This window comes from Malus sylvestris, chromosome 12 (genome assembly GCF_916048215.2).
Source record: "Malus sylvestris chromosome 12, drMalSylv7.2, whole genome shotgun sequence".
NCBI classification, from domain to species: Eukaryota; Viridiplantae; Streptophyta; class Magnoliopsida; order Rosales; family Rosaceae; genus Malus; species Malus sylvestris.
In genome coordinates this window covers 20016153-20086504 of record NC_062271.1, presented here as the reverse complement: position 1 = coordinate 20086504, position 70352 = coordinate 20016153, and the positions used below count along the sequence as shown (strand labels likewise).

The following is a 70352-nucleotide window of genomic DNA, read 5'->3' as shown; positions in this document are numbered from 1 at the left end:
GAGATCCATTCCATCCATACATCCATAAATCCCACATTTCACAAACACAAATACATTTTCCTTCCCTTGGCTGAGACATTCACCAATCCTAAATTCATTCCTAACCTTTTCATATATCCATACACATCCTAGACACTTGTGCCGCAACAAAGAGAAGAAGGAGGAGCCTTGGACGTGCTTGCCATTCAAGTTGGATTGTTGGAGCGTTTTTAGGTGTTTTCATTCTTTTATTTTCAATGTCTAAATTTGTTTATCTTTGCTTTATGAGTTTGAGGAACTAAACCCCCTTAGCTAGGGGGGGAATTCGAAACCATATTCATGCTTGCAATATGAATTGATTACCTTCAGTTGTGATTTCATAAGTTGTGAATTCAATTTGTTTAACTGCTTGATTGATAACTTGTTCGTGTATGTTTATTAAGAGTGCACACTTAGTTTTCATGCATGAATATGATGCTAGAGTATATGGGAGTTTCACCTAATAGTTACAAACTTATATTCACAAGTAGTGGAGGTCGCTTATAAATGATCACGTTAAATGAATTCTTGGCAGGAGTTTCATGCTCATCATAGTAATGAATGCCTCATCAATACTTATAGTTTTCATAATGCTTAATGATCTTTGATTGTATCTTTATTGTGCTGTTCATGTAAAGGACTATTGAAGAATGCTTGAATTGTTGTATGCGTTTTCCCATCCAATTCAATAGCCAAAGGAGAACTTGAAGGTTAATTTAAGCGGACTTAATTAACCTGGGGTGTTGAGTTTCATGATTTATCGAAAGAACAACTGAAAATTGGTTTATGTGCAAGTGTGTCATGTGTGGAGAAGAACCCTCTAGCTAGCCCATCATCCATAGTTTACCCAAATTCGTCCAAAATCTGTTTTAGTTTACAATCTGTTTGTTTTATTTTCAAATTCGTCAAAATCAAATCCCCTTTTACTTTAAAGTGTTTTATTAGTCAAAATCTGTTTTGATTTGTGTTTTTAAGTGTCTTGAGTCAAGTTAGAACCTAATTTCGTCCAAAACCATCCCTAGAGTTAGTTTAGAGTCTAATTCATTATTTTAAGTTGTTTTGAGTCTTTGAAACTAGTTTTGAGTCTTTTTAGTTTGTATTGCATCTTTTGAGTCTAGTTTGGTGTTTTAAACTTAATTTTACATTTTTAAGTCAGTTTCAAGTGTTTTAGAAATCTCTCCTAATCCCCGGCCTAGAACGATCCCTACTTACATTCTTTACTACAATTGACAACAAGAGGGTTTAATTTGTGTGTTAAGTTAATTCCGCATCAGGGACTTGTTTAATTGCATCTAGAAGTGGAATGTTGACTTGCACCTTTCTGAATGTGTCAAGGATGTCTTTGTCACTCTCATCCTTCTTTGATTGCATAAACCTGCGAGGAAAGGGTGCATTGGTTGGAATGGAATTAGAAGTTATGGAATTTGAACCCAACTTACCTTTGGTGGTCGAATTAGGGTGTGTAGGTGGCTGCGACAAAGATTGCTTAATCCTTGTCGAGGGCAGGCCTTGTTCCTTCTCTTCATATTGCATTTTTTTTGTCCTCATTTTGATTGGATTTAGATGGGCTGGGATCAGATCCAACTTCTTTTCCACTTTGCAAGGTGATGGCTTTGGCAGATTCGAAGCCTCCCTTTGGATTCACACCCGTCGAACTAGGTAACTTACCTGGTTCTCTACTAAATTGCCCCATGAAATCAGCCATTTGTCCCATTTGTCTCTTCAATTTAGTCACCTTTCGAGCTTGATTTTGCACTTCCTTGGCGTAATTGTGCATATCTTTGGCTTGATTTTCCTGACCCTTCGCCAACGTAGTTAGTAACTGAATAACTTGATCATTATCAAAAGACGAACCTGAGTTATTTTGGGCAGGTTTTGTTTGGGGTTGTGTGGGTGCATACGGCCTTTGATAGAATCCTTGAGATTGCTGTCTGAATGCACTTTATTGTTGGGTTTGTTGGGGCTCCCTCCATTTGAAATTTGGATGATCTCTCCAACCTGGATTGTATGTATTCGAGAACGGATCATTCCTTGGTTGGTTTTAACTCCCAAAACCCACGGTGTTGGCAGATTCCCACCCTCCGTTCTCGATCAATTGATGGCACTTATCCGTGAGATGTCCATTCATTGAGGACACGCCACAAGCGGCTACACTTTGTTGTTTTGGTTTTTCAACCACCTATGAAAGAAGAGTAGTAAGATTAGCCATTTGATTTTGAAGTTCAGAAATAGCACTTACTTCATTAACTTGTTGCTGCCGTGGGTTGTCTCTTTGACCAACACCTTCATATTGTTGGGCATTCAATGCTCGGTTAGCAATTAAGGTATTGGCAGCCATGGGTGTTTTGTCCACCAAAGCTCCTCCCGCTGACGCGTCTAACATTTGGCGTTCAATTGGTAGAAGCCCTTTGTAGAAATATTGAAGAAGAAGCTCCTCCTTCATCTGGTGCTGTGGACATGAAGCAACTAGTGTTTTAAAACGCTCATAGTAAGTGGGAAAGGATTCACCTTGGTTTTGCTGAATGCCACTAATCCTTTTGCGTAGTAGAATGACTCAAGAAGTTGGGAAAAACTTCTCCAAAAATGCCTATTTCATACTCTCCCAAGATGTGATAGTTCCGGGGGCTAGCTCATACAACCAATCTTTAGCCTTTTCCAAGAGAGAAAAGGGAAAAGCCTTCATTTTCAGAATGCTCCCATCAACATTCACAGGGGTCATGCTCGAACAAACAACCTCGAACTCCTTCAAATATTTATTAGGATCTTCCATGGACAACCCATGGAACTTAGGAATATGGTGCAATAAACTGGACTTTAATTCGAATTCGTAGGTTTTGTTTTGGGCCACCCTTGGATATTGAATGCATAAAGGCAGAGCATTGTCCAATCCCGAAGCGAAAGCTCCTTAATTGTTCGATTGTCTACTGCCATATCTTGGACTTCTTCAAAAGTCCTTGTCGTGGCCTCCTCTTGCTCTTCTACTTTGTCTTCTTCAAGATCTGGTGCAGGTTGAGATGGTTGGGGATCTTGTTGATTCCTTGCTCGTCTCAAAGTTCGTTCAAAATCGTCGTCAAAGTCAAAGATGTGCTTATGAACATGTTGAGAACTTCGAGTCATAAACCGCCTAAAACAAGAAAACAAGTAAAATCAGCAACTAGGAACAAAAACACATGAAAATAAACAAAAAGAAATAACAAGGGATTAGCAAAGTTGCTAATCCCCGACAACGGCGCCAGAAACTTGATGCGAAAATTATCTTAACACACAAATTTAACCCTCTTTTGACAATTGTAGTACAAGTATAAGTAGGGATCGTTCTGGACCGGGGATTAGGAGGGCTTGCTAATAACCTCTAAACTGACTCAAAAACAAAAAACTAAACTTAAAAACACTTAACAAGACTCACAAGACTCAAAGCAAACTTAAAATACTCAAAACAGCTTAAAACAACAAAATAAACTTAAACTAGACACTAAGAATGACTTTAGACGAAAATTGACTTTTACTTGAATCAAAACACTTAAAAACACAAACTAAAACAGATTTGAAACACTTTGAAACAAGAAACTAAAAGGGGTGTTTTGATTTGGATGAAGTTGAAACAAACAAACAAGTATGAAAAACTAGACAGATTGTAAAATGAATGTGAGAAATAAGATGATGGATGGGATGGCTATAGGTTTTTTATCCACACATGATATGTATGCAAACAACTATTGGATTGGATGACATCATTCGACAACCCAAAACATTCTTCAAAAGTGCCCTACATGACATTATAATAGAGATACAATCAAAGATCATTACGTTTAATGAAAATCATAAGCATTGACAAAGCAATTGCAACTATGACATCATGTCACTCATGCTAGGAATTGAACTTAACCCGATCATTTATAAGCGACCTTCACTACATGTGAATATAAGTTTGTAACGATTATGTGAACTTTCTTATATTCTAGCAACGGATTTATGCATGCCAATTAAGTGTCGACCCTTAATTAACAAATACAAATAAGTTATCAATCAAATAGTTAAGCCAATTGCATTCACGATTCAAGAGTTCATAACTGGAATTTATCAAATTATATTGCACACATAATCATGGCTTTGAAATCACCCCTAGCCAAGAGGGGTTGAGCCACTCATATTTACAACAAAACGAAAGGAAATGAATTTAAACATTAGAAACAAAAGAAAGAAAACACCTAAACGCTCCAACGATCCAAGTTGGACAGCAAGCACGTCCAAGCACTTTCCTTCCCTTCCTTTGCTACGGCACAAGGTGTTGGTGAGTGTTTGAAGGTTTGTTTGTATGGAGGAATGGATGTGAAGATGAATGGATGTGTTTAGATAAAGGTTGTGTTGAAATGGGAGTGAATGATCTAACCAAGTATGAACTCAATTTATGTTACACATATTTCCTTTTATAGAGGAAGTGCATGGCAATGGAGGGGAACATGAAGTGGTGTAGCAATTGAGTGCAATGATGCATGAAAGCTGAAATAATGGAGGGAACAAGGAATGGTGTAGCAATTGAGTGCAATGATGCAATGTAATGATGCATGAATCTGAAATGATGGAGGGAACAAGGAATGGTGTAGCAATTGAGTGCAATGATTCAATGTAATGATGCATGAAATCTGAAATAATGAAGGGGACAAGGGTGATTATGCATGGCATGGGTGGAAAGGTGAGTAAGTGGTGAATCAATGAGTGCAAGGAGGTGAAAGGATATTGTGCACATGGTAGACAAAGGAAAGGAAGTGGAATGATGCAACAAATGAGTCAATGGAGGCAACATAGATGATGATGCACGACATAGGAATCCAAAGGGAGTGCAATGGTGGTGCACGATAATGATGAAAAGGTGAATGGTGGAGTGACAACCCTTTATAGCTGAGCTCTTTGTCCTTTTTACATTAATTCTTCTTTCTCTTTAACACATTCCTAGCCTCTTTAGTCTTCAATTTTTTCCATCCACCTTGCTCCATGTATATGCTATTCATTCCAAGCCCAAAACTGCTCCAAAATGCATCTTATTGCTTTATAAGGCCTATGGACCTACAAACACACGAAAATAGCTTAAAATACATAATTAACTAAGAAATAACAACATAAATGCATGAGAACAAGCTAACTTAGTCTCATAAATATGCTCATATCAGGCCGCAAGGCCCAATGGGATTTGAATGTCGAGCCCATTAACTCAAGTTGTATGACAACTTGAAAACACTAAGGGCTTGAAAGCCCAATGAACCATTAATGGCCGATCATATAGAGAGGGGTAGTGAACTTAGCTTAATTTCTTGCCACTCCATTGTGAGGTGGTATAAGGGCAACTTTATAGCCATTTCATCCTTAGGGTTTCTTTTGGAGAAAAGATGAGAATACAAGCTCCCTTTTCTCTCTATGAGGCTGGCCACCCTAGGAAGGTTTTACTAGCATCTAAATCTTCTGAGGTCACTCATCTCCTCATCACTACTCTCCTTAGTGTGGAGACTTAGAGGTTCCCTTTTTTGGGAACTTGGAGAATCCATTCTACCATCCTCATCTAAGAAATCCATGGAGCTAAAAAGTAAGAAATGAAGGCCCTATCTCTAGGGTGATTAGCCTTTGCTTATGCAAAGAGGAATCAACAAAAGTATAATATTTCTCAACTCACTTTATTCTTGAGTTGAGTCTTGGTTCACCACACTCACTAAGCCTTGAATTTCATGGCTAAAGTTTTGTTTTTGAGTGCATACAAGCATGATTCCACCTTTAATTGTTAATTGCATGCTATAGATGTTGCTCAAATGAACTTGTTTTCAGAAATATTTCCTTCACCATACCCAACTTATATCTATTGCTCAAAAGGCATTAAGGCTGCCTTTGAGAAAGAAGCTTTATGATGTACAATTCAATGAGTTGCAAGAGCTGGTAATTGCTGCCACAAAGTATGAGAGGTTGCTGATTGAAGAACAAGTAAAACACTCATCCAATGTGCCTCATTTCTACAAGAATAAAGCTGCAATTCACCAAGTAGAGTTTGAAGGAGTAGAGCCAGAAGAAAGTGATGGTTATGGAGGAGAGGGAATTGAAATGTGTACAACAGAGATGACTACTCCTTTTAAACCATTAATGGTAAAGGGGTTTGTCCAACCAATCAAGGATCAGAAAGTGGTGATGAATGATGGTGGATTTGTCCCTATGAAACCCCCATACCAGAGTTATTCTTTTGATTTAACTAAGGCCTCGGAAATATATGAAGAGTTGGTGTGGTCAAGAGTGATTGTGCTCGACAACACCAAAAATATGTTTAAGTCCGAAAAATTAAGAGGAAAGAAGTATTGCAAGCTGCACTATACCTTCAACCATTCCATAAACAATTGTGTCCAGTTCAGGGACTAGATACAATACCTCATAGTAAAGGGAAAATTGCTCTTAGAGAAACCTCAGGCTAATATGATGACTGACACAAATCCTTTCCTAGAGGCACCCAATAAACATAATTAACCTGACTTGGGCTGAGAAAGGAAAGGGAAAACCACTTGAGAAGTGAAAGCATAATGAAGGCAAGTTGACAGACCCACAAAATGAGTTATTAAGTTGCCCGAGAAACCCAAAGCAGCCATAGTTAAAGGGCTGGTGTTGTGTAGCAAGTGCCAATGTGAATGTGAGCTAGAAGTGCCAACATCATAAGCTATTATTGATCAAGAATTGATCAGAAAAAGAGAGAAAGAAGGGCAGGAAGCCTTAAGGAGCATCATGTGGGTAGATAAGAAAGAAACCTCCAGAAATGTTTTCCAAAGTTTAGGATGAGACTTTGAGCCAAAAGGCTTGTTCGAGGTTTTAGGAACTATGAAGCCTCCCTAACCAAGTTATAATAATGTCAGAGTGAAAGGAAGAACAAAGAATCTAGTATCCCCAGTCATTAAGAAAGGTTCTGCCCGACTCGGGCAGAAATGGTGTGTAGTGGGGAAGGCTGGAAAAACAGTCAAGGAAATGAGAGCTTCTATGATCATAAGAGTCCAAAGGCAACACAAAGCCCATATGAAATCACTAAAAGTCTTTGATACATCAGAAACCTCTGAAAATGTGAAGTTTGAAAAAATGCCTCATGGGGGAAGAAATCAACTTCAATGAAAAAGCAAAAAATAGGTAGAAAGAGCCAATAGCAAGACTGAGGGAAAGGGGGATCATGTGCCACAAAATCCTCATCTTGGAAAGTACAGAATCTTGAGGAGAGCTCAAGAAGATATGATGATGATGCCAACCCTAAGATGGAGTCCAGAAACAATATGTTTTGGGACTATTTCACTTGAGAGAGGAATACCCTCACCGTTGTTGTTTGAAACCTTTTGTGAAATTCCAGGGCAAGTGCCAAACTTTGGTATAATTAGGGAGGAAGAATTGCCTGAACTAATGTTGCCAAAAGAAGCATAGGCCTAGTTAGATGAGTTTACGGACCATATCAGAGGACAGAATGAGGATTTATCCAGACTTAACAACTTCCACATAAACATGACATATGTATTATCTGCCATGTTTTGCGCCGAACCTGATCAACTTGCCACAATGGAGGGTGATTACTTGACATTAGAACCTATGATGGCACATGTTAGTGTTGAAGAAATAGGAAAATGAGAATCCAGCCAAACATTTTTGCCCGAACTTTCAAGGAATGAGCCCGATAGGGTGTATTCTGATAGAATGGTTTTCAGTCGCCCGAGTATGTCCCTAGCTAATCATCTCAAGCTCATATACGTAACTGCTCATCTGGAAGGAGTACCCTTCAAGAGGGTTTTGATTGATAAATGAGCTGCGATCAACGTAATACCATTGAAACAAATGAAGAAGTTAGGAAGAAGTGAAGAAGATATTATTCCTACTGACGTAACAGTTTCCAGCTTCTCAAGAGCCATTACCAGAACTCATAGGATACTGCCCTTGGAAGTTGACTTGGGATCCAAGCAAATCATGCTAGCTTTCTTTATGGTGGATATTAGTTCCACTAGCTTTCTTTATGGTGGATAGTAGTTCCACTTATGGAGCTTTACTTGGCAGGGATTGGATTCACCAAAGTCTGTTTGTGTCATCTACACTACATCAACAAATTGCAATTTACCATGAAGCCAAGACCAGAGAACCAAGGTTTTGAGAGATGGTAAAGGCTAAATCACGGTTATTTCTCCTTACAGCCAATGTTGCAGAAGCCAGCTTTTATAATCCTAGTGTTGGGATTTTCCAGTGCCTAGGAGCTGATTAGAAAGGCCGCCCGACTAAGGTGACAGCCCAAAAGCTCTTGGAACAAGGATTGTTTCTCAATAGGGAAGACTGGGATAAACCCCATATCTTCCCAGCTCCCCAACACTAGTAATGTCAGAACAAAGAAGAAATGACCAAGTAGTTACAGTCAGGTCATTAATCAAGAGACTGTTGGTATATGGGATAGAGGGGAATCAAGAAAGAGAGGGCTCAGCTTCAAGTAGCCAGAACATAGGAGAAGAAGAGTTTTTTTAGAAAGAGATAGAGGCAGCCATACACATGGCTGAGTGTATATATGACTTGGATTGGCCCGATGACATGTCCGAACGCCTAGAGTCAGTTGAATTTTTGTGTACAGAACCTGGCAGGCGAGCACCAGAAGTACAAGACTTCTTAGAAACCATTGATTTGGGGACTAAAGAGGATCCAAGACCTATACAGATCAGTGGCTTGTTGGAAGCTGAAGATCAGGCAAAGATAGTTAATATTCTGTACGAGTTTAAAGATTGTTTTGCTTGACATTACACTGAAATGCCAAGTTTAGATTCAACCTTAGTAGAACATAGAATGCATATTAAAGAGGGATATAAACCTGTAAGGTAAGCACCACGAAGGATGACAAAAGAGATCGAAAAAAAAGTCAAAGAAGAGATTGAAAGGTTGGTCAATGTTGGATTTATTAGGCCTGCCAAGTATGTTGAGTGGTTAGCCAACATTGTACCTATATTAAAAGCTATAACTAATGTTGTTCGGTGTTGTGTTGACTTTAGAAACATTAATGGAGCCATGCCAAAAGATGAATACCCTATGCCTATGGTTGACCTATCCATAGATGCAGTTGCAAAACGCAAGTTCTATATTTCATGAATGGAAATGCTAGTTATAATCAGATAAAAATGGCTAAAGAGGATTTACATAAAACGACTTTTAGATACCCAGGACATGTTAGAGCATATGAGTACTTGGTGATGCCATTCGGACTAAAAAATGTTGGTGCAACCTATCAAAGAGCAATGAATGCCATTTTTCATGACTTAATTGGCCATAGCATGGAAGTATACATTGATGACATCGTGGTGAAGTCTAAAACCGAAGAATAGCACCTAGTAGACATCAGACAAGCCTTAGCAAGGATGAGGATCCATAAATTGAAAATGAATCCTAAGAAATGTGCTTTTGGGGTAAGGTCGGGCAACTTCTTAGGATTCCTTGTTCATTAAAGAGGAGTAAAGGTAGAAAAAAACAAGGCTCGGGTAATAATGGAATCACCTCCTCCCACCAATAAAGTACAACTGCAAAGGCTGCTAGGAAAAATAAACTTCTTGAGGAGATTTATTGCTAACTTGGCTGGCAAGATTAAGTCGTTGACTTCTTTGTTAAGATTGAAAGATAAAGAAGAGTTCGAGTAGGGCCCACCATACCAAGAGGCATTTGACAGAATAAAAACTTACTTAGCATCTCTACCAGTGCTTATGCCACCTTAGCGAGGGAAGCCTTTAAAGCTTTATATTTCTGCCTCTGAGAAGTCAATAGGAAGCTTATTGGCTTAAAACAATGAATGAGGGAAATAACAAGCAATATATTACCTCAGTAGAATCCCTACTAAGGTAGAGACAAGATATACCTAGTGGAGAAGTTGTGTTTGGCTCTGTACTTCACTGCCTACAAGTTAAGGTATTATATGTTGCCTTACCACATCCACATCATTACTAAGACAAATGTAATCAAGCACATGCTATCAAAACCAATGCTAATTGGAAGGATTGGGAAGTGGATTCTAGCAGTATCATAATTTAGTTTTCAATATGTACCGCATAGAGCAATAAAGGGGCAAGCGATTACAGACTTCTTAGTCGAGCACCAAGAATCACAAGATGAACTTATCAATATCCGAAGGCCTTTAAAGGTGGCCAATCTCTGGATCCCACCAAGCAGAGCTTTCTTGAGCAAAGAGGAATGGATTCAATAAGAGATAAAGAGGGTAACCAGCCTCTGGATCACTCATCGGAGGTTGTATTTTGATGGATCTTGCACTCACATGATGCTGGGGTTGGGATTGTCATCTTTGATCCCCAGGATGTTCACCACTGCTATTCATTTCTCCTAGATTATCAAGTTACTACCAATAATTGAGCAAAGTATGAAGCACTGATAATTGGCTTGGAAATCCTGATAGAGTTAGGGGCAACTGAAGTTGAGGTTTTTAGTGACTCAGAATTAATGATCAATCAGTTGAATGGAGAATACAAGTACATGCATATCACTATGGCTAGTTATTATTTGGCAGCTACTTAATTGTTGATTTATTGGGGAACTGAAATATCAGTCAATCACATCCCCAGAAAATCAAATACAATTGCCAATGAAATGGCGCAGTTGGCATCTGGAGCACATATCCAAGAAAGATGGTTTGAAGTAGATATGGAAACACAAATGAGGAATCTCCCTTGAAAGAGGATTTAGCCTAGATGTGATGACTAAAGTAACATAAATAGAAGATTGGAGAACACCTATTACTCAGTATTTGAAAGATCTTTCTTTCCCCACAAGTAAGAAGAATAGACAACAAACAACTAAGTATATCTTATGGGAGGAGAATCTACTAAGAAAGTCTCTAGATGGATTGTTGTTGAAGTGCCTAGGCCAAGAAGAATCAATTAGAGTAATGGCGGAAATACATGAAGGAATTTGTGGAGCACTTCAAACTGAAACAAAGATGAGGTGGTTGCTCAAAAGGTATGCTTACTTTTGGCCCGAGATGGAGAATGACTGCAAAGCCTATGCCTGAGGGTGTGAAGAATGTCAAAGATAAGGATCTCTCCAACATGTGCCCTCAGTACATTTGAACCATGTGGTCAAGCCTTGGCCCTTCAGAGGATGAGCTATGGACTTCATTGGGAAAATTTACCCAGCCTCTAGCAAAGGACACATATTTATAATTGTCGCGACAGATTATTTTACCAAGTGGGTAGAGGTTTCAGCTGTAAAGACTATCACTTCAACTGCTGTAAAAAAGTTCATTAAAACTAAGATCTTACATAGGTATGGGGTGCCTGAGACAATTGTTACAGACCGCGGGCCATCTTTTATTTCAAAGGAAATAGAGGAGTTTGCAAGTAAGTTCAAGATAAAGATGATCCAATCTAGTCCTTACTACCCCCAATCAAATGGTAAAGTAGAGGCTAGCAATAATATCTTGGTGACTATCATTAAAAGAATGGTGGTAAGTAGTCCAGATAAATGGCATGAGAAATTGGGAGACACTTTGTGGGCTTATAGAACCTCCAAGAGGACAGGAATTGGAACTACTCCTTATGCCCTCACCTTCGGGCAAGATGTTGTGCTTTTGATGAAGATTAATGTGAGTTCAGTTAGAATTCAAAACCAATATGGTCTGCATAGTGAAGAATATATTCAAGCTATGTGTCAAGGAGTTAAAGATCTAGATGTAGCCTGAATTGAAGCTTTAAACAAGATTCAAGAAGGGACGAAAGTCGTTGCCTGAGCTTATAACAAGAAGGTAAAGTTAAGGACTTTCAAGGAAGGAGAGTTAGCTTGGAAGGCAATTCTGCCTCTAGGCTTTGGGAAGTAGAGCCCTAATTGGGAGGGTCCTTTCATTATCAACTAAGTACTGGATAAGGGAGGATATTACTTGGTAGATTTAGAAGGAAACTTGCAGAGACATCCAGTTAATGCTAAGTTTTTAAAAAAATATCATCCAACTCTATGGGATGTCAGGGATTGTTATATTGAGGAGGGTTAGTTGTTTCAAGAAGAATTAATTTTAGATAGTACAGTTAGGACTTCAAAGACTAAGATAACAAGATTATATGAAGAAAAGTCTTTTGTTTCAGTAAGAGAATGATGATACAAAAAGCTTTAATTTAACAGTTTCACATCTTTGGCTAATGCAGCTATCCTAGAATGATAGATTTGGATGATTATAAAAATTCGACCAGGTTCTTCTAGGTGCATATTGTTGTTGGCCAGCTAGGCTTCAGAAGCTTCAACTTCCTAGTTCACCTTCTCCACTTCCTCTATCTTCTTGCAAAAATGATTAGCTAGGTTTATCTTTTCAACCCTCAAAGAAGAGAGTTGCTATTCCAATCTTTGAATTTCAACATTTACCACTGCAATCCTTTCTTCCATGGTTGATCCCTCATTTACCAGCTGCTGAAGTGTGGCAGAAGTCTGAATGTATTTTACATGGAAACACTTTATCCTATTAGATGCCCACTCTTCCCGCTGGTGTTGGTCCCTTAGTGCCCGAAGATTCTCAAAAAAACTGAAAAATGACTCGTACTGAGCCTTTGACAGTAACCGAGCCTTGTAAATCTCGGTCAAGGCCTTCTTAGCATCATAGAAGACCTTGAGGCTGAAAGAAGCAGTAAAGTTACTCTTCATCCAATCCTTAAAGATTTGGCGAGCATTTTGGAGAAGAAGAGACTCAGGGGAAGATGGAGGAGACTGCAACTTGGTCTTAATCTACCTGAATTTCCTAATCAGCTTGGGCAAATATGCCGTTAAAAGAATGGATGTTAAAGGTAGAGGCCTTTCTCCAACACTTTCAGTAGTAGCAGAAAGGGCAGCCTCGGTTGGCAAAAAGGAAGAGACTTAAGAGCAGGAGTAGGAATGGGAGTGGTAGCAGCAGTCTTGGCTTTCTTCTTTGGTCGAGGGATATGAATCCCCATGATCCCAGAAGCTAAGGGTTTAAATTGAATATGGAGGATGACAGTAACTCGGAAAATCTCCCTTGCGCACTAAATGTGGAGGAGTTCGGCCTGAGCCCTTTCTAGGACCCTGTTGCAAACCAAGGAAAACAAAGTAAAAAGAAATACTACAATTTAGAATAAAAGAAGACGAGATAAGGGAAGTTAATATACCTGAGTTGAGCCTGGAGCCTTGAAATGAGGTGGAGGATGAGTTGTTTCTCTTGATGGCTGAGAATGATCATTCTTATTTACTTGAGAAGAAGGAATGATGCCCGAGCCCTCACCAGAGGCTTATAAATATCAAGAAAAAGACAAATTGTTAGTAGGTTAATCTATACAAAATAGAAAACAAAAGTCTAAGTGCTGGTATACCTGATATAGGACTTGAGAAGACTGGTAAGGTGCTTCCATTGCCATAACAGCCTGAGAAACCCATGGGCTAGTCACCTCGGAGACCACAAGGATCTTAAGGACTATGGGCTCCCCAAATGTAGCAGATGCTGGTTGGTGAAACTTATGTATTGGAGAAGACTAAAAAAAAAAATCAAAGAAGAGGATAAATATAAGTAAAGAAGAAAGCTTAAAGACAGGAAGGTTCAAACTGAGAATACTCACCGAGTTACTGTCGTCCTCTATAAAGTGTAGCATCTCCCCAGTCCTTGGATCGAACTGGGAGGTTGGAGTCGCCACCAATGCAGGTAGGGGAGTAGAAAAAATGAGGGTTAAGCTTTGCCCTATTGAAGGCACAGGTTCCCCAACCTTGGTCTATAGAAGAATGGAACTCAATCATTAAATAATAAAAGAAATGGTGAAGTTACAAGCTTAAAGCCAAAAATAAGAAAGAAATATACGTTTGAAAATTTAGCCTGAGGAAAGGAAGTGTTTATTGTTCAGGCTGGAAGAGAAGAAACCTCGGGCTGAAAGATCATTTCTTCCCTGGTGTCCTGTTTCAAGCGATCGGGCAAAAGATTAATGCAAAAGAAAAAGAATGGGTAAACTTAAAAGGGGTGACTTAGGATGCAGGCCATACTTGTAGCTCCTCAAAGATAGAATCAAGAAGCTTCTTGGTTGCTTGAGGCCCTAGTTATGAGGAAAAAGAAGTTATTAGCTCATTAAGTAAAGATTGCTATTAAGAAAAGAGTAGAATAGAGTTAACTTACTAGATGACTTATGTTTCTTCCTGCCCGCGTCAACTGGAGGAGCAGTGGATGACTTGGAAGATTTGGGTGCTCTAGAAGTTTGGGCTTTGGTTCTCTTCTTCGTAAGGGTTGTCCGCAAACCTGGTATAGACAGCTGAGGCTGAGATCGATCCTCGGGCTCGGACTTTGAAGATTCCACCACTGTGGCCCTTGTCCGACATGTTGCCCGAGTCTCGACTATAGGTTCAGCTTCACCTTCATAATCTCCAAACAACTTTGAGAGGTCTTTAGCATCGCCAGCAACATGGCTAGACCCATCTCCCTGTCTCGTGGCTTCGGCTACAGCTTCCTCAAGCACAAGTGCGTCTGCAGCTTTTTCATCTAACCCAACATCCACATTTCCGATGTTACCTTGGGCTGCAAGTTTAAAGTAACCAAGGAAAGGATTATAAGAAAGCAGATTCATAAAAAATCATAAAATACAAGTCAAGAAAATAAAAGATACCTATTAAAAGAAGCTGGTTCTTTTGGTAGACCACTTCCTTCCAGCTTTCAAGCTCGTTCAGCTTGGGATATGACTTAATGCTGAGTTGCCAGAAGAGAAGGTCGTGAGACTCTCTAAGATCCTTTCCATACTTTTTGGTCCACTTGGTAGGAGAGTACATTTAAAGTTTAATGCCTCAGGCTTTCAGGCAATCTTGCTCATGATTTCAAGACTACGTCGAGCTGCACAAAATGTAATTTCTGAGGGTGAGCAAAGGCGGTAGGAGGTGTCACAATGAATAAAATCGAAGAAGGGCATTGGGATGTCATGTCTAAACCCCAATTGTCTAGCGTAGAAGTTGGGGTGGTAAACCTACAACCCGCATTCATAACGATCGTTACAGACTCCCTATGCCAGATCCCTTGGGTGGATGCAGCTGATGAATTTCTCCTTGCAAAATTAGCTAGCGTCATCCCCGAATGCATCTTGGAAGGCTTGGTCGGAGAACTAGGGATACCTCCTAAGTACTGAGGCTCCCCACTCCAAATCTGCCTGAGTTCGGCAAACTCTGAATAAATACCAACAAGAGAATGTGGAATGATTGGTGGGAGAAGCTTTAGCTAAGATGCGAGCAAGAGCCACACCTTCGGGGAATTCTAGGTTAGGTGAAGCTTAGGGAAGTACCACTGGAGCCACAGTTGTATCATCCAGGTCGGCCCGTTGAGATTGGTCTTAAAGGGCTCGCCTCTGGTCATCTCGTACAGAAGGTGGTAGAGATGGGCAAGAAAGAAGGGGCTCGTGGCCACGTCATTAAAAGAATGGAAGGCCTCCACCAAGGGAACCCACTCCAGTTTTACTCTATTGGACTTGTTAGGGAATATATGGTTGTTGAGCCAGTACAGGAGAAAATACATGTGCTCAAAATCTCTATTGGCAGAAGAGGAAGTCGGGCCAAAGCTCTTCTTAGCAAATCGGATAAAGACGTAAAGGAGGTCACATATCTCTTAAAGGTTGAAGAATTATACTTCAATTGAACGATGGAGTTAGAATTGCCATAGCCTTCAGCAATCGCATGAGGGGAAAGACCAGTCGTGGGTAACGTCCACGACCCTGCCCGAAGACTTAAGCCATGTCGAGGATGGTTGGGGACATGGAACCCATCCTAAAATCAAAAGTGTTGGTCCCTGAATTCTAAAAAAGAAGGGTTGTGGTCAGGAGCTCGGACTTGGCAACTATCGTGACCTTTGAGAGTATTATCAGCTCATAGATGCCATTGTTCATCCATTTCTTCTTGAAAATTGGCTCGATTTCACTCACCCATTGTGTCAATTGGAGTGAACTAGTTAGCCTTGGGCATATTGTTTTCTACAGAAATTGGAACCTGAGAGGTCCACGCAGGCCCCAGGGAGTGCATTCCCCTTCCTCAAAGAAAAGAGAAGTATTCAGGCCAGCCCAAGGGTGATGTAGGCTGTTGAGCAAGCGACGCATTGTGGCAATCCCTTCACCAGTCTCGTACGAAGATTGATTTTGAGCAGCTTTGGTGCCATCAAGTTAGGAAAGAAATGAGAAGAAAATTGGGAATAAAGGGCAAGAACTAGAGACTAAGAATTCTGAGAAATTTGGGGATTCTGGAAATTCAAAGGATTAGGATTACTAAGGTAATTTGGCTGAGAATTTAAGTGGAGGTTTTATAGTAGGCAGTTAGTTAACGTTGGAAATCATGGGTTAGTGCAAAGGTTTAGTTAACAAATGGCTATTTTAAATGGTGCAAGTCTCGAGTGAAAGCATGCAACGGTTGTTTAATCATCATTAACGCCTCAATTTGCAGACTCAATAATGATTAAAGGGGGCACTGTTTGGGTTAATATATGAATATTGTGCTTAGATGAAGGGAAGCCCAAGGATGCCAAGTTAAAGGATGACTTGCCCGAAGCCCAACATCGAGTCCAAAAGCAAACTAAAACCTTCTCAGCCAAGACACAAGCCACATGTCTATGACTAAAGTGACAAGTGATGGAGACTAGCCTACTATCAACCAAAAAACACTTTCCAGTGGCATTACAAGTAAAAAGTTGATGACTCACTACCCTCCAAGAGCTTTCGGGCAAAAGCAATGTCCTGACTCTCGAGCCAAATCGCTTATAAAAGGAAGAAGAAAAAACAGAGACAAAAACACTCAACCAATCAAACTTACAAACTCTGCTCTCAAGCCAGTTCGTACTATTCAAGCTGAAATCAACTAAGATTTAGTCATTTTAGCTATAGTTTCCTTAGAAATACTTTTTTTTTTTTCTCTAGTATAAAAGCTCTGCTACCATTCACAATGCTGTAGTATTGATTCTCTCATGTAAACCTGTTTACCAACTATCCTTTTTTAGCATACAACCTCTGTAAAACCAAAGAGAAGTGGCTGTAAAAGGTTCGACCTTGTCAGACAAGGTGAAATCTTGCCCGAGTCTCTTTGTTTGTCCTCTAAATTAGTAGATCTATCATTTAATACACTTTTTAGCATGTATTCAAGTCATTTCTACCTGTTTTTCTATTTTAAGAGTCTCATTTGCATCTGGATTTGGTTAACTTAATGGATATGTTTTCATTAAAGAGCAATTTGGTACCAAACAAATGACTTAAAATGGCTATGGACTCCCTCCATTCGAAGATACGAGACCATGAACTAAAAGTCCTTATTTATAAGGCAAGAAAAGAATTTAATACATATTTAACTCATCTGTGACAATCCTTTAATAATAAGAAGTTTGAGTAACTTGGGACGCAAGTAATCGACTCATAACACATTTGTTCTACATCTGCTATACTGAGATAGCAGTGGCACGCTTAAGCATTTAGTTAGTTTTGATTGCGAACCTCAAGGCCTATACCTAAGGCCCCATAAAGGCACATTTCAAAACTAATTTCAAGCTCTTATTGTAGCACACAAGACAAGCAAGGGCTCGACTACCAAACATACACATCCAAAATATCATTCCCTTGAGGAGTTGTGCTGAGGTCTAGAGATCTTATCCAGAGAAATCTTTGCTTGAACAAGTTGAACCTTGAAGTGCTAAGGTAACTTGGAGAGGAGGAGGTACAGTGTATGGGTTAAGGTTGTAGGTCGAAACCGGTGCGTGGATTGCCTGCTGAATGGCGTGGGGAGCGCAAGGTGCGATGGTATAAGGTTTAGTTATGTAACAAACTAACATGTGTGCAGGCAGGGGGACCCCACTTGTCACGTGGACAGTAGGTCATTGGCCACGTAGAAGAGACAAGCAAAGGGCTGCGTGTGGAATCTCCTCTAATCCCCTCTCCACCAATCATCGTCGTCCTCCCACGTGGGCATTGGAGCCCCCACACCCAATTCCCATATGACATCACCGAAGAACTCACCTGCGCTTTTTATTTGTTTATTTATACGATCCACCCTCATGATTTTTCTTTAACTCTAACCGATCAGTTGTTCACTTTTTATGATCATCCAGCAGCTGCCTCTTGCCCCTCGAAATCTCCCACTCTCCCCCTTCTTCTTTTCAGTTCTCCTTTCAAATTCTTCGTTGTTCTGCAAGACTTCTGCAGCTGGGGTAGCAAGAACTTTAGCTATTTATATATAAACATGGGAGACTCTTCTGCTTCATACATTCACTTGGTAAGCCTTGTTGTAATTTTTATGAATTTTTTTTCTACTTTGTCTTGATCACCAAGATGATATATACCTTTGATTCGATATATAGAATATGTAATGATATTATCTGAGAGCTGTTATTATCACTCTAAAATGTCACGAGCAATTCTCAAAATTTAGTTTTCTTCCAAATACACGAAGAGTACATAATGATTTTTTTTGCGGTGTTTTATTTTTCGATATCTTGTGGGGAAGAAAATTAATGGTGGCATGGTGACATGCATGATTATATAATTAGGTGCACCATTTAATCGAGGAGTGCATCATATTTTATATGAGCAAAGAGGAGTGCATGGAGGCCCTCTCTAAGCGTGCAAACATAAAACCCATCATTACCTCCACAGGTCTCTCTCTCTCTCTCTCTCTCTCTCTCTCTCTCTCTCTCTCTCTCTCTATATATATATATATATATATATATATTATGTTACAATTGTCCTTGCATGGGATTGAATGGTTAGCTAATTAATGGATTAACTGATCAACTGCAGTGTGGAAGGAGTTAGAGAAGGAGAACAAGGAGTTCTTTGAGGCCTACAACAAGAGCAGGGAAGCTAGATCCTCTGAGATGGTCACAGAGCAAAGAAGCCAGAAGATGCTTTTTGATCTTTCTCAGAGCGGCGACAACTCCACCACCACCGATGACGGCGGCGATGAATCTGATCAGTAGTAGATCCCTTGGTTTCTTATGCAGAAAACGATCGATAAGAGATGGCCTTTTTGGCTTCAATTGCTATTAATTAATCTGTAACATCAGGGAAAAAAGTTGCTTAAAACGACAGGCAAAATAACAAGTTGTCCAGCACAACACAAGGGCAAATACGGACGGCGCATACGACGTATCGTGTAGCAGTCATCAATAGTAGTTGGGAATTGTAATTTGTAAACCCTTGAGAGTGCGTGGGTGGCTGGGGTTAGCTTACGTGCACACATGTCAGAGCGCGATGCGTCCCATTTGTGAAAAATTTCCAGACGGGACTGATGTGTACATATTAAATTCCAAAGCAATGAGTTTTTTTTTTTTTTTTTTGACAACTGGAAACATATAATTCCAGGACGAAAGCCAAACGTACAAGGGAAGTCCACGATAGGGGCAACAAAGTAACATACACATGAGAGGGCAGTGCCGGGGTTAGGAACAATAAGACGCTGCCAAAGAAGCAAGCATCACCCCACAGCACCCTCCTATCAAAAACCTAAAGCAATGAGTTCTGCAAATTCTTTTTTCCTCCTTTCTAAGCTTAATTCTCATTCAAATTATTTCATCTAAAATATAAAACATTGTACATAAATAACTTCTCATTTTTTTTCGCATTTTTATTTCACGAGATATTCTACGCTAAAGAGACAGAAAAAAAGTTTACACTCACAAAGCAATGAATTCACGAGCAATGCCCTAACTACCTGATCAATCACGAATCTCCAAATTTATTGTTCAGTCAGCTTTGGTTATTGGGCTATTTCGTTTTCTTTCTTGTGTGAATATGTATTAATAGCATGGATGTGTTTGTTTGTTTTCTCCAATAATTTTGGGTGTGGGTCATTTGAATTCGTCGTCACCCTACTTTTTCGTTTGAGTTCGGCGGAGGACCGAGTGACATCAACGTTTTAATTCTACTAGAATCTTTCCATAGCTGCACGGCTATGAATTTATGTTTGATTTTTGTCCACAATATTATAATTAATTAGTATTGGGTTAGGGATCCGGTCAAATGTATAAAAAGTATCGATCTAGATGATTTGAAAACGAATAATATTAAGGAGATCAAATTTTGTAAATCAAATAATGTGGTTGTTGATGATTGAATTACTACTTTAAGTGTTGATTAACGAGTTTCTTTCCTATTTATGACACATAATTTGATTTGCAAATTTAATTTAAAAGTTTATTTACCTGACATTACCTTTGAAGATAGTCTTTTTTTTATCTAATGAAATCTTGGGGTGGGTTCAGTTTGGTAAACGAGTTGATATCCCCCACCGATAATTGACTAAAGTGTATTGATATGGCTTTAAAACAAAACAGATACTGAATTGAATTGGTTGATATGGCTTTAAAACAAAACAGATACTGAATTGAATTGGTTGGTTTACCTATATTCGGTTCAAACCAAAAAAGTTGGTCGGTTTCGAGTCGGTCTGGTATGGTGGTAGTCCTTATGGTTGATTTGTGGTGGTGGGTGTCTTGAAGGCGCCTGGGTCGTGGTGGTGGCTTGGAGGTTGTGATGACTGAAAACACATCCGCTCTAGCAAATTAGGCTACTGCTTTTTTGGTTTTACAATGGGACTCGAACTTTAGTTTCGTTGCCAAAAAAAAAAAAAAAAGAGTTTACTTTCACATCCACAGTTTGGGCTTGTTTAGAAAAACTTTAAAATGGCAGAAAGCTCATTTAGTGAGTTTGTTTTTGATGTAGGACAGAAATCCGATTATTTCACGTGCAACAAAACTAAAAGAAGGAAGCGGCGAGCAATAAAGAAAAGTGATTGGAGAATTGGTAATTCACGTGTTAATAGATTATTTGCTATGGTCATATCTCAAAAGTTGATGTTTTGAACATTTTTTGTTGAATGAACGCTACTTTCATTTCTGGTGCGGTCGTAGAAGAGGTGTTTAATTCTCCCACAAAAGTGGCTTGAGCCATCTTTTGCAGAAAGTCATGAAGATAGCAGCCTACTACTAATAAATGGAGTCTTTTTGGGTTTCAAGGGCTTTATTATATGTTAGTTATTTTCATTTTAATTCCCTACGTCTTTTGAGTTTTCCAAAAGGTTGTAAAAGGCTTATTTAAGCCATGGCTTTGTAATCATTTAGACATCTTTCAATCAATTAATCAAATTATCCTTTGGGATTTCTATCAACTGGTGGACTCCAGTAACTTTGTTCTACAAGGGATTACGTTGGTAACCCTTTTATTGCTTCGTGCTGCATCAGTTTTTAGAACCAATCCTTAATAAAATGCAAGTGAATCCTGAAAATACACTTGACGTGTTTTCTATAAAAAGTACATAACTGATACTTCTTGCAGGAAACATTTTAAATGTTTTTGGTACCTAAAAATATTTTCTCTAAATGCGCTTTCAGTCATTTTAGAAATATTTCCATACAAGCCATTTTGATGCATTAGGAAAACCTAATAATAAGCCCACATTCGCCACTTAATACTATGATCTAGTGATTTCCTCTTTATTTGTAAGTAAGAAGTCTTAAGTTTGATTCACGGCAAAGGTAAATATGAAGCACATTATTACTAACTCATTATAAAACTAAGTAAACTTTCTTATTTTGATATATAAAGTTTATTCAAAATAATAAGCACATCAAAATAGAGAAAGCTCATGCTAGTTTCTAATGAACCCACTTCAAAACCCAAAAACAATAGAAAAACAAAAGCTTAACCCAATACCAAGTTTTTGAAATTCCAGCCCAATAAAAGGCCCATCTGAAAGCTCAATCCCACGACCCCTACGACACCGTTTCTCACCTCCCTGCCGACTAATTTTGTTCTGTTGGACCAACATGCCCAAACGGCATTTTCTCGCAGCTTTTTGAACTTTCCCCTTACCTATTTCTCTTCCTCCTCCTCCATCTTCTTCGACTTCTCTCACCTCCATTGCAGGGTTTTACAAAACCCTAATTCTCTCTCAATCCATGGAGTCTCTCGCCAAACTTCACCTCCGCCACCAACCCCTCACCCTCTCGCTCAATCCCCACTGTTCCTCGTTCCCAAAACCCCTTTCTTCCTTCAGACCTCCGCGCCAATCGCCGACCTTCAACTTCACCACCCTCACTATCAGAGCCTCATCCTCATCGCTTCCGCCACCGTCCTCCGCCCACCCACCTCACCAAAACCCCCCAAACCCTAAACCCAATTCCTCTTTCAAAACCCTGGCCCCTCTCGCCGCCCCTATCATCAAGGCGACCTGCGCCGCCATTGCTGCCGCCGCATTCTTCTTCATGAGGTTCAATCACCGAACCGCTATGGCCGCCACCGCAGTCGCACCTTCCACGGTGGAGCCAGTGGAACAAGAATCTCCCGCTGACAGCGTTTCGTATGAAGAGAAAGAAAGGGTACTTGAAGAGCAATTGTCACAGAACCCAGACGATGTCGAAGCTCTGAGGAATTTAATGGAGGTCAGGATCAAATCCAACAAGCTGGCCGAAGCGATTCAGGTGCTGGAGCGCTTGATCGAGCTGGAACCCGAAGACTTTGAGTGGCAATTGCTGAAGGCCAATGTTCATAGCTACATGGGTGAGGTAGATCTCGCTAACTCCGAGTTTGAGGACATTTTGTCGAAAAACCCTTTCAAAGTTGAGGCCTTTCATGGCCTTGTAATGTCCGCTTCGCAATCACCGGAGAAATTGAAGAGTGTGATGAAGAGGGTGGAGGAGGCAATGGTGAAGTGTAAGAAGGATGGGAATATGTCGGATGTGAGGGATTTTAAGCTGTTAGTTGCGCAAATTCGCGTGATGGAGTCGAAGTATTCGGATGCTTTGAAGCTTTATCAAGAGCTTGTGAGGGAAGAACCAAGAGACTTCAGGCCTTATCTGTGTCAAGGAATAATTTATACAATGTTGAGGAAGACTAATGAGGCTGAGAAACAGTTTGAAAAGTTCAGGAAGCTTGTTCCAAAGAACCACCCTTATAAAGAATACTTCGATGACAATATGTTTGCGACAAAGCTTTTTGGGCAGAAGATGGAGAGGGAAACAGCAGCGTCGAACGTCTGAGGGAACTGGAGTTGCTGAGTTTTAGCTCATTGTGGTGGCTGGCTTGTGTAATGTGGTGGTTGCCTCTTGGTTTCTCTCTGCCTCTGTTTTTGGTTAATGCTTTGGTTAGTAGTGTTCACTCAAACTATAGGTAATTTTTGTAGTAGTCGCCATAGCAAAAGTAGTTTTCAGAATGTAGAGCTATCTGTGCATGGATCAGTGAAGTTTAAATCTTGTTGAACCATTTTTGTTGATGTGCTGATGCTGAAATAAATAACATCCCGTATTGGTTTAACGTGTTCGTAGCTCAAGAGCATGCTGTGCTATGTCCCATAAGGCTAATTGTTTGGTGCATATAGTTAATTGTAAGAGTGTTTCTTTGCCAATGGGACTGCTGCAGGAATGGTTGTAGTAATCTTTACTGATGGAAAACACTTTGACAACTGTATCCTGCAATTTAGATTAATCATACACAACAAATTCTGGGTTTTACTTTTTCGACTCTAGTTCTGGTGCATATGATAAATTATATAGTATGCACTGGATCCCAAGTTCTGGTTTTCACTTCTTCAAGTCTATTTCAGTTCATTGGTTTCCTTGGCATGTACTACAATTATATCCTTCGTGTAACTTTCACATCGTCTGCCCTGGTTCCCAAGTATCGGGTAGGGATGTCAGTTACAGTCAATTTCTTTTCAGAAAAAGCCCTTAATGCTGTTTTATTTTTCAGTATCATGTGCGGCCATTCATGCTGTGCTTCATTCAAGGTTGTTCCACATCTCATTAGGGGTTGAACTTGATGTGAATGTTCTTAACATGAAAGGGTATGTGCGTGACTTAGAAATTCAAGTTTCAATATAACTTGTAGTAGTTAATGAATTTGTTTTGGTTTATGTAATGCACAAAATGTGCATACTGTAATGCGGTGGAGATGTTGAATCGTTGATAATTATGATGATTTATATTTGTGCTTGTATAATTTATTGTATATTCTGACATGGATTACAGACTGGATTTCTTCCGGAGCAAATGGAGATTTACATCACAACGTTTTTGTGGTCTCTACTGCAATATTGTTCTTTCTGATGTCATTGCAAGTCTATGTGTCCTCTATACTTTCTTACTTAATGGAGCTTCCATTCCCTTGCTTGAGACAATCTTTACTGTTCCTTCACAACTGTCGGGCGTGATAGTTAATGGTTAATTAGCTGAGGATTGGTGTAAGAGACAATCTCTTTCGTTATTGTGCTCTTCTTTGTTTGTTTGTTTTGCAGTGAGCAGATAGGCAGCAAGAATGCATATGATTATTTCTGATTTGAACTGTTTTTAATGAACTACCAAGTGAATCAAAGTAGATGTTGGACTGACCTGACTGTTTTTTAACTTCTGGTTAACGGTGCGCGATGTCGACCCAGCTGGTGCAGAAATGAAGACGGTTTTGCAGATAGAAAAGTTTGTATAGATTCTTACTGCATTCTGGTAATTTCCAACCAACATAATGCCTCTCTCTTTCCCCCCCCTCTCATTCTTGCTTTTACTGCGGTTATTTGATCAAGGACGGATCGAGCAGCAGCAGGCTCTCTCCCTGTTGCTGATATCAATGGAGTATAACTTAATAGCAAACCTCAACCTGCAGCTGCAAGTCTTGCAGCTGCAATCAACTTGGAAAAGATGAAAACATGTCACAAGGTTACATAGTGCTCGCATGGGCACTTAGGTTGTGCGCATGGCCTCCACTATAATGACGATACAGTATGTTTTATTTTATCAATATGGTGGGCATACGTTGTCAATGCACTATCTACTTGAGTCATGCGTAAATCCCAGGTGCGTGGTTGAGTAAACTTCCACAAGAATAATGAAAGCGACGAGACTAAATCTGTATTGGCCCTATTTCTTTTAGTTTCGGCCCCAGAGCCCATCAGCAAGAGTGCACTGCATTATAATGTATTTCAACCGTATAAATGTAATAACAAAGCTTTTATTTTCTTTATCATTATTTAAATATTATCTTTGCAAAAAAATTAATAAAATTGGCGATGGTTTAGTCATCTTTAATGTACATATGACCTTGATAATAACTACATTCTTATTATGAACCGCTCGGTTGATAGATGTGGATGATTAAACGAAACCAATTGCCAATTTGATTGTTTTTACTGTAGAGATGAAAATGGATGGTTATTAGGATATTTGTACAATTAAAATACGTCAATCACAAATAGACAGACAAATGGACACAAATAGATATGCAAATGGACAAAGAGGTGCAAACACGTGGTAGGTTGCTCTTTCGGTGGTCGTCCTAGTCCTTGCTACCTCGTTTCTCAAAACCTACGGCTACTAATGTCCTAAACGCGTCATTGCAAATTTCCTCCATTTCCATGTTCACTCATGTTCATCTAGTGGAATGCCGTAGTGTTATGATGCCTAAAGGGCCCCGCAGATTCTCACTATTTTCAGTCCTCACAGTTAAGCGATCATACCAACTCACATGCACTGAATTCTATCATAATTCTGAAGTTAAAGCTAGTTGGGTGAGAGTAGTATTCGGATGGGTGACCTCTTAAGAAGTCCTCGTGTCGCACCCGACCCTCGCAAGACGGGAGTCTTGTTGGCTTGGGGTCGCCCTTTTTACAGTTCTGACCGCGCAATCATTCATAAGATATCTTCTTTCTACTGCATTCGTGCAAATCACACATTGTTTTCGAATTTCGACTTTCTGCGTTTAGAACAATGGAGAGTTCACATTGTCATGGTAGGCCCATTTTGAGTAAATTCCTTCATATGTTCGTTCTGATTTCGTGCTTGAGTGCAGGTCTGGCGATCACTGATTTTGGAAATGAAACTGACCGCCTGGCCCTGCTCGACTTGAAGAGAAGGATAACAAAAGATCCTCTCCGAATCATGAGCTCGTGGAATGATTCCGTCGATTTTTGCAGTTGGATTGGTGTCACGTGCCATCATTCCACCAAAAGAGTCATGATTTTGGACCTCGAAGCTCAAGAATTGGTAGGTTCCTTACCACACTCTATAGGCAATCTTACTTATCTTACCGGAATCAACTTGAGACACAACCACTTTCGTGGTGAAATTCTTCAAGAAATGGGGCGTCTCCGAAGCCTGCAGTATCTCAACATGTCTTACAATTCCTTTGTCGGGAAAATTCCAACTAATATATCTTATTGCACACAACTAAAGATGCTTGATGTTAGTTCCAATATGATTATTGGGTCGATTCCTGACCAACTAAGTTCGTTGTTGAATTTAACTCATCTATGGGTTTATGGTAACAATCTTACTGGAACCATCCCAAGTTGGATAGGAAATTTTTCTTCTTTGAATACTCTTTATCTTGACACCAACAACTTTCAAGGAAGCATACCCAACGAGTTCGGACGTCTAACTAGCTTGGGAAAATTCGTGCTTGGGTTGAATAATCTATCTGGCATTGTCCCTTCTTCCATATATAATATTTCCTCTATATATATTTTCGATGTTACTCAGAACCAGCTGCATGGAGAGCTACCACCAAATGTCGGGATTACTCTTCCTAATCTCGAACAATTTTACATTTCTCTTAATAAATTTACTGGAGCATTTCCTTTGTCATTGGCCAATGCTTCTAGACTTCAGAGTCTTGATTTTTCTTTAAATGGTCTCACCGGGACACTACCTGCTGAAAGTCTTGGAAGCTTGCAAAGCTTAGTTTGGCTAAACGTTGACAGAATAAATTGGGAAGTGGGAAAACTGGTGACTTGAACTTTCTCAGCTTCTTGGCTAACTGCACTAGTTTGGAGATGTTGGGTCTTCATGGTAATCGTTTTGGTGGAGAGTTACCAGGATCAATAGCCAACCTTACTACCCATCTAAAATATCTTACTCTGGGGAAAAACTTGTTACATGGAAGCATCCCCAATGGTATCGGAAATCTTGTAAACTTGATCCTTCTAGTACTAGAATATAATGAATTGGATGGTAGTTTCCCTGAAGGAATTGGGAAGCTCCGGAAGTAAGAGGCAGTGTATTTGGGTTCTAACAGATTTTCTGGGCCAATCCCGTCCTTAGTTGGTAACTTTACTTCATTGACAAAGCTTTTCATGGATGGGAATCAGTTTGAAGGAAGCATACCACCAAGCCTCGGAAACTGCAAAAAGCTGTTGATACTTAACCTTTCTAGTAATTGTTTATGATAGGATTTTTACCATCTGCGCAAAAGGGTTAAAAACACCTAAAATACTTGCAAGAGAAACAAGATTGTCGTAGTATAGTTGGCTCAAGCAAGGTCGTTCTCCACAAGGATTAATTTAAATAGATTAACGGCAAATCAATTCTCAACTAATTATTTAGAACAAATTTTTGAAAAAGGGTGATTTATGACCTAAATTAAGAAAAACGAATTTAATTAAAAAGATTACTTAAAAACTGCAATTTTAAAGAAGGAGAAAGAAACAATTTTTAGAAATTAAAGTGAGAAGATACTAGGGTTCCGTCGTCACCCCAACAATCCTATGTAGCTCGTCTAATTACTTATGAACCATACATGCATATTTTGAATGTTAGGTTTTCCTAAAGTATATCCTACTTGGAACCTTCAACATAGAAGGTATATCTAACATGCAACCCATCCGTGATATCTAGATCGAATGTGAGCATGCAAGACTCATTAAGTTTTATGAAAACCTTTTGAAAAACCATATAACCCTTAAAACTTGTCGTCCATCCTAAGAGATTACACATATTAATCACAAGAAGCCTTAGTCAATTTTGGGGATAGCCCTCCGCCAAAATTGCATCAAATTACTTTTCTAAATATCCTAATGGTTGCGAATCACTAAGACAAATAGATAGTTTAAATTGGTGATTAACAATTCAAAACTTGCATGCATGAATTCATAAGCAATTTAAGAAGAAATTACATATTTTTGCTAAGGATAATGGCCTCACCCTAGCAAAAGAAAATTAGTTACGCATATTCATAATAAAAATCATAAAGTCTTTATTGAAATAGAAACAGAGTGAAAACACCTTGAAAGTAAAAGTCTTGAAATCTCTAAGCTTTGCCCAAAATCTTCTTTCCAAAAATTGCATGTGTTCTCTCCTTAAGCCCCCCAAACCCTAGGTCTGCCAAAAGACTTATTTATACTACTCTAAATAAAATCCTCCTAATAAAAGGTCTTAGAATAAGACTAGGAAACGAAATAAATTAAAATAAAATAGGAAACATAATCCTAAATTAGCTTGGCAAATTCGCCCAAACTCTTGCACAGCCACGTTTTGGACCCAAATTAGCTCCAAAACTGGCCCAAAATAGCTGGATTTAAAGCTTTGACTATTCAGAACACTTCTCCAGAAGGCCACGAACCCATTCGAAGTCATCTTGGGCTCCAACAAACGCAGTTTAAGCTCAAAAACGTCACTTTCCAGCAACGCGCACTGCTCCTTCATTTAATCTCCAGAAAATAATCGCTTGGTAGAAATTGCTGAGATTTTGACACGAACAAGCTAAGGAACACACGAACGTCCTCCAATTTGAATCACTCCAAAATTCATCCGTTTGTTCTGGTTTTGCTTTAGAGGAAGTCGAATGTCCTATGTTGAAAATATAAAGCAAAGTATCAAAATTCTACCAAAATAATTATCAAATTATACTAAGAATAGGGTGAAATATATAATATAATTTTTGACTCATTAGTTTAACTGGCACAATACCTAAGGAGCTCGTTCATATTTCATCGCTTTCAATATCCTTGATCATGTATTACAATTATTTGACTGGTTCACTACCTTCTGAAGTGGGTGATTTGGTACATCTCGCGGAGCTAGATGTATCAAGAAATAAGCTATCAGGTGAAATTTTGGTAGCTCTTGGAAGTTGCACTAGTTTGCTGCGCTTGTATTTGGAAGGCAATGAATTTGAAGGAAGAATTCCCCAATCTCCGAAAGCACTCCGAGGCATGGAAGAAATAGATATTTCACATAATAACTTATCTGGGTGGATTCCTGAATTTCTAGGCAAGTTTATGTTTCTTAAGTATCTGAATCTTTCCCACAATTATTTCGAGGGTGAATTGCCTAAAGAAGGGATGCAAGTGGAATTTCAATTCTCGGAAATGATAGGGTTTATGGTGGCATCCCACAATTACTTCTACCTGCATGCTCCAACAAAAAGCCTCATTCATCTCATGGACTACTTAAAGAAGTCATTCCTATAACTTGTGCACTTGCACTCGTAATTGTGCTATCGTGCTTCATTGTTGCTCGTTCAAGACGCAAACTTGTAACTTTGTCTTCTCATAAGGATTGGAAATTGGGTGTTTCTTACTCGGAACTTGTTGAATCAACTAATGGGTTCTCCATGGCCAATCTTATTGGCACGGGAAGTTTTGGTTCGGTTTACAAAGGCATAATCCCTAGCGATGGAACTGTAGTTGCAGTTAAGGTATTGAACCTTCAACAAGAAGGAGCTTTCAATAGTTTCATCCGTGAATGTAATGCTTTAAGAAGTATAAGGCACCGTAATCTTCTCAAGATCATAACTTTCTGCTCAAGCATTGATAATCAAGGTAATGACTTCAAAAGTTTAGTTTTCGAGTACATGGAAAATGGAAGTCTGGATGCGAGGTTGCACCCAATAGATGATGAGAACTCTGAAATGAAGAGATTGAGCCTTGTCCAAAGACTTAATATTGCAATTGATGTTGCTTCTGCATTGGATTACCTCCACCACCATTGTGATACGCCGATTGTTGAATGTAATCTAAAGGTGGCTCATGTTGGTGACTTTGGTTTAGCAAGGTTCCTCTTGAAGGCATCTGATGATCCCTCTCAAAGTCAAACCATGTCAACCGGGTTAAAGGGTTCAATAGGTTACATTCCTCCAGGTATGAGTTTATATGTAATTCTTATATTATCTCTTCCTATGGAATTGTTATTATGCCCTGTTAAGCATGTAGCAGCAGACTTTGGAAGATAATTGCCTCTTTACCCTGATATGTGAGTATTGAATGACAGAGAACGGCACGGGAGGCCAAGTCTCTACACTAGGAGATGTTTATAGTTTTGGAATATTGTTGCTAGAAATGTTCACGGGAAAAAGGCCTATAGATGACATGTTCAAAGATGGTCTAAGCATTCACCAATTCACAGCGATGTCAATGCATGACCATGTCTTGGACATAATTGATCCTTTATTGCTCATTGAAGGCAAAGATGACGATGACAGATGCGGCAATGACGCACAAGAAAGACCATTTACAAGATATCTTGAGCAAAACCCAGTTCAAGGAAGACGATTGGAGGAATGTTTGGTTTCAGTGATGCAGTTAGGACTTGCATGCTCTGCAACAACCCCAGGAGAGCGGATGCTTATGAACGTTGTTGTCAACAAAATGAAGACAATTAGAGACTCATATATCTGAGTTCAAGAAGAAGAAGCATTTTATAATTATATAGAAGAATTAGGGAATAATTTGTTTAGTTTATGCTCTTATTTGTCTTGGCTTACTCCACACTAAGCACTATGTACGTATTTCTGTATGCTTGTACAATCAGTTATCTATTACAATAAAGATTACGTATTCATGATTAACTAGCATTAGGGTGAAGGTTGAAGATGGTTCTATCACGAGGGCCGTCCAACCCAGAGTATTGGACTTAGGTGTTTAAGTTGGGGACAATATGGATGCTAATGCATTCTCAGTACTGTACACATGTTATAGCCTACACATCGTTGTAAACTAGTCTCTCGGCTCATTTCAGTTTTGTTTTTACTACTCTCAGCTTATACTTTTTTGTTTTCGCAAGAGTGGCAACCGGTTAGTAGTAGTACTCTGTGTGTGTGATCACAAGTATTTATCTTCAGGTCTGAATGGTTGTTGGTTAGCCACAAGAGTAATTGGCATGCTATTGGGTCTTAATTAAGGCAAATAAGCCTTACTTTCTACGTAAATTGTAGAAAATAGGAAGGCTTGTAGGATTCCTTAGATAAGCTTTTAGAAATTTTTGCAGGGCTGATTACACGTCGTATTTTAACAATCTAATTGTTATGTTTTAGGTCTTCTCTACCTAAAATCACTCAAATATGAAACTTTTTGACCATTGGATTAAAGAGTAGTCATAATAGTGTTTCTTGAAAAACCCTATTTGTCTATTTCTTCACCAATTGAATGTCTTAATTTTTTTTTTTGTCTAATATTTTGTAAGAATGATATGTGATTTTTTTGTAAGAATGATATGTGAATGATGTATTAAAATGTAGATGGTTTGGATCATTATATAAAATTACAGACTAAAGTGTCCCTCAAATGATGATCGCGGAAGCCAAAAAGATCACGATCGACGAGAATTCCCCATCGCCGGCGAGGATACCATGTGAGAATGCAGAGATCTGAGCTTCAAGGTTATCAGTGGAGGTAATGAGATAGCAGAATGTAGAGAGAGAAGTTAGATAGAGAGAGAGAAATGTGAAATGCTTCTTGTATATTTTCTCTGTTTAGGGTTTAGAGTTTAGGGTTAGCAATCTTTCTCTCAACATACACAACTAACTTAAATACTTTTACCACCTCATCTACTGACAAATGGCAGCATCTTGATCATTGAATGTAGGGGCTCGACATATAATGTTAATTGTTGTTGAAATATGTTTGGTCAAAAATAAGATGCGAGCACAGAAAAAAGACAAGAGCTAAGAACCAGACTATTTGTTACCGAGGCTGTTATTTCCTTCCTTGAATCTGGGAGGATTCTACAAATTTTTTTTTTACTCATGTCACCCTTGTCACGAAGCAAAACAAACCTACTGAGATGTCTCAAATTCACCCTATCAGCCTCGGCAATGTTCTTTATAAAATTGCTTTCAAGGTTCTGGTAAATCGGCTCAAGAGGATCATCCCCTTTATCATCTCCCAGAGTGCTTTTGTGCTGAACCGTTTCATCTCCGATAACACCATCCTTGCCATGGAGATCGCTAGGCTATGTTCAAGAGGAAAAGGGGAAAAAGGGTTTTTCGATGCGTGGCGGCGCGTGGGGGAGTCCGAGGTCCCTCCTTAGGTTTTTCAACATCCCGAATTTGAATACGATGTCTGTTTTCCCATATTCAATCGTTTATTAATTGGTCCTTTTATGTGCTTAGGTGCGTTTGTTAGTGCACTAGTAGAAAAATATGTTTGCGCGACAGAATCTTGCGCGACGGAGCAAATTTCGTCGCGCAAAGTATGTTTGCGCGACCAAAAACACAAAACGTCGCGCAAACACCCTTTGCGCGACAACACTTTGCACAACGTAGGTTGGCGTTGCGCAAAACAGCTTTGCATGATGCTGAAGTTTCTGCGTCGCACAAAGATGTTTTGCGCAACGCCAGCCTATGTCGCGTAAAGTACTGTCGCGCAAAGGCTGTTTGCGGGACGTTTTGTGCGTCGCGCAAGATCTTAGCGCCAAACAAAGAATACTTTACCGCTTTTTTGCCAACTTTGCGCGACGCATGTGCACTTGCATCGCGCAAAACAGCTTTGCGCGACGCAGGTGTACCTGCGTCGCACAAAGTCCCTTTTTTTTTTTTGCCCTTTTGCTTATGGGTACAAAATAAATAAATTAAATTCTACTTAGTAAATACATATACCATTGAATTTGATGGGAAACGCATTGTACGAAATTAGTTTCAACGATCCAATCGTCAAAAATCGCAAAGTCGTTTTTTTATTTTGTACTCATAAGCAAAACGGTAGAAAAAAAAAGACTTTGGGTTCTTGCATTGCATTTTTCTTTTATTTTTTTTTACTAAGTACATTTTCATTTATTAATTTTGTACAATGCGTATCCCTTCAAAGTCTTTTTTTTTTTTTTTTTTTTTTTTGGGTTCTTGCATTGCATTTTTTCTTTTGTGGTATCCACTTGTGTAAATGTTTTAAATTGATGATCGAATTAGTTCATTGTATTCATATAGGGTTAAAGAGTGTAGCTGTAAAAAAATCATCAAAATCAGAGTTAAAATAACCGTTAAATCATGATTTTTCGCTTATAACCGTAAAAAAGTTTTATCCCGTACTTGATCTCTGAATGTTTGTTTTTTTTTCGATTTTTGGCATATGCGATCTCGAAGCATATACAAACAAGTTTGATGGTTGGATCGTTGAAACTAGTTTTGTACAATGCATATCCCTTCAAAACAATAGATTCACTAACACTTAAAGTTTATTTATACTTTCATTATGTATAACATAAGATTTTGTGGTATCCACTTGTGTAAATATTGTAAATTGACGATCGAATTAGTTTATTGTATTCATTTAGGATCAAGGAGTGTAGCTATAAAAAATTATCAATATCGGAGTTAAAATAACGGTTAAATCATGATTTTTCATTTATAGCCGTCGAAAATGTTTGTCTCGTTACTTCATATCTGAATGTTTTTCTTTTTGCGATTTTTGGCGTATGCGATCTCGAAGCATATACAAATAAGTTTGACGGTTGGATCGTTGAAATTAGTTTTGTAGAATGCGTACCCCATCAAAACAATAGATTTACTAACACTTAAGAGTTTATTTATACTTTCATTAAGCATAACATAAGATTTCGTGGTATCTACTAGTGTAAATATTTTAAATTGACGATCGAGTTCATTCATTGTATTCACATAGGGTTAAGGAGTGTAACTGTAAAAAATCATCAAATTCGGAGTTAAAATAATCGTTAAATCGTGATTTTTCGTTTATAACCGTCGAAATGTTTTGTCCCGTTACTTGAGCTCTGAATGTTTTTTTTTTTTTTTACGATTTTTAGTGTATGCAATCTTGAAGCATATACAAATAAGTTTAATGGTTGGATCGTTGAAATTAATTTTGTAAAATTTTATAATAATTTTTAAAAAATATATATATAACTTGCACGACGCCTAAATGGGATTGTTGCGCAAAATCACTTTGCGCGACGTCCTAAGGTATACATGCGTCACGCAATGTGTTAAAAATTTGGCGGTAGTTTTGTAAAAATTAGGCGCTTTTTTTTTATTTTCCCAAATTTGATCTCACTCGGTCTCTCACATCTCGCGTAGTAGCCTGACCCCTGAGCCCTGAGCCTTGAGCCTCCTCTCTCTCTCGGTCTTCAATCACTCTCTCAAACTCTTTGTCTCTCATTCCCAACACCATCTCTCGATTTCTCTCTATTTCTGCCTTCATCCAAAAAAATTTCACACACCTCCATCTCGGCCAAGCTCTCGCCGCCGTCAATTTCGATGTCCTCTTCAGGTTCGCACAGTCAATCTCATTATTTGTATATTTAATTTAATGATTGTGTAATTAATTGTGCTGTAGAGGGAAGAAATCAGATCCATGGTTGAAAAGGATGGATCTGCAAAGGGAATTGTGTTCAGCCAGTTCACATCGTTCTTGGATATTTCAAGGTCCGACCCGAACCCCAAATTTTGTTTCTGCATGTTTTTAGATTTCTAGGGTTTTATATTTGTGTATGCGAAATGGGATTTTTTTTTGCAGGCATATTTGCGTCGTTAGCGGCGCTGATGTTCAATTGCATAACAAAGGTGGACAAGAATGCGAGTGGAGGTGAGCAATTGAATGCACAACTCAGATATTGATTACTCATATAACTGCATAAGAAATTAAAAACCTACCCAGTTGGTAAGCCATTTGATTCTCATGTTTGATTTTTGTGGTTTATCTCTCTATCTTTCAAAGCGGGAGCCTTGTGCACTGGGTACGACCTTTTTTTTTATCTCTCTATCTTTCAAAGTTTTCTTGTATATATGTTCTCGAATCCAAAGAGTCAATCCCTTGCTCTCTCCTCCTTTAATTTGGTAGATGGGTTTCTCGATTTAATTCTCCACCCAAGACAGAGAGTTCGTGTGTAAAGAGAGAAGGCAAAGAGGGTCTGGCATTTGGGCGGCGACGATTGAGTTGCTGCTGCTACTGCTACCCTTCTCCTTCTTTCTATCATTTTAGCTTCTGGGTACTTTCGGATGTGGGTTTTTTGCTTTCTGATTTACCTGGTGGTTCATTGTTTTGTACTTTTAGCATAATTTTTTGTACTGTATGACTTAAAGCAAAATCCCCAAATGCGGATTATTATATTCTGCTAATTTAGCTTAATATTTTATGTAGTTGAGTTGCTGCTTGAGTATCATTAAAGTAAGAAAATAGCGGTGCTATAGCGGAAGAAGAGGGAAGAGAAACAGTTGAGTCATCCTCTTTCTGTTTGAGGTAACATAGTTTCGTCACTTTTCATTTTTCCTTATCTCCATGATCTCTTACCTTTGAGATTAATTAGTTTTGGATCATCTTACTTCCATTTCAAAATGGCAGTTACTAAACACAATAGGTTTCACTTTATGGTTAAGAAGTTCAATCTGATTAAGTTAAAAAACCTTGTGGGTTTAAGAACTCTGCTGCATTCATGCTTATAAGAATAGCACATGGTTTTTCTTTTCTATATGAAGTTTATGAAAAGAGGATTGTGGCTGAAGCTGGATGCTTTACAGTATCGTAAGAAGTGTCTGATGATAGTCATGTCAAATAGTCAAATATGTATTCATGAATTCCTTATCTGTTTGAGTCATCCTCTTTCTGTTTGAGGTAACATAGTTTCGTCACTTTTCATTTTTCCTTATCTCCATGATCTCTTACCTTTGAGATTAATTAGTTTTGGATCATCTTACTTCCATTTCAAAATGGCAGTTACTAAACACAATAGGTTTCACTTTATGGTTAAGAAGTTCAATCTGATTAAGTTAAAAAACCTTGTGGGTTTAAGAACTCTGCTGCATTCATGCTTATAAGAATAGCACATGGTTTATCTTTTCTATATGAAGTTTATGAAAAGAGGATTGTGGCTGAAGCTGGATGCTTTACAGTATCGTAAGAAGTGTCTGATGATAGTCATGTCAAATAGTCAAATATGTATTCATGAATTCCATTGGTGATGTATGAACTAGGCATACCACCAAATGTTACTGTTCTGTTCATATATGTATGTAGCGGTTCCAATTTATTGTGTTTGTAACCCATTTCTCATTTCAGTTGAATATATAATCTTGATTTATGCTTGTATGCATTTGATCAATTATTCTATATCATTTCGAATTAACACAGTTTGTCAAATGGTGCACAAGGACTGGGAGAAACTTTTGGGAGAGTGACAATTGAAGCCATGGCATTCGGTCTTCCGGTATGACATTTTATTCCTCATCCCACTTGGATGATAGTTTTTTTTATACTGCAGCTAACATTTAGTCTCCCTAATCGAACCTCAAATATGCAAAGGCATGCTACTATATGACTGCTTTATGGCATAATCTTTCTTTTTCGGCTAGGGATAGTATAGCCGTTCTTTTTTGCATCGTGAAAACAAAATGGTGTTTTTTAGCGTTGTATGCCTTGTTCCGGTTTCTCCTCGAAAACAACAGAAACAATTATAAAAGATAAAGCCTTTTTTGAAGCAAAATGGCATTACTAATACTGATCTCGATCGTTTGATTAAATATAATTCTTATGTATTTGCTTTGATCAGGTGCTTGGAACCGAAGCCGGAGGCACAAAAGAGATTGTTGAACACAATGTAACAGGTCTGCTTCATCCTGTGGGGCATGACGGAACTCGTGGCCTCGCCGAGAATCACCGATTTTTGCTTAAAATGTGTGCAATCAAAGCATTCCATCTAACCATAGATGTTGAAGAACTATAGCTGTTTACTTTCCCCAGGCACTAAATTCTAAATGTTGTTCTCTCTTTCAGTTTTATTTTATTATTATTTTTATATTCATGTTATTTCTTTTTTGTTTGCACATCAGAGGTCGATGCATTGAAGAACCATAGATGTCGAACACAGCAGAGGTCGATGCATTGAAGGCGGAAGTGACGCACCTGAGGGTCGAGGGCGAGCAGATGAAGGCGCAACTGAGGGCCCAGGGCGAGGAGATGAAGACATGTGTCGGGAGGGTGCAAGAACTTGTACAAGCCATACAGATGTCCGGCCTCCAAATCTCGCTACCAGCACCTCATCTTGTTCCACCATCGACCTCAGAGCCATCTCGCCCTGCCAATACCCAATAGCCTGATGTATTAAACCTAGTTCACTTGTAGTTTTTTCTTTTTTGTTTGGACATCTTGTATGTACATTTTCATATATTTTATAATTAAATACTTTTGCTTGGTTAATTAATTATTTTTTAGAATTTAATTACAATATTTATCAAAAAAAAAAAAATCACTAAAACAAAAAAATTATTTTTCACTAAATAAAAAAAAAGGGTTTGCGCAACGAAGGGGTTACATGCGTTGCGCAAATACACTTTGCGTGACGTAGGCTGCGTCGCCCAAAGTAGCGTTGCTTGACTTTGCGCGACTTAGGCTGTGTCGCGCAAAATGACTTTGTGCGACGCATGTCACCCTTCGTCGCGCAAACTACTTTGCGCGATGTAGCCTACGTCGCGCAAAGTAGTTTTGCGCCACGCAACCTACGTCACGCAAAGTAGTTTGCGCAATGAAGGGTTACATGCGTCGCGCAAAGCCTTTTGTCACTGCCTTGCCGCGACGGTTTGCGCGTGACGAAGGTGCGTTGGGCAAAGTTTTGCGCGACGTTTTTTGACTTTGCGCGACGAAGGACATGCGTCGCTCAAAGTGTTTTTTTTACTAGTCGTGGCGACCCCGTCTTCTCTAGTTTGCACTACTTTTCGGCGACGGAGTATCTGTGAGTAGACCCCTTCTCAAATTGCATGATTTTATAAAATACTAAGATTGCATTCATGAGAAGCATGCTTTCCTGATTTTACGTTTCATAAAATATATTTATGATTTATCAAATTAACGTTTTATGAAACGTTATGAATTACTGGATTTATGCTTTAAGAAATATTATGGATTTGTGAATATGGTTTATGATGATTGATTTATGATATAATGTTTAAGCTACTGAGTTCTGATGATATGATTTGGAAGATTATGTTTTCCGTGCTTACTTAGTGGATAATCGTACAACACATACACACAACATGAATATGTACCTGTCTATGGCCATATGACCCTGTTTAGGCGTATTGAGGTACTTTATGATTATATTCCTAGCTTTACTGGCGAAACAAGTGTCGGATAGCTTCACAGCCACATCTAGTGTCGGTGTGTTATGTTATATTTCTTCTCTGGAGTAACCTAGAGTTGTATAGCTTCACATTCAGATGATGGGACCTACCATATTTCTTCACTGGCGTAACCCAATGTCGTACAGCTTCCCCTCGGGTGATGGATATGCTTTCGGGCAACTATGATATATACCCCTAGTTAAGTACATTGTTATATGATTCACAAAGCTTTTATGGATTTGCCTTTGGACAACTATGTTACCATTATTGAGTATTGTTTTATACATACATGGTTTACGATGATTTTATGGCATGTTAGGGTTTTCAAAAAACCTACTATGTAGTACTATATATGTTTTCAAAACAGTGGGTTAGTATGTTCAAAAGAAAATTGATTTTACTTAGTATTATTATTATAAACTTTGGTACACTCACGCTTTATTTTGTGCCTTATTTAGGACTTATAATTGAGGCGTACGATCCTGGCGTTGAGGCATTCTCGTATCAGTATCTTCGAGTCCTCTCGGTGTAGGATCCCTCTTTTTTTAGTCGTACCTTTTTATAATATTTCTTTCGTAGTATTTCTGATTAGCTGTATGCTCTGAACACGTTCCCGTATTTGCATATTTCGTTATATTTAAATTTATATATTTTATTTATGTTCGTTCTTTCTTCATAACTTGCATGTTAAAATGGCTTCATCACCCTTGTGTGTCGGCCAACACGTGCCCATCCTGGTGTTTGGAGGATAGCGGGATCGAAGCATGTCAGTGACAATGCAAAAAAGATCCATTGGATTGCTTGGGATAAACTCTGTTCTTCGAAGAGTGAGGGTGGCTTGCGTTTCAGAAATATGTATGCTTTCAATCTTAGTCTTTTAGCCAAGCAAGTGTGGAGACTTACCCAGGGATCCTGATTGTTGGAGTAAATATGATTTTATTTAAATATTTAAATATATTTATGTTTTGTTTTATTACCAATATTATATACATAACGTTTTGCTTTATTACCAATATTAAAAGTCAATTGATTTTGGCTTAAGGAGTTATCTCCCCTAAATATGAAACGTGCAATCAAACCGTTTTGTATTTTTTTTCCGGTTTGAATTGACTTACATTTTGATTTTGTCCCATTGTGGTTTTTATGTTTTGTCCGTTTTGCTTTCCTACAGTTTTGCACCCCAAATAACTCCTTTGTCTTTCTTACGGTTTTGCAATTCCACCTCTCTTTCTTCACATAATATATACTAGCATATGGGTACACACAAAGTGTGTGAGAATTTTTTTTTATTTTTGTTTTTGAAATAGAAGGAGAGAGGAAGAGAGTAATAGAGAATGTGGCAGTGAGAAGTTTTTATTTATTATTTATTTTTAATTAGAGATATGTTAGGATTACATGTAGGTGAGGCTTGAAAAAAAAAACAGCAAAATTTGGTTGTGTGAAATTATATTTCTGCCCCATATTTCTTATTCATATTTTGTTTTAATCAGAGGGTTAAACTGGTAATTTCATAAGGTTTTGGTTGACAATAAGTGTTTTATTAATTAGTAGACACACGCACACATACATACATACATACATACATACATACATACATACATATATATATATATATATAAGTCTGGTGAATTGCAGAAAGTAAATAGAAGTTTTTCATATATTGATAGCCACATATGGAAAGGGTGTAAAAGTTCGAAGGTTCTTCCCTTGTGCAAGGAAGAACCTCATCAGAATAAGAAGGTTCTGAGCTGTTTTATCTTGGGGACGACGTGGTGTTTGTGAATTGCTTGCACACTTTGGGTAGAGCCGCGAAACGTCTTAAAGAGAGCGACTTAGTCCGCGACTCATCCCAAGAATCATTCACCACTCAAGGCTTCTACATTTTTCGGGTAACTTCGTTCCTTTATATTTCAGTTTACAACACTTCATACCTCGTTGCTAATGTGCTAAAAGCTAGATATTTTCCTAACTCTTAATTCATGGAAGCTTCTGTGGGTCGGAACGCTTCCTAGAGGAGTATTTGTGCAGCTCGCCACATCATTGAACTTGGCTCTCACTGGCGTACTGGCATTGGGGAGAGTGTTCAAATTTGGGGGGATCGTTGGGTTCCGCTTCCTTCCAGATTCCAGGTCTTCTCTCCAAAACCGGTAGCTTCAAATCCTAGTCATGTCCATGGTGGAAACTTGCAAGTGCACAAGATAGTCGTAATATAGTATTTTGCAAGTCCAAGTATCGTTCCCACGAGGATTCTAATTCAATCTCCAATTTGATAAACTAAACCAAATCTAATTATATTAAAGACACACAACAACAACAACAACAACAAAGCCTTTTCCCACTAAGTGAGGTCGGCTATATGAATCCTAGAACGCCATTGCGCTCGGTTTTGTAGCGCGATTTCGTTCTAGATTCATTTTCATAAGGATTCGACGTAATCATGGAGTGCCGGCTGTCGACTACCTGACGCCCTCCCCCTCCTCCTTTATCCGGGCTTGGGACCGGCAATGTAAGATAAACTTACACGGCGGAGTTATATTAAAGACACACAAACCAAAAAATATAAAATATAAACCCAAACAATGAACTAGACTCGATCTTAATTAATAAATCAATCAAAGATGTGAAGAGTTTGTTGTGATGATTTTATAAACGAACAAAAACAGAATCTTAAATTAAAACTAAAATTAAAGAGAAGAAAACATTGTGTTTTAAAGCAAGTGATGAAAAAGTTTAGGGATTCAGAATCAACCACAAGCAATCTAGTTTAGGTTTCAATGCATTCAATGGACCTTTCGATTCTTTAGATGATAATTCCTGTATCTAAGTCCTATTCAGGCACATTATACCTTAGTTTTCCTTAAGTAAATGATTCTCTCCTAGTTCAAGCAGAGATCGTATATCCTAACATGCAGTCTACCTGGTTAAGGCAAAAATTTAACAAGTATGACTCTTTACGCTCTAGAAAACAAGGGAACCAAGCAAACCATTATTCTTTGTCAAGCAATAACGTAATTTACCACACTTAACCACAAGAAGCTAATTGAATTATATTGCTAGTTTAGCCTCAAATTCATCTTCCAATCTTACTAGATGCAAAGTCCTAAGGTGATCAATCAGAGAACTCAAACAAAAAGTAACAATTCAAACAGTGATTAAGCATTCATCTAAAAGAAACTAGAAATCCAATGAATAACATTAAAAACCATAAACATCCATGCTAGGGCATCATCCTAACCCTAGAAAAAGAGTTTAGTTACTCATAGAATATGAAAACATAATTAGGAATCTTAAAAACATGAAAAGCTTCCGAAAGATGAAGATGGAATAACAAAGATGGTCAGTGGCTGCTCCTTCTTCCAAAAACACGCAGAGAATCCTCCCCCAAAAGAACCCTTGCGTTTCTCTTCTTTTATTCTTGAATAAATGCTGAAATCCTTAATTGAATATGACTCTTTAATTCTCTTCATACTTAGATTGGTATATTGATGATGTGATGAATAAACTTCCCAATTAATTACTTCAAACCCATTTGAAATAGGATTAAAGTCACCTCAACTCGTTCTATCTTGGGCTTTGGGCTTCGACTGAATGAAGACTTGAAAAACCCAACTGACTTTGCAATTTCCGCATAGACTTAGCTGACCGACGTCTGGTACAAGAATCACTATAACTTCTTGTAGGAAACTTGGAATCACGAACCGTAAAATTCCTCTGAAAGATAACTTCCATATCTTTCGAATGGTACAAGGCTCAACATCTGGTTCATTCTGAGGAAGTACAGTTTAATCCGTAAAGTTGACTAATCTGCACAAACAGCTTCCGCTTCGAGCATGCAAACTCATTTTAATCGCAAAAGTGCTCCTTTTTCTTTTTTCTTCATCTTCACTCTTCAAATCTAAGAAAAATATAAAAATAAGTGAAACAAACTAAATTCACTCAAAAACATAACAAGAATCTAAACAAAAGGGCACTAAAATGTATGCAATATTGGTCGTATCAGTCCACCAGCTCATCATGTGATCATAATTGGAATGCTCCCCTTCTTCGTTCCCTATTCTCTAATGTGGAAGCTGATGCTATTCTCTCCCTCCCACTGAGTATCCGAAACCCCATTGACAAGCTGATATGGCATTTTGGCCCCAAAGGTCACTTTTCTGTCAAGAGTGCATATCACCTTGCGCTTGAGAATTTTTGCGAGAGAAGAATGGTGGTTCTTCCTCCTTGGACGGATGCAGCCTCCGGTTACTGTGGAAGAAAATGTGGGCAGCCTGTGTGCCCCCAAGGTTAAGATTGGAGCTTGGCGCATGTGCAACAATATTATTCCAACTCGTGCTAACCTTGTCCGTAGGCACGTGAGCTATGCATCTTGTGTGCTCTGTAATGGCCCGACATAATCTACTTTTCACCTAATGCGGGATTGCCCCTTTGCAATCTGCACTTGGTTGTCCACCCGACTTCGGCACCCTCCCTCTAGCAACCATTTCACCTCCATGTGCGAATGGGCCCTCTATCTTGCCACCAGTCTGAGCCAAGTGAACTTTGATCTTGCCGTTATGATCTGGTGGTCCCTATGGGGGCTAGAAATGTTGGTATATGGTCCAGCCCATGATGAATGTTCTAGATTATTTTAGTAAGCAAGTGAGGTGGTTAGAGCATGCTAGACAATTCTAGCATGTTATTAAGTTGGCAGAAGAAGCTAGAGAGTACTTCCTTGGTTGCAAATGGAAAGATCTAGAAGCTACAATTTTGTGGCTGTCATGCAAGCCCAAAGTCAATGGGCAATGAGTAAGTCGGCATAAACTCACCTATAAATAGGTGTGTGGGTGTTGCTAGCATTGTAGTGAGTAGAAAAGGATCAAGTCCAAAGCTAGAATTCCACTCCAAGAGTGAGAGTGTTCCACCACACATTGTGAGTGAAGTTTAGAGTGATAGAAAGTGTGTGTTATACTTTCTTGTATCCATCAAGCCTTGTCTTTGGCTTGGTAAGATTACTCTTGTTGTACTCATCTTTTTCATATAGTGAAGATTGATCGTTGTTCCGTGGACGTAGGTATAAATTGCCAAACCATTTAAATTCTTGGCGTCCATTTTCTACTTTACTTTGTGCATTCTCTATCTTGTAGTTCCGACATTCCTAACAAGTGGTATCAGAGCTCGGTTGGCTCGTACTACGAGATGGAAGGAAGTGGCACTATGATGAAACTCGCCAACTTCAATTGGGTAACATGGAAGCCAAGGATGGAGGACATTCTTTATTGCAAGGATCTACATGAGCCAATTGAAGGAGATGCCGCTAAGCCCGAGAGCATGTCCGATGCTGAGTGGAAGAGGATGAATCACAAGGCAATTGGCACAATTAGACAATGGGTGGATGATAGTGTTTTTCACTATGTGTCTAATGAAACCAATGCCTACGAGTTTTGGACGAAGCTTGAGTCCTTGTTTGGAAAGAAGACCCTAGCCAAGAAAGCCTTCTTGATCAAAGAGCTCATCAATGTGAAGTACAAGGATGGTTTAAGTGTAGCAGAACACTTGAACAATTTCCAGAATATCATTAACTAGTTGGCTACTATGAACATGAAAATTGAGGACGACCTGTAAGCGCTCTTGTTACTTGGATCCTTGCCAAATAGTTGGGAGACCTTTGTGGTGAGTGTAAGTAACTCTGCTCCTAATGGTGTTCTTACTCTTCATAATGTTAAAAATAACATGCTTAATGAAGAAATAAGGAGAAGGACTTTTGGCACAGATAGCAGCCAAGTATTTGTCACAGAGAACCTCGAAAGAAGTAAGAGTAGAGGGCCTAGAGGTCATGGTAGGAGTCCTAGCCGATCCAAGTCAAGGTTCAGGGGTGCATGCCACCATTGTGGCAAAGAAGGCCATATAAAGAAAAATTGTTGAGTTTGGAAGAGAGAGGAAAGGGAAGGAAACAATAAAAAGAAAGATGATACTGACAATACCACCCTTGTCATATGTGGTGATGTACCAGAAATATTGTCTGTTGGTGAATGTCTGCATATGGGTGATTCTGACAGATAGATTGAATGGATCTTTGACAATGGAGCTTCCTTCCATTGGTACCCTTGATCAACAAGGTTATTATCACCATATTGGCGAAGGAAAATTGAAGCTTACTAAAGGCTTAATGGTGGTAGCAAGAGCACAACTTTGTTGTACGTTGTATCGGCCAAATGCCAATGTTTTGAAATGTGAGTTGAATGTTGTGGAGGACTCATCTTTAGACTTATGGCATAAGAGGCTAGGCCACATGAGCGAGAAAGGCCTACAAGTTATGGCAAAGAAGTCTCACATTTCCTTTGCCAAAGGTATGTCGTTAAACTCTTGGGAGCACTGTTTATTTGGAAAACAAAGAAGAGTTAGTTTTTCTGTTTAGATCTTGTTTATTCAGATGTGTGTGGTTCCATGGAAGTCGAGTCACTTGGAAGAAATAAATATTTTGTTACTTATATTGATGATGCTTCACGAAGGGTCTGGGTGTTTTTGTTGAAATCCAAAGACCAGGTGTTTCAGACATTCCAGGAGTTCCATGCCACGGTGGAGAGGGAAACTGGGAAACCTCTCAAGTGCCTTCATAGCAACAACGACGACGAGTACACATTTCACCAGTTTAGAGAGTATCGTGTGAAACATGGCATACGTCATAAGAAGACAGTTCCTGGAACTCTATAACATAACAGTGTTGCTGAAAGAATGAACCGAACCATTATGGAGAAAGTCAGGTGTATGCTGAGGATTGCAAAGTTATATAAGCAGTTCTGAGGTGAAGCTGTAAGGACAACCTGCTATTTGATCAACCGATCTCTATCAGTACCATTAGGTCTTGATGTTCCAGAGAGAGTATGGACTGGTAATGATGTGTCTTACTCTCATTTGAAGGTGTTTGGTTGCAAAGCTTTTGTGCATGCGCCCAAAGAGCAACGATCGAAGTTAGACTACAAAACTACACCGTGCATCTTTCTTGGTTATGGCAATGAAGATTTTGGTTACAGATTATGGGACCCATACCAAAAGAAGTTTATCAGAAGCAGAGAAGTAATCTTTTATGAAGATCAAACAATTGGGGATTCAAATAAAGAGGCACAACCAGATGGCGTAGTCAGAGGAGTTGATCCATTAACTTCAGATGAAGAAAGTCACGGTGACATCCCTAAAGCACCTGCCAATGAAGTGCCTGCATAACCAGATAATGTTGATCAGGGGGAGCCTCCAGCCCCGCAAGAGAATGAAGACCAAGTCAGAAGATCCAGCAGAAGTCAAAGACTGTCTACCAAGTATTCTTCATCATAATATATCATGTTGACTAATTATGTGTTACACCTAACCCCTAAATATTTGTATAATTTTGTAAGTTCCTTCAAATTTTAATGAAATTTCATTTTGGGCCCCTATCTTGACTAAATCTGGACCCCTTTATCTAGATTCCTAAACTCCCTCAAACTGCCACGTGGCAGCACCCTATCAATCCTCACCTCTCTCTCTGTCCCTTACCCCATGACTTCTTATTCTTTTTCTTTCTGTCTCTGCTTTCTCTCTCATCTCTCTTCTTTCCCATCTCTCTTATTTCCCTCTTTTACCGAGACACACACACACCTATACGTACCCATCTACATTCCCTGCTCGAGGAAGACACAATCATCATCATCATCAAAACCTCTGCAGTTCTCTTTCTCTCCTGTTGTTGCAGGGACGACGAAACCCCAGAAACCTCCGACGAGGTTTTCTTAATTTTCCGGTTAGGTAAGCCTCGAGTTCCCTCTATTTCATCCTAGATTCATGCGTGAATGTGTTTTAAATGGGTTTTATTGCATTGTTGTCGAGGTTTTAGAATGAAATCGGTTCGGGGGAAGGCACACCCAGCTTCGGCGAGGTCGTGAGTGTCGAGGAGTTTTCCGTTCATCTTAGGTCGTTCCACGGCGAACCGAAGGTATAAAATTGCTCCTCTCGTCTTGCGCTTCATTTTGGTACCTAGATCAGAGTCTAGGGTTGTTGTTTGCAGTCGGTCGGAGCTGGGAAAGCTCCGACGTTCTTCTTCGTTGCACCCAAGGCTTTTTAGGCCGTTTCCAAAGCTCACGGGCCTTAGGCCAGTTGTGAACCAAAACCCAAAACCCTTCCCTTTTTGTTTCATTTATTTTATTTTATTTGTTGTTTGTTTTAATTGTTTTAAGACCCAAAAGGCCCTCAGGCCGTTCATAATAGGGCCTTTAGCCCGTTCTTTCTTCAACCCAAAACCCAATTCCCTTAAACCCTTTAGACCCAAAACCTCTAAGGCCCAATTGGTCCAATCCAAATCCAAGCCCAGTCTGACCCTTTGACTGTTGACTCGGTCAACGGTCAGCGTTGACTTTGACTTTGATTGGTCAACAATCAGCGTTGACTTTTAGGGTTGACTTTTTGGGATTTCGTCCGGGACCTCTCCTAGGCTAATTTTGACGTCTTGGACCCGTTTTTGAAGTCCGTTTTTCCAAATTCAATCGTTTGAATAGAGTTTGACTAAAGGTACCTCTTTATGTGATTAGGTGAATCTGTTAGCGGTGATTCCGTTATTCCTTTTGGTACAGCTTTGCACCATCGGTGTAGGGTGAGTGGACCCCTTCTAAAATTACATGATTTCATAGTTTAATTGCATAAATGAATAGTATGCCTTATGAGTTTATGAACTGATTTTATGTTAAGCATGTTTATGGAATATGTTGTTTATCGTCTCGTTTTTGGTGAGGAATAAATTATTAGCCTATATTGAGCTATATTTTAATATATTGTATTTTCTATAAAAACCATGAACTGGTAGACTATCTGATGGATGACGATAGGATGCTAGAACATGTTTTAGAAACCTTTCCTTATAGTATAGACGATGGATGACTTTATACTATGAAGTGGTTATTTATGAGAGGCGTAACTATTTGTGCATACTTAGTGGACACTATGCCTCCTGGGGCGAGGATCTGGTGTTGGCATATAAGCCAGGAGATATAATACCTAGCTACAGGCTGAGGGACACGGAGCAAGCATTGGGCCGGGAGTTGGTAATCTCTGGCTACAGGCGCAGAGACCACGGTGCTGGCATAGGGCCAGGAGTTATATTTATGTAGTGATCTTACTGGCAGCACACCGCGCTTATGAGACAATCTGTGAGGCGATTGATATTTTGATTTCGCTATGTTTTTCCGTGATATGTCTTCTGAGATGTTTTTGGCATGCTAGGGTTTTCAATAAACTTATCACTTATTATGCTAGTAGTTTTTTTTTATATAAACTTGGGGGTTAGTACGTTGGTAACTGTTTTATTATATATATATATATATCAACTTGGTCCACTCATATTTGTTTTGCGCCCCTTTCAGGACTTAGAATCGAGGCATATAATCCCGACGTCCAGGCACTTCTACGTTGGCATTTTCGAGTCCTCTCGGTGTAGGACCCAATCATTTGTTAACTCAATTTTTATATTATTTCTTTTAGTGTTTTAGTTAGTTGTATGCTCTGAACACGTTCCTTAAATGCACATTTTTTTCTTCTTCTATATTTATAAGTTTTATCTATCCATTATTTTCAGTATTTGCACTCAATAAATGGCTTTCGTCACTCTCGGGTGTCAGCCAGCACGTGCCTATCTTGGTATTTAGGGAATATTGGGATTGGGGCGTGTCATTATGGAGGGCCCAAAACTTATGAGAAGGCCAGAGCTTATAACGACAGTGACAAATGGATGAAGGCAATGGAGTCAGAGATGGATTCCTTGTTAAAGAATGATACCTATGAGCTGGTGGAGCTTCCAAAGGGCAAAAAAGCATTGAAAAACAAATGGGTGTTCAAATTGAAAAAAGACGACAACATGACAAGGTACAAGGCTCGTTTGGTTGTCAAAGGTTTTGGTCAAAAGAAAGGAGTTGACTTTGATGAGATTTTTTCACCAGTGGTAAAGATGACTTCTATTCGAGTTATCCTTGGTATGGCAGCAAGCATAGATCTTGAGCTCAAGTAGTTAGACATTAAAACTGCATTTCTCCATGGCAATTTAGAAGAGGAGATATACATGGAGCAACCCAAAGGCTTTGAAGTCAAAGGTAAAGAAAATTTGGTATGCAAGCTGAAGAAAAGCTTATATGGTCTTAAGCAAGCCCCAAGACAGTGGGATAAGAAGTTCAACTCATTCATGGTGAGTTATGGGTACAAAAGAACTCATGCTGACTCTTGTGTCTATATCAAACAATTTTCTGAAGGTAAATTCATCATTTTATTGCTTTATGTTGATGACATGTTGATTGTCGGTCAAGATGCTTTTATGATTAAAAAGCTCAAAGAAGAGTTATCTAAGTCCTTTGACATGAAAGACTTAGGGCCAACCAAGCAGATTTTGGGCATGGAGATAATTCGTGACAGAAAATCCAAGAAATTGTGGCTGTTACAAGAAAAGTATGTTGAACGGGTGCTTGAAAGGTTTAACATGAAAGCAGCCAAACCAGTAAACTCACCTTTAGCCAATCATATCAAGTTGAGCAAAGAGTCATGTCCAAAAACATATGAAGAAAAGGAGAAAATGGCAGTTATTCCCTACTCTTCAGCAGTAGGAAGTGTCATGTATGTAATGGTGTGCACATGTATATTGCTCATGCAGTAGGTGTGGTAAGCAGATTTCTCTCTAATCCAGGGAAAGACCACTGGGAAGCTATTAAGTGGATTCTCAGATATTTGAAGGAGACTTCTAAGATGTGCTTGTGCTTTGGCTATTCCAAACCAATCTTGGAAGGATTTATAGATGCTGACATGGGCGGTGACCTGGATGGTAGAAAGTCTACGTTTGGGTACTTGTTTACTTTTGCAGGGGGAGCTATGTCTTGGCAATCCAAGTTGCAAAAGTGTGTTGCTTTGTCCACAATTGAGGCTGAATACATAGCCGTTACAGAAGCATGCAAAGAGTTATTGTGGTTGAAGCGGTTTCTCCAAGAGTTGGTTTTGAAGCAAAGTGATTATGGCATTTATTGTGATAGTCAGTGTGCTCTGGATTTGAGCAAGAACATTGCATATCATTCACGTACCAAGCACATTGATATTCGTTATCAATGGATTAGAGATGCTATCGAGAATAAGTTGCTACAACTGAAGAAGATTTATACCAATAATAATTCCTCAGACATGTTGACAAAGGTAGTCACAAAATCAAAGTTGGAATTTTGCATTAAGGCTGCTGGGATGGACTCCAAGTAACTTGGAGTCATGATCGGAATTCCTCGCTCATGGACTGGAGGGGGAGATTGTTGGTATATGGTCCAGCCCATGATGAATGTTCTAGATTATTCTAATAAGCAAGTGAGGTGGCTAGAGCATGCTAGACAATTCTAGCATGTTATTAAGTTGATGGAAGAAGCTAGAGAGTACTAGCTTCCTTGGTTGCAAATGGAAAGATCTAGAAGCTACAATTTTGTGGCTGTCATGCAAGCCCAAAGTCAGTGGGCAATGAGTAAGTCGGCATAAACCCACCTATAAATAGGTTTGTGGGTGTTGCTAGCATTGTAGTGAGTAGAAAAGGATCAAGTCCAAAGCTAGAATTCCACTCCAAGAGTGAGAGTGAGAGTGTTCCACCACACATTGTGAGTGAAGTTTAGAGTGATAGAAAGTGTGTGTTATACTTTCTTGTATCCATCAAGCCTTGTCTTTGGCTTGGTAAGACTACTCTTCTTGTACTCATCTTTTTCATATAGTGAAGATTGATCGTTGTTTCGTGGACGTAGGCATAAATTGTTGAACCATATAAATTCTTGGTGTCCATTTTCTACTTTACTTTGTGCATTCTCTATCTTGTAGTACCGACATTCCTAACAAGAAATTCCCTCCTCTAGAATGGGAACGTTGGATCGACCTGATACGGTAGCGGCTCACTCCTTGAGTTTCTGGCATGAGTTCGTAAGTATCTCTTTCCCTGCCAATATTACTAGTCAGGTGCCTTCTACTCCCATCAGGTGGACCAAACCCCATCCGGGTTTCTTAAAAGTCAACGTGGATGGTGCCTGGTCCGACCAACGGAAGCTGGGTGGAGTGGGTATTGTCATTTGCAATGAGCTTGGTGCATTTGTGGCTGCTCGTTCCCTACGGTTTGGGTTTGTTTTCTCCGCTTTACATGTTGAAGCTCTGGCTGCTAGAGAGGGCTTATCTCTGATGACGGAAAGGGGTCTTCTTCATTCAATTATTATTGAGAGCGATTCTCTCCAGATCGTGAGAGCGCTACTTGGGAATTCTTCGGATATGTCTGTAATTGGCCATATAGCAGAAGATTCTAAGGCGGCTCTTCTCGGGATCATTGGAGTTCTTGTTACCCATACCCATTGTCAAGCCAAATAGCTCGTCATGCTCTCCGCATGGACACACCTTCTCGGTCTTGGTTTGAAGAACCTCTTGATTTTATTTTGTCTTCTTTACTTTCAGATTGTATTGTTGATGGTGGGGCTAGCTCTTTCTCTATGACTTGTAATCTGTTTTCTTTTTTAATGAAAGTCTGCCGTTGCTATCAAAAAAAAAAAAAAACATTTCTCTTTCACTTGGAAATATTTCTACCTTGTTGGTTTGTAGGCCAAGTTTGCATTGAATCCTAAAAAGTCAAGGGAAAATATGCTTAGGAATAATTTTTTCATTAGTGTATAATGCATATTTGACCTTTAATTCTACGGCTTAATTAAATTTCCTAAGAACACAATTTTTTTAGATTGAATAGCTGTATTGAACGTTAACACAATTATATAGTTCATCTTAAGTTAGTGTTCGACGACAAAGTCACTAACCTTTTATTTAAACATTTTTTTGGTCTTCAACGTTCCTTTCTAAGTTGATAGGCACGGGAGCAGCCGGCTATTTTTGGCCCCACAGCTATAGTTTCCATTTTTGTATTCCCATGTAATCAAATTTTTTCTATGTTAATGAATCTGTTCTTGTTATATATAAATTCGTGTAAATTAAACCTTGGTTTCTTATTTTCTCTGCATTTAGAAAGAAAAAAAAAAAAAAAAAACAAGAAGAAAAAATAATGGAGCATTCATCGCCTAGTACTCATGGCAGACTGGTTTTGTTTAACTTCCTTCATGCGTTCATTCTTTTATGCATGAGCACATGTCTGGAATCTTCAACACTACGCACCACAACTCTTGGAAATGAAATGGATCGCCTGGTGCTGCTCGACTTCAAGAAAAGAATCACTGAAGATCCTCTCCATGTCATGAGCTCGTGGAATGATTCCATCGATCTCTGCAGTTGGGTTGGCGTTACATGCAACCGTGCCACCAAAGGGGTTGTGATTCTGAATCTCATGTCTCAAAAATTGGTAGGCTCCTTACCGCCCTCTATAGGAAATCTTAGTCATCTTACTGGAATCAACTTGATAGAACAACTTTAGTGGTGAAATTCCTGGAGAAATGGGTCGTCTACGAAGCCTGCAACATCTCAACTTGTCTTACAATTTATTTGGCGGGAAAGTTCCAGCAAACATATCTTATTGTACCCAACTTAGAACGCTCCGTCTAGCTGCCTATTAGCTTATTGGTTCAATTCCGGACCAGCTCGGTTCTTTGTTGAATTTGAATTTTCTACTGCTTGATGGTAACAATCTCAGTGGAACAATCCCTGGTTGGATAGGAAACTTTTCATCTTTAAGAAGTCTCTTTCTTTCCCAAAATAATTTTCAAGGGAACATACCCAATGAACTGGGGCATCTAACAGTCTTGTGGAATTTCTCACTCGGGGAGAATAATTTGCCTGGTATGGTCCCTTCTTCTATCTATAATATTTCTTCCCCATACATTTTCAGTGTTATTGGCAACCATATGCATGGAGAGTTACCACCAAATGTCGGCGTTACTCTTCCTAATCTCCAAGCATTTTACTGTGGTGCCAACAACTTCACAGGACCTATTCCTCCATCATTCTCAAATGCTTCTAGACTTCAGATCCTTAATTTTGCGTTTAATGGTTTCCCCTGCTGAAAGTCTTGGAAGCTTGGGGAGCTCGGTCAAAATAAACTTTGGTCACAATCGACTGGGAAGTGGGGAGAATGGCGACTTGAATTTGTTGGAAAATTAGTTATTAGTTTATTATTGTTTAAGGTTTTCTTGTGGGCCAAGGATATTAGAGTTTCTTGCCCATTAGAATTAGGTTTTCGTTTCCTTGCTTATTTGTTATTCAGAGATAACAAGTTAGTCACGATGTAGTCTCTTTGGGTTTTGTAGCCCTTTCAGCATCTTCGTTTGTTTAATAATATTTCTATTATTATCGTTAAGTGTTGTTCGTTACGAACTTTGATATTCAACATGGTATCAGAGCAGGTTTGATCCTTACGAATTTAATCTGCCCTTGATTCGTATTAGTTTGTTTGTCCGTCTTATTCATTGTTTAGTCCTTGGTTTAGTCTGAATTGCCCAGAGACTCACTGCTACACCAGTTTGTCTATCGAGCTACCCTAGAGCAATTCCGCGCTGAATGCATATACTGTTGAAATCGCAGAATTCACCATTGTTTACCTGGATGTTTGAACATGATCTATTGAACCTGCATCTCCCTCAAATTAAACCTGAACCACCGAACCATGATTCTGCCTTACTGCTTGCCTTTGAACCTCTGTGCTCTGTCGAAGTCTGCTTGCTTCGTGCCTGCAATCTTTCCGTCACCTCACCATCTGCTGCCGTTGAACCTACCTGGAACCATTGCTACCCGGACTTGTAACCTGTTGTCGCCACCACTGCACTGCAATCTGCTCAACAACCACCCCATCTGCACACTGCCGCTGCAACCAGAAAACCTAGCACATTTACCGTCCAAGCCCACCTGATCAGTTCCGTCCACAACATGCACCTCCGCATCCTCGCCCTTTGATCCACACTTCACCGCCGCCGCTGCTATCCCATCGCGTCAAGAATCCCATAATTGAGATCCCATACCTACATTCGGATTTGTTTTCTCTGGAGAACACTGCCTAGATAGAAGAAAGGAGTAAGGAAACAGAAGCCGAAAAAAGAAAAAGAAAAAAGGAAAAAGAAAATAGAGAGAAGAAAAGCAAAAGACGTTGTTTTTTTTAATTGACTTGTTCGAGCCCCACCTAAGTGATTTGAGAATGGAGTCTGTTGTCCACCATCACGACAATTGCTCGAGTGCTTGAGTTGATAACCACTCGAGTAACGTTGTGTACTTGCTTAGTAATTGGATCGTTTGCCAGAATCCACTAGCTTGCTTCTTCGCTTGGATTGTTTGTTCGCTCGCTTGATTGCTTGTTTGCCTTGTCTTGTCCGCCTAACGGAGCTTGCCTTATCGTGTCCGCCTAACGGAGCTTGTCATGTCTTGTCCGCCTAACGGAGCTTGCATCCACATCTGCTTGTTGGCAAACTCATGACGTGTACCGCCATGAGTTTGATGGGGGGTGTTGGAAAATTAGTTATTAGTTTATTATTGTTTATGGTTTTCTTGTGGGCCAAGGATATTAGAGATTCTTGCCCATTAGAATTAGGTTTTCGTTTCCTTGCATATTAGGGACTAGGTTTAGTTTATTATAAATAGAGAGCTTTGTTATTCAGAGATAACAAGTCAGTCACGATGTAGTCTCTTTGGGTTTTGTAGCCCTTTCGGCATCTTCGTTTGTTTAATAATATTTCTATTATTATCGTTAAGTCTTGTTCGTTGCGCACTCTGATATTCAACCTGAATTCTATCAACTTCTTAACAAATTGTACTAACTTGGAGGTGTTGGGTCTTGACAATAATCAATTTGGAGGAGAACTGCCAGGATCTGTAGCCAATCTTTCCACTCAACTGACTTTTCTTACTTTCGGAAGCAATTTGATACATGGAAGCATCCCTGACAGTCTTGAACATCTTGTGCACTTGATCGGTCTAGGAGTAGAAGATAACTACTTGGCTGGTAGTGTCCTTGATGGCATTGGGAAGCTTCAGAAGTTACAGGCACTTGCTTTGGATCATAACAAATTTTCGGGGCCAATCCCGCCCGTGCTGGGCAACTTGACTTCAGCTATAACAATCTACATCAACAAGAACAGGTTGAACGGCAGGATACCTCCAAATCTTGGGAATTGTCAAAATCTCATATTACTTGACTTTTCTAGTAACAATCTAACAATCTCATATTCTTTGTCTTTCGTCCCTTTCAATCTATTTGGACATGTCTAACAACTTTTTGATAGGTTCAATACCATTTGAAGTGGGTCGTTTGGTAAATCTCGCGGAACTAGATGCATCAGGAAACAAGTTATTAGGTGAAATCCCAATAACCCTTGGTAGTTGTGCTAGTTTGGTGGTACTGAATTTGGGCCATAATGAATTTCAAGGAACAATTCCTCAATCTCTTGAGAATTTAAGAAGCTTGGAAGAAATTGATATTTCGGGAAATAACTTGTCAGGGAATATTCCTCAATTTCTAGGCAAGTTGACATTTCTCAAGCATCTCAATCTTTCTCACAACAATTTTGAGGGTAAATTGCCCAAAGAAGGGGGTTTTTCTAAATGCAAGTGGTCTCTCAATTCTCGGAAATGATAAACTTTGTGGTGGCATCTCATAATTGCATCTACCTGCATGCCCCAAAATAAAAATCCATTCATCTAGAAGAATACTTGCCCCCGAAGTAATCATTCCTATATAGCTTGTGCACTTGCATTCATATGTGCTCTATCCTGCTTCATTGTTGGTCGTTCAATGCTGAAAAAATCAAAAGTTGTATTGCAACTTCACCTTCTTATGTCGATTGGACATTAGTATCATACTTTGAACTCATTGAATCAACAAATGGGTTCTCGGTGGACAATTTGATTGGTTCAGGAAGTTTTGATTATGTATACAAAGGAGTACTTCCTAGTGATGGAACTGTAGTTGTTGTTAAGGTATTAAACCTTCAACAACCAGGAGCCTTCAAGAGTTTCGTACAGGAATGCAAAACTTTAAGTAGTACAAGGCACCGTAATCTTCTGAAAATTATAACTGCCTGCTCAAGCATTGACAATCATGGTAATGACTTCAAAAGTCTAGTTTTTTAATACATGGTAAATGGAAGTCTAGAGGTGTGGCTGCATCCAAGAGATAATGAGGAATCTGAAAGTAAGAGGTTAAGCCTTATCCAAAGACTGAATATTGCAATTGATGTTACTTCTGCATTGGACTATCTCTACCACCATTCCAGAGCTTCAATTGTTCATTGTGATATGAAGCCAAGCAACGTTCTTCTTGATGAAGATATGGTAGCTCATGTTGGTGACTTTAGTTTAGCAAGGTTCTTGTTTGAAGCATCGGACAATCCCTCTCAAAGTCAAACCATGTCAGCTAGGTTAAAGGGTTCCATTGGCTACATTCCTCCAGGTACGCAGTTCTAATATTTTCCTTTTATCTTCCTAATAACTTAATAATTGGCAACTGTATTCTGCAAACTTTATAATTCAATTTGAATTTAAACATTTGAGTTTGACATCCAATGGCAGAGTATGGCATGGGAGGCCAAGTCTCGACATTGGGAGATGTGTATAGCTTTGGAGTATTGCTGCTAGAAATGTTCACAGGGAAAAGACCTATGGACGACATGTTTAGAGGTCATCTAAGCATTCACCAATTCACAGCAATGGCAATGTCTGACCATGCCATGGACTTAGTTGACCCTTCATTATTGATCATTGAAAGAGAAGATGCAGATACTACTGATGATGCAGCTTGTTCCATGGAAGAATCTTGGAGAAATGTTTTGGTTTCAGTGATGCAGATTGGACTGTCTTGCACTGAAATATGCCTAGGAGAGCAGATGCATACGGATGTAGTTGTCAAGAAAATGAATGGAATACGGGACTCATATATGAACTTGGAATAAGAAGAAACGGGAGCTGGCAACATACAAAATGAAATGGAACACGAGACTGTTGGAAAATATTAGTATTTTGGTTGATTTGAATGTTTGGTTTTCTGGGCTTAGCCCGTTAGCATTAGGGTTTTAATTTTTTACCTTTCAGGATTAAGGTTAGTTTATTATAAATAGGGTGCTTTGTTATTCATTAGAGAACAAGTCAATCGCAATGTAACCTTTAGGGTTTTGTAGTAGTTCCGGCATTCTTGTCTATCAATAATATTCTTATTATTTTATAATCTCGTTTGTTGCGCACTGATATTCAATTTGGTATCAGAGCATGTTTAATCCTTGGGGATTTGATCTGCTTCTGTTCGTATCAGCTTGTTTGTCCTATGTCGTTCACGTTTAGATTGTTTAGTAGTTATTTTTATTAAGGAAAAAAAAGGAAGAATTGAATCTGTTTTTGGTGTCTGAGTCACGCTGCCGGAGCCAGGTCGCACCGGAGCAGAGCCGATGCCTGATGTCTGAAGTTTGAACATGCTGTTGTCCAGTATGGATCTCAGATATGTTGCAACCGTCACATCTTGCTGACCCGCACCTTGAATCGCCGCATATTCTCATCGATTTCCTGCAACTTCACGCTGAACTTGTAAACCTGTCTGCCGACCCACAATGCTCGTTCTCACTCTCACCCAGACCAGTGAACCCAATCTGCACGCTGCCGCTGCAACTAGGAACCCATCACATCTGCCATTCGAATCCACCCCGCCGCCTTAGACCCAACCTTGTCGCGCCTCCAAACCTGCATATGCTGTGCTTGTTTTGCAGGTATGAAGAAGCCAAGAAGAAAAGAGAAAAAGGAAAGAAAAAAAGAGAAAAAAAAGGAAGGAAAAAGAAAAAATTGTTTGGAGTTTTTGTGGCCCACAAGGGCAAAAGGAAAAAAAAAAGGAAAACTAATGAAAATGGCTTGAAAACTTTGAGTTTTAATGATAAGGACAAAATAAAGGGTAAAGTGAATAGTACCAGGATTGACTTTTTAGTGTAAAAATGTGGTTTTTCGTTAAAGTGAACAGTACCGGGTGCTTTTCGTTAAAGTTCCCAAAAAAAAAATGGTTTAAGTTTGTTTTTGGGCCACACGAGTTGTTGGCTTGTTTGAAATTGTTTTGTGACTATTATTCGAGTGTTGAATTGTGACCACTCGAGTGATAATATTTGTGTTTGTTTGTTTGTTGCTACAATTGAGATATGAAAATCTCGTTCGTTTAGTGACAGGTTCTTTCCATACTTTCAACACTAGCCAGTTTGAACATGAACCAGTTTGCCAGTTTGCCAGTTTGCAAGTTTGCAATCAAGAATCAAGACTCAAGTTAAGTCAAGAATCAAGAATCAAATCAAGTCAGGTCAAGAATCAAGTCAAGTCAAGTCAAATTTGCATGCCTGCTAGTCCGCCTAACGGAGCCAGTCTGCATCTGCTTGTTTGTAAACCCATGTTGTATACCTCCATGAGTTTGACGGGAGGTGTTGGAAAATATTAGTATTTTGGTTTATTTGAATGTTTGGTTTTCTGGGCTTAGCCCGTTAGCATTAGGGTTTTGATTTTTTACCTTTTAGGATTAGGGTTAGTTTATTATAAATAGAGTGCTTTGTTATTCATTAGAGAACAAGTCAATCACAATGTAATCTTTAGGGTTTTGTAGCCGTTCCGGCATTCTTGTCTATCAATAATATTCTTATTATTTTATAGTCACGTTCGTTGCGCACTGATATTCAACCTCAAATCTAAACTCAATCTATAGGCTCATATTTAAGCAAGAATTTATTTGAATAATCGATGTTATATGTATCATTGCGTGTGCTAACTTGTAAGCTTGAAATAATATAGCAGAACAAGTGAAGGATTTTTCGTTCCATTTATCCCCTGGTCTGGTTTACTGAAGGCCAACTGATACACTATACTTCTCTGTTTAATATTTTGTTGAGGCGAGCACAAGCGGCTTTGTAGGCGGGGCGGGAGTGATAACGCCTATGCCCACTCCCACTCTCAATCGGGTTGTTAACATCACACAAAATTAAACTGAATTCAAAATTTTATAAATAAAATTGGCCATATAAATTGGCTGTATCTATATTGGCTGTATCTAAATTGGCTGTATTCATTGTCTTGACTTATTCAACAGCAACTAAATTGGCTGTATCTCTCTATGCTTACATAATTTTTTGAAATTTTCTTCCCTTTTTAATACACTTTAAAATTGCTTGAAAGGGAGAGATTAACAATAATCAATGTATAAAACACAAATTAGTCAAAGTATAGAAGTAGAGATGATAGAATAATGATAATCGAATCACAATGATTGTATAAAATTGAAGGCATGAAAATTTCTCTTGTAATATTTTTCTGTTGCCGGGCCATCTGTGTGTAGAGGCCAATGTTTTAAAAGACGTGTCCCGAGGCACGCCTAGACGGCTTTGGAGGCAGGACGGGAGTGATAACGCCTTTGCCTAGTGGGAGTGGGCGAAAACTCGCCAAGGCGAGCCCAGGCGGCTGAGGCGCGTCTAAAAGCGGTTGGCAAGCGTTCCCAAATCCATCCACAACCCAAAATCGAAATCAAATGCTATGTTGTCAGGCTCTGCCATCTGGGTTTAGGGTTGCAGGGTGTGCGGCATCTTCACGAGGAAGATGACCGCAAAGAAGAAGAGGCATTTTTTTTTTAAGACTTGGTCCAAAACAACATCGTTTTGGCTAAGTCTTTAATTTTTTTTTAAATGACTTGGCACAAAACGACGTCGTTTTGGCCAAATCTGTTTTTCTTTTATTTTTAAAACTCCAAGAGTCCCCTGTTTCCTCTATTTTTCTCACCTGTTTCTTCTGTTTTTCTCTGCAGTCCCCTATTATTTAAGGTCCCGTAAGGCTTTGCCTCACACCTCACGCCTAGGCTGGGCTATCCCTTGGATGCTTGCCCACGCCTCACGCTTTTAATACATTGGTAGAGGTTATTGTCAAAATACTAGAATAACACGGAAAAATAGTTATGATCAAGCACATCTTGAATGTGATGAAAAATTCGCAGCCGGGGCTGCGGTTGTATATGGTTTTTCAACTCCTTACTAGACACGGCGATCATGGGAGCTGAATTATATGTATCTTCTATTGTATGCGTTCATGTAAATGACAATCGATTTCTTAGTTCAGAGCCAAAAGAGAAAAAGAAGAAAGAAATTTTTGTGTTTGCTCTGTATTTTTCAAAAAGGATGGACCATTCAAGTAGTACTAAAGTTAGGCTGGTTTTGTTTAAACTCTTTTACGGCTTCATTTTTTGAGAGAAATTGAAAAAAATGACCAATTTTCTTAATCTTAGAACTAAAATGGCATTTTTCGAATATGCACATAACATGCACACGCCATGCACAACAATATGATAGAAATATGATTTTTCTAAAACTTACAATTATCGAATTGTCCTCACATATAAATGACAAATAATTCCAACTCTTATTTCTCATTTTGTAAAAATTCCAAGAAAAAATTCCAAATGTAAAAAACCGAATCGGAAAATGGACAATGCTTTGTAGTGTTTGAATCCAAATATAAAAATCAGGAGTTGCGCAAGGTGTGAAGTGTAGGAGGCGTGAGAGTGATGGAAAACACAGAACCAGAAAATTGACAATGTCTGAATTTAAAGGTAAAAAACAGAACCAGAAAATAGACACTGTATTCAAGTATCTGAGTCCAAATATAAAAATTAGGAGTTGCATGAGGTATGAAGCATATGAGGCATGTGAGTGATGGAAAAAACCGAATCAGGAAATAGACACTCCATCGCAGTGTCTGAATCCAAATGTAGAAAAAGAATCAGGAAACAGCAGCGTTTGAATCTAAATGTTAAAAAAGAATTTATAATTAACATTTTTTTTAACAAACGATATTATCTACACTTACGGAAACAAGGTGAGTTTAGCCTACAATGGGCTAGCAATAATGTGGTTCAAATTCGCATTTGGCGAGAATTGAACCTAAAACCTCTCACTTATAAGTGAAGATGAATACCACTCGAGCGCAGTACTAAGTGGCATTTATAATTAACACTTGTTGATATATTGTTAATATTCTTGTTATAGGCCTATTTGACTAAACTATTATAAGGGAATATAGAGGGAGAGGCTAGCGGCAATAAAATAGAGAAGAGAGAGATTTAATTGTGAGGTGTGTGTTGTATCACCCCCATTGTGCCTTTATTTATAGTAGTAGGATAGGTTAAATCCTTACCCTAATAGGATTACAACTCTAATAGGATAATATCTACTAAAGATAATATTCTAAGATATCCCTAGGTAAACTAGGATTTACACAATCACATTCCTTTTTTAAATATGATTGTAACACTCCCCCTTGAATGTGGAAATACTCAAACAGAACATCGCATTAGATATTCAGCAGTTGAGGTAAAACAATTGATGAAGTCGTCGGCACAACGGGCAAATGCAAGTTTCTAATATAAAGAAAGTATGCATAGATAGTAAAACTCAAAAAAAAAAAAAAAAAAAAACCTTGCTATGGTAAAACCTAAGGCAGGTGAAAACCTATAGACTAAGGAGAAAAATGAGAAGTATGAATAATGTCTAAAACAAAGGTCTACGAGACGAAAGTAGTGAACTCAATGGAGTATGATCATCCTAGAATGTGTGCCTCATCAAAACCTTGTTAGGTAGCAAAAACCCAGTGGGAAAAATGCTCTTAATCGTAGGAAGAGTACATAAAGATCAAGTGAGTATCCTAAAGAATACTCTCCCTGAAGTTAGACATAACTTCCAAATAAGAGAACTACAAGCAATTCAACTCAGATAATTTATGCATACTGATTCCTTGGACGAGTTTTTGAAAAGTAGACTTGGGTAATGACTTGGTAAAGAGATCGGCCAGGTTGTCCTAGAAACAGATTTGCTTGACTTTGATGTTATGATGTTGTCGTTGCTGGTGAGAATAAAGGAACTTCGGCGTTATGTGCTTGGTATTGTCTCCCTTGATGTATCCCTTCTTTAATTGCTCGATACATGTTGCATTGTCTTCAAAGATCATCATAGGAAGGTCAATGATAGTAGTAAGACCACTAGTGCTTAGAATATGTTCCATAACTGCTCTAAACCAAAAGCACTCACACAATGCTTCATGCAAGGCGAGAATCTCAGCATGGTTCAAAGAAGTCGAAACTAGCTTAGTAGACCTCCAAGATATAGTGGTGTCTCCAACGGTAAAGACATAGCCCGTTTAAGAACGTGCCTTATGTGGGTCAGACAGATAACCAGCATCTGCGTAACCTACGAGGCGGGAATCAACTCGAGGACCAAGGAGGGCGGCGGCTCTTCTCGAGGATTCGTAGGTGTAGAACAAGCTCAAATCCGTCGTACCCTTAAGGTAGCGAAAAATGTCTTTAACACCATTCCAGTATCTGCGTGTAGGTGCATTGCTGTATCAAGCTAAAAGATTAACAATGAATGAGATGTTAGGTCTAGTGCATTAAGCCAAGTACAATAAAGCACCAATTGCACTTAGGTATGGAACTTCAGGCTCCAAAAATCTATTCCTCATCCTCCTTGGGACAGAAGGGATCTTGTTTAGCATCTAGAGTCTGAACGTCCATAAGAGTACTCAAAGGCTTCGCTTTATCCTCATTAAAATGTCGCAACACCTTTTGGGTGTAGTTCGATTAATGTACTAGGATTTTATCAGAACAATGCTCAATCTCCAAGTCGAGACAATATTGAGTTTTCCTAAGATCTTTCATCTCAAATTTTGATTTCAAGTGAACAAGAATTTTCTCAAGCTATACGGGAGTTCCAATGAGGTTCATGTTGTCGACATAAACTGCAACGATCTCAAATCCGAAATGTGACTTCTTTATGAACAGGCATGGGCATAGTTCGTTGTGCACATAACCCTGACTTGTGAAATATTCACTCAAACAGTTATAACACATCTGCCTAGATTGTTTCAATCCATAGAGTGATCTCCTCAATCTAATCGAGAGAGTGTTTTGTGGTTAGAACTATTTAAACCAAGTGTTTTATGGTTAGAACTATTTAAACTAGTCAATGGAAGTTCTTCTGGAACTTTCATGTAGATTTTCGTATCTAGATCCCCATAGAGATACACGGTTACCATGTCCATAAGCTGCATATTTAGTTTTTTGAAAACTACCAAACTAATAAGGTAGCGGAACGTCATGACATCCATTATAGGGAATACGTCTCCTCGTAATCAATCCCAAGGTGTTGAGAGAAGCCTTGCGTTACAAGGCGTGCTTTGTATCACACTATTTCATTCTTCTTATTACGCTTCCTTACGAAAACCCACCTGTAGCCCACGATCTTCACATGTGGTGGAGTAAAAGCTACGTGCCCAAACACCTTACGTTTCACAAACGAATCAAGCTTGACTTGGATTGTTTGTTTCCAGTTTGACCAATCCGTCCTACGTTGGCATTCATCAATAAAACCTGGTTCAATGTTATCGCTAAGCATGATGTCAATAGCTACTGTGTATGCAAATACATCATCGACGATCATCTCATTCCGATTCCAAACCTCATCCAATACTGCGTAATGGACTGAAATCTCGTAATTCTCGGGAGGTCGGGTTGTATCATCTAAGACATCACCGTTATTTATAATAACCTCATGCGTTGGAACAGATAAGTAAGTGATGGTCAGATTTAGACTAGAGTTACTAGTTTGTGTCGTTTTCCTCTTCCGGGGTTGTAAATCCTTTAAATCAGGGGGTCTGCCACACTTCAGGGTAGGAGTAGATGATTAGCTAGTCGCTAATGTACCGAGTTGCGTGGAAGGTGCAGCTGCCTCACCCTCGAAGACGGTCCGGCCTTCCCAGGCGGTATTATAGCGTACTCTAGGTACGTTGATCTTTGCAAGTGCGTTTGCAGCGAGTATATTTGATTTCGTCACTTTTGCTAGATCAGTAAAAGCATTCGGCATGCTTTGAGCAATGCTTGAAGATCTAGAATACGTCGCACTTCAGTTTCAGACTAGGCAGTGAGAGGATCTAAATGAGACATAGTAGGAACATACCACGATAATTTACTTTGTTCTTATCTCCCTTTAACGACGGGAAGAATATCTCATCAAAGTGGCAGTCCGCAAAGCGTGCGACAAAGAGATCTCCTGTCAATGGCTCTAAGTAGCGAATAATTGATGGCAAATCATAACCGACACAGATTCCCATTTTTCTCTGAAGACCCATTTTGGTACGTAATGGCCGCGCTATTGGCACATACTGCGCACCCAAACACACGTAAATTCGAGACGTCAGACTCGTATCCAGTAACTAGTTGTAACGGTGAATGAGGTTAGGTAACGGTGGGCCTTAGACGAACCAACATAGCTGAATGCAATATTGCATAGCCCCAGACAGATACTAGAAATTTGGTTCGCATAACCAAAGTTCGATCTATCAATTAAAGGCCTTTTATGAAAGCTTCTGCTAGGGCGTTTTGGGCGCGAACATGAGGTATATGATGTTCAACTTTAATCCCAACTGACATGCAGTAGTTGTCAAAAGTTTATGATGTAAACTCTCCAGCATTATTCAGTCGAATCGACTTGATCGAATAATAAGGGGTTGAGCCTTAAGCTTAACAATTTGTGCTACGAGTTTCACAAATGTAGTGTTGCTTGTGGACAATAAGCAGGCATGTAACCAACGTGTCGACGCATCAACCAACACCATAAAGTATCGAAATGGTCTGCATGTTGGTTAGATAGGTCCACAAATATCCCCTTGAATCATCTGAAGAAACTTAGAAGGGTTGTGAATAATCTTTGTAATTAAGGGTTGAGTATTTAACTTCTCCAAAGAACAAGTTTTGCATGGCAGGAATCCGACATAGGGAGGTAAATGATGCCCATGTGATGATTTGAGGATACAGCGCATCATGTCATGTCTGGGATGTCCCATACGGTCAAGCCAAAATAGCAAAGTGCTCTGGAACCCAGGCTTAGGGCCGGCCACATGGTGGGTCTCTATGCCTCGAATGGTTGTGATGTACAACCCACTCGGGAAACATTCCAGCTTCTCGTGAATACGCTTTTAGTCATACTTGTAAGAAGTGATACAAAGAAATTCAGAACCATTCTCTTAAGTGGTTTCAACATGATATTGATTATCTAAAAAATCTCTAAAACTCAGTAACCTTCTCCCGGAACGTGGAGAATAGAGGGCCTTTTTAATGGTTAAGATAGTTGATTAGACAACATTATACGGGCCTTTCTGTATCTTTCAATTAGGTTGGATGAGCCTGAGAGGGTTGTCAGAGGTGCATTCTTAGGTACGAAGTTAGTAAAATAGTGTTGCTCACGCAATATGGTGTGCACAGTAGCACTATCAACTAGACAACTAACTTCCCCACTAGTTATACCTAGAAATAAATTAATTGAATCGGTCACATGCATAAATATAATAGCCATAAAATAATTATCCATAATTCAAAACAAACCAAAACCAAATAAATTATTTCAAATACTTAGAAAAACTGTCCAGAAATTAAACCATAAACCTAAAAATAAGGTGGGGTTCGGCCACTCCTAGTGGGTTCGGCAACTAGGGGTAAATATACCCTTAAAACATGTCTAGAAGAATAAAACTTATTCATCCTTAGGAGCTAATGCCTCCTAAAAATATGATATTTCCTTGGATGTAGTAGCATCGTCGGGATGTTCCACATTGGCAAAGTTAGACTCACGATGGGAATGATACTTGGCAATGGCCTTGGGAGTAGCTCTGCATATGCATGACCAATGATCATTTGATCCACAGCGGTAACACATGTCCATTTCAGTGGAAGCCGATTGAACAATAGCTTTTCCTTTGTTCTTGAAGTTTGGGGCCTTATGGGTAAAGGGTTGGCGCTTCTGGGTCAAATTTCCTCCCTTAGATGAGCCTTAGCTTTGTTGACCTTGGGCCTGTGGGTGGGCTTGCCGCCCATTACCACGACCACGATGATGGTTTCATCATTTGTGGCTGCTAGAATTAGTCGCATGTGTTTCAGGCAGAGCGTTCAAGCCAATGGGTCGAGCTTGATGATTTCTCATCAATAGTTGATTCTTCTTTTCAGTGAGAAGTAGAACAAAGATCAAATCTAAAAATTTGGTGAACTTCTGTGCCTTATATTGTTGCTGCATAACAATATTGGTGGCATTGAAGGTCGGGTAAGTCTTCTCCAAAAGATTCTCGTCTGTTAAGTCCACTTTGTAGAACTTAAGCAGTGATCGGATTCTACAAACTTCTGAATTGTATTCATTTGCAGAACTTAAGCAGTGATCGGATTCTACAAACTTCTGAATTGTATTCATTCATGGACTTAAAGTCTTGGAAGCGTAAATGCTACCAGTCGTGTCATGCTTTAGGCAAGGAAATATATTTCTGGTGATCGAAACGATCTGTTAGAGCAAGCCAGAGGGTCTATGGGTCTTCCTCAGCGAGGTACTCGGTCTGCAATGCATCATGGATGTGTCTTTGAATAAAGATCAATGCAATAGTGTTCTCAGCTTCATCAACAAGGTTGGCATTGGTAGGTTCCTCGATTGTGGATTTAATACCCTTTGCAGTAAGATGGAGCTTCACGTCTTGAACCCACTTCAGGTAGTTTCTTCCAGATACTTCCAGAGCGGTGAAATCAAGCTTGTTCAAGTTCGACATGTCCCTAAAATAGAAGGTACAACAACAACAACGTGGTTAGTCATATGGTAATTCATAAACATTTGTCGTAGAACATTCGGATTTTATAGACATGTATTGGTTTAATTTAAATATGAAAGATGCAGGTTTCATGTGGTAAGTTTTGAATGAAAACTTTGGGTTTCAAAGACACTAAATATAAAACTACATTTTCAATTTAGTTCTATGAACGATTAGTTCGTAAAAAAGAGGTTCATGCAAGAACATAGAATGCAATGTGCTGATTTAAATGTAGTGGATTTGAGTTGCTTCGGGAACTCAAGTGTGAGAGCTTCAGGACTACGAAATGATGTCAACGGTTCAAAATAGAAAAATAAATTATTGAATCGTTAATGTCCAAAAGTAATCTTCAGGTCAATAATTCTGGATTAATTATCAAATTAATGGACTGCAGGTTACTTTTAATTAATTAAATAGTTCGAGGCCAAATGGGGTCGATCGTGGAAGTAGAATAATGACAGAAGAGTCATATTAGCTTCAGTTGGCGATAAATCAAGTGATAATTAAATTAGAATTAATTGGCATAACCCAAAGTACCCTCAAAAAAATATTTGGGTATGAGTTATAACGCGGGTATGCCAAAAATTGGCATTGGGTCGAGAGAAATGATGCGGCCCATCCAAAAGTGGGCTGGTAATGACACGGGGACAGGCCTTGCAATTCTACTGTAGGCCATTAGGCCTTGGAAAGGCTGCATGCCTTTAAGCCGTGTGGTTGGGGTGAGCCTAGCAGTATATGCTGCTAGGCTATTACATACCTCAGATTCTAGATCTTAAATGTGTCATTTCTGAGCTTTATTTCGATGCTTATGCGAAGGATGAAAAGTTGATTGCTGCTTATAATCAAGGGATCCACTTCAAGAAGATCGTCAATAGGTTTAAACCCCAAGTGTTGGAACTCCAAGGTGCACTAAAGATCAACGAAAGTTTAAAGAAAAAAGTGGATGAGCTGTAGTGCGTCCGTGTTGGTTTGCTCGAGGAGAACAAGCAGCTGAAGGGTGAGAATGCTGGGCTCGAGGTTTCGCTTATTCACAATCAGGCCGATTTCTACAAGCTGGGTTTTGTAGATCATCTCTTTGGTAGGCCGTCTGACTTTAAGTTTGCTAGGAAAGGCTTCGAGACCTTCTCTATTTCTCTAGAAGACTCGCTTGCCTTTATTTTTTAGGCTTCCATTGGTGAAGTAGTTGGAGAAGTTGGTTCCTAGGCTAGGGCAGTCGGGGGTGAAGTGCTGGATGATGCCGTTGCTGAGAGTGTCGCGGTAACTGAAGGTGTGGCGACCGAGTAGTCATGGGATGTCCAAGCTGCTGAAGAGTAGTCTTCTAGGTAGCCTTTAGGATTTTCTTTGTTTTCCTTGTTGCTTTTTGCTTTGCTTAAACCCCTTTTGCCTTTGCTATTTGTTTATCAATTTTGCTAGAAAATTTAATAAACTTGCTTCCTTCATTTTTCTTCATATTTGCTTTTTATGTTTACGCCCAACCTTTAACTTTTAGGGCAACGGTAGACGTGCTGTTTTTCTATAAGTAGAGAGGCCTGCGTAGCCTATGTAGCAGTAAGTGTTGGAGTAGAACTTTTGCAAAGTTGTTAGCCATAAGGTTGGTAGCCTAACGCTTTACTTACACAAGCTGACGAGTCCGCATGACCACTTGACTGTTAACCTTGGCCTTACTCAATCATTTGAGCTGTGTGGCGTGCATCATAACATACTAAAGATTTTTGGGTTATGAAATTTGCTAACCTTTCGTATCAAAAGTACGTGGTTGTATGGAATTTCATAAGCAATGGTCCGAGAGAACTCCTTGCTTTTTATGTAACCAATTTCATGAGTTGCATAGCAAGTATCACAACACTTTAGGAATTATTGTATATCTAAATGATCATTCCGCGCTTAGCAGAGTTGAAGCTTATTGACCACGTAGCATGTCGACAGTGGATAAAAGCTTCGTATATGCACGCTAACTTGTTTAACCTTTCATAAAAATATGCGGTTGTATAAGTTTAGCGCCGCTTACTACTTGAAGGGCAAGCTGTAGGCAGTCTTCTGGAAACCGTAGGCTACCTTAGTGCACTCAGTAACAGCTTTAGGGTACTAGGACAGCCATCCATAAGACGTATTTCGTAATGTGCCTCCTCTGTTTCTAAGGCCTAGTTCCGCACGGATTAGGCCAAAAGACCCAAAATCCTTCAGTTAGCTAAGCCTTGAAAAATACCATTATGGCTACTTCTAGGAATCCAGGCACAAGCCATTGTGCACCTAGTTATACCAGGGCAGACTGACTCATCCACGTCTAGATATTCGGAGTGTAAAGTTTATCTTCCTGTATTGGAGAGAAAACCCATGTGGGTGTTAGGGAATTGGTTTACCCTTTCGCACTGAAGAGTAATTAGTTTATCCTCTCGTATTGGAGAGCACACCCAGATGAGTGTCGGGGGATTGGTTTGCCCTCTCGCACTAGAGATCATGGTTGGTCCTTAGGGGGGCACAATTTCTGTGATAAGTCCCTAAGAACGGTGCGGCATTCTTTAAGTGCAGGAGTGATAAGTCCCTAATAAGCCCTCTCGTACTAGGAAGTTCGTCTGGCCTTCCTTTATAGTCGGAGAGGTATTTCTTGAGGCAGTTGAGAATTGTCTTGTTGGATACCTCGGCGTGGACATGCGCTGCTTGATGCCATATTTTTGGAAGAACTTTGCCAAATCTTTACCTACGAATTAATAGTAGTTGTCTATGACGATGGATTGAGGGATGCCAAATCGGTAAATGATGTTCCTCCATATGAAACGCTCTATGTCCGTCTGAGTTGTGGTTGTCATGGGCTCTGCTTCCACCCATTTGGTGAAGTAGTCAGTGCCACGATCATCATGCCTTTGCCCCCAGTAGTGGGCGGCATTGGCTCTACCAAGTTGATTGCCCAATGAATGAACGACCAAGGACTCGTATACGGGTGTAGTTCGCTGGCAGGCAGTGCTAGTAACGTTGGCAATGGTCACAATTTTTGTATTAACTCCTTAGCGTCTTGATGCATAGTAGGCCAATAGTAGCCTGCGTTAAGAGCCTTTTGTGCTAAGGATCGGGCCCCGAAGTAATTTCCACAAATGCCTTTATAGAGTGAGCTTAGAACTTTTAGGTCGTCAAGAGGTGCTAGGCAGCGGAGATGTGGTTTAGTGTAGGATCTTCAGATGAGAATGTCGTTCCACATGTAGTAGCGTGCTGCCTTTGTTTGGAGCTTTCTAGACTCCAATCTTCCTATGAGGAGTGTGCCATTGACCATGTAGTTTATAATGGAATATTTTACAGTGCATGTGGTACGTTCCTAGAAAACAAGTGAATTTCTCGTAGGCTGCTAGTTGAACTTGAGCCAATTTGAGTGATTGATTCTCTTCGTCCATCGAGCTGCCTACTCCGATGTGAGGTGGATGATGCTCCTTGTGGGGCTTTCCACGAATGAACATTCCGCTTTGAAGGTTGCTCATGTTGATGTCAAAGTGTGGGCTTAACCGTGAGTGTATGCTCGTCCGTGGGCCTAGCAGAGAGTGCATGTTCCTGCACATGCTAAGATGAGAGTATACGTTATCTCGGGGGCCTAGTCGAGAGTGTACACCGTCATAATGCTCTGTTCATGAATGGTCGAGTGGCTGCTTATCGGGACGTTGCTGGAGAGGTTCGTCGTCTTCCTTTGTCCTACTTTAGGATACCTCGTCTGAGGGACACTGCATCTCGGTATGCTGTAAAAGCTAATTCACCAAGGTCGTCTATTGCGCAAGAGCGCTTATCAACTCAATGACTTGTCGAGACAAGTGTTATTCACCATTTGGGTTAGAAGAGTTTGGACGGAATGTGTCTCCTTGAGTAGTGGAAGTGTGGTAGACTTTAGGCGCGAGATTTGAGTTGGGAAATTCCCCCGGTTCAATCGTCGGCCCAGAAATTTGGACAGTTAAACCAATATTGGACCAGTTTGGCCTGCTTGGGACACCACGAGAGTGGGCTAGATCTCAAATTGGGCCACGAGAGCAGGTCGAATCATTGGCGTGGGCTGCCCCGCGTGCAATGTAAGTGGGCGTTGGGCCTGCTTTCTCCTCGGTGCGACTGGGGCTAGCTGCTGCTCATCGCGGGCTTTAGCTTGGCGTTACTTCGTGGCATGGGCATGGGCGTGTCAGGCTTCAACTGCTGGCATTTGGGCCTGAACTGCTGAACTGGTAGCAAGTTGGGTTGCCTTCAACGCTTATGCCTTTTGGGTCATGGCCTGCTCCGCCTGAGCTGGCTGCCTTGTAGCACAGGTTTGGACCTTTTGCTGTGAGGTGGCCTGTTTGCCATGAGCAATGGGCTCATCGAGGGTTGCTGCCTAAGGTGGTGCCCCGTGGGGGTGGTGCCGCTTCACTCATCATCGTGTTGACCTCATGGATCGCCGTGGTCCAAATTCTTGAACGTTGGAATTTCTGTTCGTCATGGTTTCTGAATCTCTTGTCATTGTACTTTTCTTTTACGTTTATTCAAAGAATTTTTGCATAAAAAATTCTAAAAATAAGAACGTACGAAAAATCTACGAATGAACAAAAAATTAGAAACATTGAATGCAAGAGTCTTCTACGAGCATGTAAATCAAGGCTCTCAATGAAAGCACCAATTTGTGGATGCAAATTTCTGCCTTTTTCTTTTTGGATGAAAATGCACCTGCAAAACAATTAACACCTAAGGTCAGGACCAAGA

At 39.5% G+C, this 70352-nt stretch overlaps 7 protein-coding genes across 11 annotated transcripts; all 7 read left to right on the top strand.

Moving 5' to 3' along the window:
- Positions 1-18028: 18028 nt before the first annotated feature.
- Positions 18029-19302, top strand: LOC126592088 (uncharacterized). The gene is made up of 3 exons (XM_050257845.1): positions 18029-18243; positions 18518-18623; positions 18768-19302. Exons 1-3 carry the CDS (start codon positions 18211-18213, stop codon positions 18944-18946), a joined length of 318 nt encoding a protein of 105 aa, XP_050113802.1. The 5' UTR covers positions 18029-18210; the 3' UTR covers positions 18947-19302.
- A 2482-nt stretch (positions 19303-21784) lies between these two features.
- On the top strand, positions 21785-24980 carry LOC126593536 (protein SLOW GREEN 1, chloroplastic-like). 5 transcript variants are annotated; one of them, XM_050259626.1, is made up of 4 exons: positions 21786-23109; positions 23715-23808; positions 24259-24673; positions 24839-24980. In XM_050259626.1, exon 1 carries the CDS (start codon positions 21926-21928, stop codon positions 23003-23005), a length of 1080 nt encoding a protein of 359 aa, XP_050115583.1. In that variant the 5' UTR covers positions 21786-21925; the 3' UTR covers positions 23006-23109; positions 23715-23808; positions 24259-24673; positions 24839-24980. The 5 variants fall into 5 exon arrangements, with proteins under 5 accessions (XP_050115586.1, XP_050115583.1, XP_050115582.1 ...); XM_050259625.1 differs by having other exon boundaries at positions 24259-24980; XM_050259627.1 differs by lacking the exons at positions 24259-24673; positions 24839-24980 and adding an exon at positions 23993-24141.
- LOC126592227 (LRR receptor-like serine/threonine-protein kinase EFR) lies at positions 23387-26746 on the top strand. The gene is made up of 4 exons (XM_050257951.1): positions 23387-23429; positions 23715-23808; positions 23993-24081; positions 25803-26746. Exons 1-4 carry the CDS (start codon positions 23387-23389, stop codon positions 26744-26746), a joined length of 1170 nt encoding a protein of 389 aa, XP_050113908.1.
- A 1938-nt stretch (positions 26747-28684) lies between these two features.
- On the top strand, positions 28685-30759 carry LOC126593878 (probable LRR receptor-like serine/threonine-protein kinase At3g47570). The gene is made up of 2 exons (XM_050260044.1): positions 28685-29868; positions 29999-30759. Exons 1-2 carry the CDS (start codon positions 29343-29345, stop codon positions 30403-30405), a joined length of 933 nt encoding a protein of 310 aa, XP_050116001.1. The 5' UTR covers positions 28685-29342; the 3' UTR covers positions 30406-30759.
- Positions 30760-34006: 3247 nt separating this feature from the next.
- Positions 34007-37149, top strand: LOC126592226 (uncharacterized). Its single transcript, XM_050257950.1, has 7 exons — positions 34007-34382; positions 34474-34542; positions 34798-34957; positions 35129-35196; positions 36085-36160; positions 36503-36627; positions 36821-37149. The coding sequence occupies exons 1-7, from the start codon at positions 34312-34314 to the stop codon at positions 37047-37049; spliced, it is 798 nt and encodes a 265-aa protein (XP_050113907.1). The 5' UTR covers positions 34007-34311; the 3' UTR covers positions 37050-37149.
- A 14088-nt stretch (positions 37150-51237) lies between these two features.
- LOC126592225 (receptor-like protein 35) lies at positions 51238-52060 on the top strand. The gene is made up of 2 exons (XM_050257949.1): positions 51238-51402; positions 51638-52060. Exons 1-2 carry the CDS (start codon positions 51238-51240, stop codon positions 52058-52060), a joined length of 588 nt encoding a protein of 195 aa, XP_050113906.1.
- Positions 52061-54213: 2153 nt separating this feature from the next.
- LOC126592224 (probable LRR receptor-like serine/threonine-protein kinase At3g47570) lies at positions 54214-55795 on the top strand (the record flags this gene model as incomplete). The annotated part of the gene is made up of 2 exons (XM_050257948.1): positions 54214-55431; positions 55551-55795. Coding segments are annotated over exons 1-2 (561 nt in total), but the record flags the coding sequence as incomplete, so codon positions are not given.
- Positions 55796-70352: the final 14557 nt, after the last annotated feature.

Bases quoted from the DNA above. Each gene is read 5' to 3' on its own strand.
- LOC126593536 (XM_050259628.1), top strand. From the start codon at position 21,926: ATGGAGTCTCTCGCCAAACTTCACCTCCGCCACCAACCCCTCACCCTC.
- LOC126592227 (XM_050257951.1), top strand. From the start codon at position 23,387: ATGGTTGTAGTAATCTTTACTGATGGAAAACACTTTGACAACT. The intron at 23,430-23,714 runs GTATCCTGCAAT...TTTATTTTTCAG, and splicing joins TGGAAAACACTTTGACAACT to TATCATGTGCGGCCATTCAT. The intron at 23,809-23,992 runs GTATGTGCGTGA...CATGGATTACAG, and splicing joins AATGTTCTTAACATGAAAGG to ACTGGATTTCTTCCGGAGCA.
- LOC126593878 (XM_050260044.1), top strand. From the start codon at position 29,343: ATGGCCAATCTTATTGGCACGGGAAGTTTTGGTTCGGTTTACAAAGGC. The intron at 29,869-29,998 runs GTATGAGTTTAT...ATTGAATGACAG, and splicing joins AATAGGTTACATTCCTCCAG to AGAACGGCACGGGAGGCCAA.
- LOC126592226 (XM_050257950.1), top strand. From the start codon at position 34,312: ATGGTTGAAAAGGATGGATCTGCAAAGGGAATTGTGTTCAGCCAGTTC. The intron at 35,197-36,084 runs GTAACATAGTTT...GAATTAACACAG, and splicing joins TCATCCTCTTTCTGTTTGAG to TTTGTCAAATGGTGCACAAG. The intron at 36,161-36,502 runs GTATGACATTTT...TGCTTTGATCAG, and splicing joins CCATGGCATTCGGTCTTCCG to GTGCTTGGAACCGAAGCCGG.
- LOC126592225 (XM_050257949.1), top strand. From the start codon at position 51,238: ATGGATCGCCTGGTGCTGCTCGACTTCAAGAAAAGAATCACTGAAGAT. The intron at 51,403-51,637 runs GTAGGCTCCTTA...ATTCCGGACCAG, and splicing joins ATCTCATGTCTCAAAAATTG to CTCGGTTCTTTGTTGAATTT.
- LOC126592088 (XM_050257845.1), top strand. From the start codon at position 18,211: ATGGGAGACTCTTCTGCTTCATACATTCACTTG. The intron at 18,244-18,517 runs GTAAGCCTTGTT...TTATATAATTAG, and splicing joins CTGCTTCATACATTCACTTG to GTGCACCATTTAATCGAGGA. The intron at 18,624-18,767 runs GTCTCTCTCTCT...GATCAACTGCAG, and splicing joins ACCCATCATTACCTCCACAG to TGTGGAAGGAGTTAGAGAAG.